The sequence below is a fragment of the Meles meles genome, chromosome 4 (assembly GCF_922984935.1).
Source record: "Meles meles chromosome 4, mMelMel3.1 paternal haplotype, whole genome shotgun sequence".
Classification (NCBI taxonomy): domain Eukaryota; kingdom Metazoa; phylum Chordata; class Mammalia; order Carnivora; family Mustelidae; genus Meles; species Meles meles.
In genome coordinates this window covers 35,415,874-35,487,962 of record NC_060069.1, presented here as the reverse complement: position 1 = coordinate 35,487,962, position 72,089 = coordinate 35,415,874, and the positions used below count along the sequence as shown (strand labels likewise).

Sequence of the window (72,089 nt, the reverse complement as noted above, 5' to 3'; positions counted from 1 at the left end):
TACGATTTTGGATCGTTTTTAGAAGAATATATTCACAGAGCTCAAAATTTGATATTCTATGGGTTAGAGGTGATTTATTGGTGCTCTAAACATTTTTTTTAAGCAGTCCATGGTTAACAATTTGTAATTCTTGCTTAAAAAGATTTTTTAGACTAAGAATCACAGTAACATAGAACTCCATGACTGAATATGTAAAGACCTTGATTGTCCATTCATTCTTGTGCTGGAAAAGGGCTCTTCTGAGGAGAGCCCTTTCTTGGCCAGGTGGCTCTTCCCCTTGGAATCCCCAAGCCCTCCTGCACTTCAATTGATGTTAATGGACAGGATTCTGTCTAAACAGACAGCTTTGCTCTCCATCTATTTGGCAGAGAACATAATCACAAATTCTGCAGCCCAGCTCCTGTCAAAGGTCTGGTATGGAGAATACCTTCAGAGGATTGCTGGGAGTGTATTGTTATGGACTGAATGTTTGTGTCCCTCCAAAATTCATAAACTGAATGCCTAGGTTGTGATGTAATGATATTTGGAGGTGGGGCCCTTGGCAGGTTATTACAATTAGATGAGGTTATGGGAGTGGAGTCCCTAAAATGGTTTTAGTGCCCATAGAAGAAGAGAAAGAGAAGCCAGACCCCTTCCTCTCTGCCATGTGGGAGCACCGTGAGAACACAACCATCTATAAGCTAGGAAGAGGGAAGAGGGCCCTCTCCAAGAACCAAATGTATCAGTGCCTTGCTCTCAGACTTTCCAGCTTCAAGAGCTGTGAGAAATAAATGTTTCTTGGTTATGCCACCCAGTCTTGTTATTTTGCTAGAACAGCCTGAGCTGACTATGGCAGATACAGGCCTAACATTCCTTTAGGCCTCCATTTTATCCTTGGATCTAGCTGGACCAGACCTACCAGAGCTTAGACCAACTTATTTTTGGCCATTTAAAATGACTTTTTGTGAATTGGGTTTGGAATATTGCTCTCAGCCTCCTTCGGGAGGAGATGCTCTAGAAACTGGCACGACAGGAGTATGCTCTCTGTACCACCTCACACAGAGCTCTTCATGGGGTTTCTTCTAGGTCTCAGTCCCAGGAGGAGCTTCACTTCTCAGGCACCATCTTGACAGTGCTGCTTAATTAGCCAGAGTTCTTCCCAAAGCCCAACTATCAGTTCTTCCTCAGCAATAGTGTAAAATCTCTGCAGTCTGGATTACCCAGCAGGCAGTTCAAATACATGATTAGGTGCTCCAAACATTGGCTTTTTCATTTTCAGTATGCCTATGGAGAATTTTACTATTAAGAAATCTAGGGAAGGGGCGCCTGGGTGGCTCAGTGGATTAAGCCGCTGCCTTCGGCTCAGGTCATGATCTCAGGGTCCTGGGATCGAGCCCCACATCGGGCTCTCTGCTCCTTAGGGAGCCTGCTTCCTCCTCTCTCTCTGCCTGCCTCTCTGTCTACTTGTGATCTCTCTCTCTGTCAAATAAATAAAACAAAATCTTAAAAAAAAAAAAAGAAATCTAGGGAAAAAGCTATTTTAATTTCAGTGCAGGTGTATATTTTGTGTTTGGTCTAGTATTGCTTTTGTTAAATTGCTTACATGGGGATGGAGACCTCTAAAGGCTTGACCTTGACCTTATCTGTCTTGACCTTGTGGCCACTCTTTTGGACTCACCTTAGCTCTGCCTTTATATTATCTCCATTTTGCCACACATTGTTTATTCATGTAGTTTGATTAGCTGAATAATAAGCAATTTTGTAAGTTCCATCCTGTCATTTTGGGAATTAGATGAGATATAAGCATATCTCATGGAGAAAAATGTAATTTATTGGGTCAAAAATGTGAGTGTTTTTGAGGCTGTTAAAACATGCTGCCAAATGAACTTTGCTTTCTGTCATTACTTCCCAGGATTATCATCTACTTTTTTCCTGGACTTTAGACTGGGACTAATGTGAAAAGCCACTGAATACCAGTGAGCTGGTACTTGTGGGCCTTAGCAAACTCTTAGCAATGAAATGAGTGGGTTAGCATTCACTTGACTGGAAGGTACAATGAACACAAGGCTAATTTTTTTTTTTTTTAATAATCCAACTCCTTTTCCCTTCTAGGCAGGTTGGAGTCCCTTGGAAGCCAACTCCGAAACAGCCTGAAGGATACTTCTTAGTATCTTGGGATCCAAACCTGTGGAAGGGAAGGGAAGGAGAAAGGACCAGGCTGAGAGAGAGCTGGGCTGTGAGGCAGTCTTAAGGAGTCCTCAGGATGGTTCCACAAGGAACTCTGAAACTAGGCTGGCCCTTCAGAGTCGTCCGCATTTGGGGTGAAAATGCCCTAGAGGATCAGTCAATGGAACTAGCTGCTCACAGAAGCAGGTGAGACCTTGGGCAAGGCAATGGCCACAGGCGGCTGACAGCTGAGGGCAGTCTGCCAAGAGCACTCCAAGCAGGTGGGGGAATGCATTGGTTGGTCCTGCAGGAGGATCTGGACAGGGTATCACAGTGTTCAGCAGTTTCTCTTTGGCAATGGAAGCCTTCCATCATCATCTGGTTTAGGGTATTGCTAGGCCTGTGGGTGTTTCCTCACAAGTGAATTTAGCCTGTGTTTGTATTTTCTCTATTGTCAGTGCTTGGTACCACTGCCACCTGCGATTTAGGAAATCTGCATCGTGGTTAGCCTTCTAATTTTATAATTACCTTTCCAGAATAATAACCCCATCCAGGTGTTTTGTAACACAAAACAGCAAGGGAAATTAATTTCAATTAGAAGGGGAAAAATAGAAATTGAAGTGAAGTTGTGAAAAGAAAATGCCCCAACATACTTTTCTTTTTGTGTATTTCATCTTAAACCCCTGCAATGCGACTGAACCATTGGTAGTGGAGCCCTTTAAAGACCCACATTTTTTTTTCATTTTTAAAAAAAAATTTAATTTCTTTTCAGTGAAACAGAATTCATTGTTTATGCAACACACCCAGTGCTCCATGCAATACGTGCCCTCCATAATACCCACCACCTGGCTCCCCAACCTCCCACTGCCCGCTCCTTCAAAACCCTCAGATTTGTTTTTCAGAGTCCATAGTCTCTCATGGTTCATCTCCCCTTCCAATTTCCCTCAACTCCCTTCTCCTCTCCATCTCCCCATGTCCTCTATGTTATTTGTTATGCTCCACAAATAAGTGAAACCATATGATAATTGACTCTCTCTACTTGACTTATTTCACTCAGCATAATCTCTTCCAGTCCCATCCATGTTGATATAAAAGTTGGATATTCATCCTTTCTGATGGAGGCATATTACTCCATAGTGTATATGGACCATTCTTTAGCCATTTGTCCATTGAAGGGCATCTTGGTTCTTTCCACAGTTTGGTGACTGTGGCCATTGCTGCTATGAATATTGGGATACAGATGGCCCTTCTTTTCACTACATCTGTATCTTTGGGGTAAATACCCAGCAGTGCAATTGCAGGGTCATAGGGAAACTCTATTTTTCATTTCTTAAGGAATCTCTACACTGTTCTCCAACGTGGCTGCACCAAGTTGCATTCCCATCAACAGTGTAAGAGGGTTCCCCTTTTTCCCCTTTCTCCACATCCTCTCCAATACACGTTGTTTCCTGTCTTGCTAATTTTGACCATTCTAACTGGTGTAAGGTGGTATCTCAATGTGGTTTTAATTTGAATCTCCCTGATGGCTAGTGACGATGAACATTTTTTCATGTGTCTGATAGCCATTTGTATGTCTTCATTGGAGAAGTGTCTGTTCATGTCTTCTGCTCATTTTTTGACATGGTTATTTGTTTTGTGTGTGTTGAGTTTGAGAAGTTCTTTATAGATCCTGGATATCAGCCTTTTTTCTGTACTGTCATTTGTAAATATCGAAGAGGTTACTGCCTATGTTCTCCTCTATGATTCTGATGGATGCCTGTCTCATGTTGAGGTCTTTTATCCATTTCGAATTTATCTTTGTGTACGGTGTAAGAGAATGGTCGAGTTTCATTCTTCTGCATATCGCTGTCCAATTTTCCCAGCACCATTTATTGAAGAGACTGTCTTTTTAACACCGTATATTTTTTCCTGCTTTGTCAAAGATTATTTGACCTTAGAGTTGAGGGTTCATATCTGGGCTTTCTATTCTGTTCCACTGGTCTATATGTCTGTTTTTATGCCAGTACTATGCTGTCTTGGTGATCACAGCTTTGTAGTAAAGCTTGAAATCAGGTAACGTAATGCCCCCAGTTTTGTTTTTCTTTTTCAAAATTTCCTTAGCAGTTCAGGGTCTCTTCTGATTCCATACAAATTTTAGGATTATTTGCTCCAGCTTAAAGACCCACATTTTAAAAACACATGATTATGGAATCTCGAGTTGTTCTAGCTGCCTAGCACACATCTGGATATAAAAGAGGTGGAGAGAGAGAGAGAGAAAGAAAGAGAGGGAGAGGACAAGAGCCTTAAAGGAGATAATAGAGACACAAAGGAATATTCTTCTTTCATGTTTTCACACTTAAATTTTCTCATGGCATGAGAACATCAGCCTTGTAAAAATGAGTTCAAGTTAGTTTCTGGCATTTTGAAAGGATATGGAGGAAACTGAAGGTAAATGGGGATTCCTGAGCTTTTATTGGAGAAGAAAATATAAGGGGTTTTCTTGTCCTCTGCATGTCCTTTGGATCTTGGATCTTGTTTTCTCTGACTGGCTTGGCAGAATTTAAGATGAGGTGGCTTACCCGTGGCTCTGGGGAGCTCTTCTCTTGGGGAGCTGGCAAAATTGGCGGGCAGCAAGACAGAGATAAGCTCATAAGGAAAAAGGGAGCAGGGTCTTAGACAAGACCCACGTCACCAAGCAGCAGCTGCTTCTGGGGCTCCTGGAAAGGGCAGTGAGGCATGAGTAGCCTATGAGGGCTTTGGCCCCTGCTTCATATTCCAGACAAGCTGACCTATTTGTACCTGGAGTGCTCAGGAAAGCTCAGCACAGCTAAGGCCTGTTGGAGTTGTTCTTTTAAACAGTTAAGTCTCTGGGAAGCTTGTCACACTATCTCCAAAACAATTACACTGCTTCCTTTTCCTGAGAGAATTTTTCTGACTTTCTGGTTTTGGTCTGAGACAGGAAACAGAAAACTGTTTCTCAGATTGATTCTTCTGGATCTACCCCAAATGTTCCATTATAATATTAGTTCACCTGTCACAAGGGGTGAGTTGACACGGGGAAAGTGGCATTAAGGGTACAAGGAGCTTGGCATCTCTAGCCCTCCATTGTTAATACTGACAGCTGGAGAGTGGTCTGTCTGGGAAAACACACATGTGTAAGTCATGCAGGGGAAGAGCCCCATTAGTTGAAAATCTTCCGGCTGACTTGAGCTTCCTCATGCTTTTGAAGGGGGCGGAAAGCCAAGTTTTGTGTCTGTAGAGCACCCTACATTTTTGATTCTTGCTATTATTACTTTAGGAGTTTTCGATGATAGATTTGCCTTTGGAGCTCTTTACATTCCTGCACACCAATCTGTGTAACAGGGGTACTGGGTACATTCAGTGCTATTCGCACACTTTAGGTATTTTCTGGGGAGAAAGGGCATAGGAAACCTTTGGACTGCGTTTACACCACCTGTAATTTTTGTGACTCCTTCCTGCCTTATTACTCATAGGCATGTGAGAAAGGATGAAGTCTATTTTTCTAGTTACTCAGTATATCCATCACTTTCAGTCAGGATTTAATCAAATTTAAAGATTTACGCTTCTAGGTGCTTATTTCAAGTTTTTTTTAAATGAACTAAGTGATTAATTAAACTAGCCTTATCTTAAAATCTAGATTAATACTTCCTTTCATGCATCACCTTGCATTTTCATCTTAATTCATTTATTCAAAAAATATTTTTGAACATTTACTATTTACTGGGACCTGTATATATGCCTTGAACTTGTCATATTCTTGAGACTTCAGACTCCCTGGCATCCAGTAGACTTAGAACCTTTATAGCTGCTAGTTACAAATTCCCCAGGAACAGGTTCTTGAATAACAATGGTCTTCTTGCTCAGTTGGGAATTCTCTAGCATTTTCCTAGACCAGTCTCAGGTGGCACAAGAGAGGACCTGTCCTTAGAATGTGTCACCTCACTTCTGGTGATACTGTGGTTATTGCGTCAAGATCAAAGAAATTTCTCCTATCAGCAACATTTTAGCTGTCACTTGCTTTACAATTCCACACCCATCCCTCATGGTGAATGATCTCTGAAAGAGGACAAACCGAGTCGATCTGACTGACTAACTTTACAGATAAGCAAACAGCAACCCAGAGAGGTTAAGAATCCTGCTGAAGATCACACAGTGGGGAGTGAAGACCTCTGATCTCCCACCCTCGTGTGTGGGGAAGCTCACACTTTCCTTCCTCTGAATGAATTTTATAAAAACTTCTGGAAATGAAAACTTTAAAGAGTTTTTCTACTTTATTAGTTACTCTTTTGTTTTTTAATAGATTTTATTATTTATTTACTTGACAGAGAGAGACACACACAGCAAGAGAGGGAACACAAGCAGGGAAAGTGTGAAAGGGAGAAGCGGGCTTCCCACCGAGCAGGGAGCCTGATGTGGGGCTCGAGGCCAGGACCCTGGGATCATGACCAGGGCCGAAGGCAGACGCCTAATGACTGAGTCATCCAGGTGCCCCTTATTAGTTATTCCTTTTTTTTTTCTTATTAGTTATTCTTACTTGGCCATTTTCTCCCTTCTTTTATCTTCTTGACTTGTTCTTCTACCTTTAGTTTGCAAATGAAGCTCATAAATTTGGAATCTTCCTTCACTTCTAATATACACATTTAAGAATCTAAAACTCTCATTTACATACTACTTTAGCCAACTTCTGTAACAGTATTTTGACATGCAGGATTTTGTCATCATTTTTTCTAAAGATTTTATTATGTACATTATGATTTGCCCTTTGACCCTTAATATACTTAAAAGTGTGTTTTAAAAATCTACATATAGGGGCACCTGGGTGTCTCAGTGGGTTAAAGCCTCTGCCTTTCACTCCTGTCATGATTTCAGGGTCCTGGGATCTAGCTCCGCATTGGGCTGTCTGCTCAGAGGGAGCCTGCTTCCTCCTCTCTCTCTGCCTGCTTGTGATCTCTGTCTGTCAAATAAATAAATAATATCTTAAAAAAAAAATAAAAATCCAAATATATGGGTCATTTGGGGTTATCTTTGTGTCATTGATTTCTAATTTAATTACATTGTAGTCAGAGATCATGGCCTCAATGCTTTTCATTCCTGGGGATTTATAGCAGACTGCTTTACAACCTTTTATGTGATCTCTTTTTATAAATGTTTCATGCTTAAAAAGAATATGTATTCTCTAATTGTTGGAAATGGCATTTTATATAGAGTCATTAGATCAAGTATTTTAATTGTGTTCTATATCTTCTCTAATTTTTTATTTGCTTAATCTGATACTGAGACATGCATATTAAGACTCCTATTATGACTATGGATTTGCTAATTTTTCTCTGCAATTCTGTAAATGTGTGTTTCATCTGTTTGGAAGCTGTGTTGTTAGCAAAAAATACAGAGTTTAGACACTGGAGTCAGACTGCCTGGGTTTGAATCATGGCTATGCCATTTATTAGCACTGTACCTTGGGAAAGTGATTTATTTCCTGTAATTCAGTGTTCTTATCTTAAAATGGGCTAGATCACTGTGAAGATTAGATAAATTAATATTTGCAAAAAGTACTGAGAACAGTGTCTGACACATAGTAAGTGCTTCACAAGTATGAGTTATTATTCTTACTGGTGAATTGCTCCTTTTATCCTTATAGAAGGATTGTGTATCTCTATCTACATGGAAATATCTCTATATCTGCATTTTTTATTCAGTCTCCCTTTCACGATATTCATGTTGCTACACCAGCCTTCCCCCACTCTTAGTTGGATATGCCCAGAATATCTTTTTCCATCCATGTGCTTCTAACATTTATATGTCATTATGTTTCAGGCGAATCGTTGATAAATAGCATATGGCTAGATCTATAAATATTAAACACGAGAACTTCTGTTTTTCTTTAAACTAATACATTAGGTCCAATTGATTCATACAATTATGAATGGGTTTGAGTTCTATCTACCACCTTACTTAATGCTGCCTATTTACATGCTTTTTCTCTGCCTTTTTTCTTTTCCTACTTTCTCTTAGGTTAATAAAATATTCTTTATTGCCCTTTTTCAGCTTCAGCTGTGTTTGAAATTTATTCACTCTATTTCTATTCTTTTATTGGTTAGATTTTAATTTTTAAGATGCATGGTTAATTAAAGCAACAATGGCAACAACAACTTTATCCTGAATAATTCAAGATCTTTAGAATATTTTAATTCTGATCTTTCTGGTTCTCATACCTATGTTTCTTTTTTATAGTATTTTAGTTCTACCTATCTCGGATCTAACAAAGTAAGTCATTATTGTTGTTATTAATTTTACTTTTCATTCAGTGCTTGCATAGGTTTTCCCATGTGTTTGCCAGTTTCCTTGCTTACCCTTGCTTTTTACATCCTAATCCTGACTTAGGGTTCATTCTTTCTTTTCTTGCATTATTTCCGTTAATATATATTTCTGTTATGACAGGTGAATTTTCACTTCCTTGGCTTTTGTCTGATGATAACTATTTTCCCCTCCCCCTTGAGTCATGTATTAGTTGCATATAGAACTCTGGGATGATATTTATTTTCCCTTAGTCCTTTAAAGATATTGGTCTTTTGTGTTCTGTCATCTGTTGTCACTGGTGAGAAGTTAACTGTCAATTTCATTATTAATGTCACAGATAATCTATTTTCCTCAAGTTCCTTTCATGGTGTTTCTTTTTGACTTTGGTGTTCTGGAGTTTCACTAAGGGGCCTAGAGGCAAGGTTTAATAATGTATATTTTTTAGAGCTCATGATCCTTTATTTTATTTTTTTAATAAGGTTTAATAATGTATATTTTTTAGAGCTCATGATCCTTTATTTTATTTTTTTTAAAGATTATTTATTTATTGATTTATTTGACAGAGAGAGAGATCACAAGTAGGCAGAGAGGCAGGCAGAGAGAGTGAGAGGGAAGCAGGCTCCCTGTCAAGCAGAGAGCCTGATGCAGGACTCAATCCCAGGACCCTGAGATCATGACCTGAGTCGAAGGCAGTGCCTTAAACCACTGAGCCACCCAGGCGCCCCAGAGCTCATGATCCTTTAACTGAAGAGTCATGTCTTTCATTAATTCTGGAAGAATCTCATCCATTATTTCTTGAAATACTACTTTTCTCTTTTTTAAAATTTCTGTTTGCCATTTTCCACTCTTTGTCTCATTAATTTCGTCTCTCTTCTCCAATTAATTATATTTTCAGGTATGTTCAATGTCTTGTTGGTCTTGTACAGTGAAATTTTAATTTCCGAAAGTTCATTTGCCAATTCTTTTTCACATTTTCCTGTTGTTTTTCCATATGGGCTTATTTCTTTTATGTTTTTAATCATTATAAAGATAATCAATAATCTAGGAGCCTTCTAATGTTCTTCCTTTTTCACAAGTGCTATTATGCCCATTTTTGGTAGATACAGGGTCACTGTCACAGTGAGTAATGAGTGTGGTTTGTAATTTTGAATTGTGAGCTCATTTTCAGCGAGATTTTTTTTTTCCTTACTTTTTCTTTCTTTTTTCATGTGGGAAATCCATGTGTGCTGGATTGTGAGAGTTATTACTGCACAGGTTTTCATTTGACTGAGCTAGTTTTCTCTTTTATGAAGATGTTAGCTTTTCCACGGTTGTTGTTAGGGAGCAATTTCTGTTTTGCTCTATACCTTCTTTGGAACCAAAGTCATATCTGCCATTCCAATGGAATTATTAAGATATGTGATCTATAATACTTGTGTTCATTCTTACCTTCTCCTAGAGTGTCTTGATACTGACACATGGCTTTATTTTGCCCCTTTGTTTTTAGTTACAAGGAATTTCTCCTTTCTTTTAATCTAAACAATGTATTTAATTTTTTTCTCTTGCTCTATTGTTTCTGTGTGCTTGTATTGATTGAAGGTAGGAGAAGGGCTGCATTAGCCCAGCCTACCATGTTTCCAGAATCCAAACTCCTGAAATTTATATTTTAGTATGGAAGCATTAAAAAAAATAGTAAAATATTAGAGGAGAAATGATAAATTGAAGAAAATAGTATAATATACATGCTGTAGGATATTAATATCTTTAATAGAAAAAAGAAACCTTTAAGTCAATGAGAAAAGGTGGACAGTGGAAGAACAAATTGGATGATTTTAAGAAAAGTATGAAAAAACTCAATCTTTGTGGTAACTAAACAAATACAAATTCAAATAATGAAATACTTCATTTTGGCTCTGAGATTGAAAAACAAAATATCTTATGTCAAGGGTTGTTTGAAATGTGAGATATGAGCACTCTTAAAAACTGTTGATGGCAGTGCTGAGAGTAATTTTTTGGAAGGAAGATTGGTCAATAGGAATGAAAATCTCAACTTTTAGAGTGATCTTTGGCATTATCACTTCAGGACTTTTTATAAACTATTTGGGTATGTTTGCATATGAAGTCTTATGTATTAAATATTATTAACAATGGCTAGTGATTAAAACTCATTAAATATCTAAGTAAGAAATTCATGATATATCCATACAATGAAATGTAGCAATTAATTAAAATAATAACAATGAATCCTACAACACTACGTTAAAAACTAATAATGTACTGTATAGTGACTAACATAACATAATAAAAAAATAAAATAATAGCAAAAATAGTCACTAAAATTAAAAATGTTTAATGTAATTTTTAATTAAAACTAGATGACAAAGTAAGAGATCTAGTAGAATCCACATTCCTCTTTATTTATTTGTATTTATGTACTCAAAAAAAATCTAGACAGGCAAATGCCAATATATTAACTTGGTGTTGCCCGGGTGGGTGATTCATATTTCTTTTTCTTATTTTTAAAAGCCTATACTTCAAGGGCACCTGGGTGGCTCAGTGGGTTAAGCCTCTGCCTTTGGCTCAGGTCATGGTCTCAGGGTTCTGGGATCGAGCCCCACATCGTGCTCTCTGCTCAGCAGGGAGCCTGCTTCCCTCTTTCTCTCTGCCTGCCTCTCTGCCTACTTGTGATCTCTTTCTCTCTTTGTCAAATAAATAACTAAAATCTAAAAAAAAAAAAAAAGCCTATATTTCACATATTGTTTCTATAATTGAATGAAGTTAATCATTACAGTGTATCCATAGAATGAATTTTTTTTGTGGCTATTAAAATCTGTGATTCTGAAGAATATGTGATAAGAATATGTGATGCTTAGAAAATAAAATATTGACATATAGCAAGGCAGGATACAAAGAATAGGTGATGATGGAGATTAAGGGGTACAGATTTGTAGCGGTACAAATTTGTAGCTATACAAATAATAAGTCAAGGAGATGAAAAGTATGGCATAGGAAATATACTCAAACAATGTGATAATGTTGTATGGTGACAAGTGGTGACTGCATTTATAGTAAAAAGAAAAACCAAAACCCAGTAAGCTTTTATCAGATGGTGTATATGAAAACACATATATGCACATGGAATGAAATATTACATATAAGAGTATTATTTGCTAAATTAATCATTAACATTAATAATGGTTATTATTAGATGGTAGGTATATTGTTGAGTTTTCTTTCTTTAGTTTTGAACAATGTCCACACATATTTATATAAATCATAAACTGAGAGAGATGGGAGAGGCCAGTAGTCCTGTGACAAGGGGCCAGAGTAGGGAGACTGGACTGTGGGTTTGTCTCCCAGGAGGCCAGAAGGAGGACTCTTTCTGGAGAGTCCTGTAAACTTATAGGATTCAAGCTTTTTACAACATCCATTTGTAAATGAATGAGATTAGTCTTCTTAGAGAGTATTTGGAATGAAGAGTTGCAAGGACGTCTGGAAAGGGTAAAAAACCTATTTTTTAAAATGCACTGGTAAAATCACCTTACTCTAAAGGTTTGTGGAAGCTGTGAAGGGGGTAGTAACTCAGATGAGTAGCCAGGGTATTGTTGCCCAGGGGCTTGTTCAGATCGGCTCTGGAGGGCGGGGGGGAGGGGACGACAGGAGGACTCTAAGCAGAGCAGAACACTGGAATTTAAATAAAACACATACTTAGATTGCATATTCAACTTTTATTCTTTCTGAACTGGCAGCTTTCCTGAGGTCTGAGAATTCTGAGAGCGTGGGTGACAGGAGTGCTCCAAAAACGTTGGCAAGTGTCAAACTGGACAGAGCATCTGTGAGGGAGACCAGGGAAGGCTCTCTACCTATCAGGCTGGGGAATTTATTCACGCTGGCAGCTCTCCACCCACAGACGTGGTTAATTCACCCAGTTGTGGAGACTGTGTGGTAGAATGAGGGGTGTGGGAAGGGCCCACCTTGGTGAACACTTTGAGCCACGAGACATGTTGAAAATGAAAAGCTGAAATTTCTAACCTGCAAGCTTTTCTAATAGTTGGTAAAGAGCTGCCAGACTTCCTTTAATGACTACACAGAACTCATTTGACACAAGCCCATTTACCTTTTGAATTCAAATGATGTTCTTTATCCGCTTACAAAGGAGACTGTTCTTAAACATTTGTCTGGCAACTTTATGGTTTAGCACACTCCTTATAAATGAGCAGAAATCACAGAAGAGAAACTTTCTGCACCCTAGTTGAATACCAATAGTTGTAGAGGCTGGTATGCTTTTTTTTTTTTTTTTTTTTAAAGAGTTTATTTATTTGACAGACAGAGATCACAAGTAGGCAGAGAGGCAGGTAGAGAGAGAGGAGGAAGTAGGCTCCCTGCGGAGCAGAGAGCCCGATGCGGGCCTCGATCCCAGGACCCTGAGATCATGACCTGAGCCGAAGGCAGCGGCTCAATCCACTGAGCCACCCAGGCGCCCCAGAGGCTGGTATGCTTTTAAGGAGATCATCAGAGAGCTCCCCCTCATCCACCCCCCAGCTCCACGACCTTGTGGGCGTGCAGGGCCCTGGTGGGAGCGGTTCACGGCAGGGATGCCCATGGAAGCAGAGAGAGTGGGAGCCAGGCCCGCAGGACACAGGCAGAGGCTGCCAGGAAACAGAGGCAGGTCAGCCTGCCGCTGTGGCCCTGAGGGACTCTCAGGGTAGGTCAGCCTGAGCTTTGCCCTGGACCTCCTGGTGCTCTCACGATGTCCATTTCTGGTCGTAAAGCTTCTAACACGGATGATTAAGAGCATTTTTCTCTTCTTTACCAACAAGCACTACAAAAAGAGTCAAAGCCTTCCTATTCTAGGCAGCAGAAGGCATAAGAAATATTCAATATTAGTAAACCGATGAGCATTTACGGAGTGTCTTTGAAGTTCTCATTTATATTTTCTCCACATTGAAATTGTGCTTTAGACAAAATCATGTTGGTCATGCAGAATTAAGAAATGGATACACCCACGTGTTTGGCACACATGGGGTTTTTATTTCGCAATCTGTTTAATCTTTTTGCATATTCCAAGGGAGGCACACTGTAGGGAGTACATGTGTATCTCCAACTTGCAGTCAAGTTTTAAAAAAAAAATCTAGGTCCAGAGTTTGAAAATATAGGATTAAAAATACTTGAAAAAAAATCAGAATAACAAACTCATGAGGAAAGAAAGCGTTGGTTTTTCCTCTTAATTTTCTTGCAAAGTTTGTAGAATTCCTAAGGCCTAATTCAAAGTATTCCCCACGTTACAGTGAAGACTAGAGGGCCGCACATCATTTTATTCTACACAAAGCTGAAAATTACATTTCAATTAGAGGTTTATGTTTTGTTATTTGGTGACACCTCACCCGTCACAGACACATCAGCCATGATCTAGTAACTTAAAGATGTAAAAAACTTTTCCATAGAAATTATTAGTGGCCTGTGGCATCACTTAGTGGGAAGGAAAAGTAGCAAATTACCAAATGATTTGAAGACATTTTGTCTCTCCCATTCACACATTTATTTATTTTACTTATTTTATTCTCTTTAGTCTCACTTCTCTAATTCCATTCTCCGTCCATAAGAAACCATTCCAAGATTGTACAGTATATCCTTTTGTCTGTTGCCACACCCTCTATTCTCTGCATTACTGCTTAATGTGCTTGTATTTTAAGTTTATGTAAGTAGTGTTTTGGACTAGACCTCAATCTGTTCCTTGTTTTTTCACCGAGGCCGTTTTTAAAAGACACACCTGTATCTGCCATTTACATTCTATCTGTTGCTGCTAATGTTGTGTGTTACTGCATGGAGCTCTTCCCTTTGTTGGGAATGAGGGACACTCAGGTGGCCTCCCAATCCCTGGAGTATTTTGATATTATGAATCTTCGTGAGAGAATTTGTCCAGATGTTGAACTTTTCCAGTCTAACTGAGGAGAAATGATATTTTATTGTTGTTTTAATTTGTATTCTCTGATGGTTGAGTTTGAACATCATTTCAACAACAGTATTTTGAGTTCCTTTTTGTATAAATCACCTCATTCATATTTCTGTCCATTTTCTCTGCTGGGATTGCTATCTTTTTCTTTTTCTTTGCAAATGTTCCCTGTATATATATATAGTAGTCCCTGATCAGTTTGGGCAGTACAAGTTTCTTTTCCCAATCTGCTGTCAAGTTTATCCTTAGTATTCTTTGTGCACCAGAAAGAATTCATGTTTAAGGCAAGCAAATTCATGATGTGTGTGTGTGTGTGTGTGTGTGTGTTTGCCTTGTGGGTTGTACACTTGGGGTTTATTTAAGAAAGTCTTATCCTTTAGGTGACAAAGATATTCTAATTTTCATCTATTAACTTCATAATTTTATCTTTCACAATTTAGTACTCATCCACATGTCTTCCATCTTTGGATGTGGTGTATATAGAGTCCTAGTTTTATTTTCTAAAATAATAAGTCCATTTTACAAATACCGCCTCCTAAACAATCTCTTCTTTTCTTACCGATTTATGGTGTCACCTTGATTAAGAGTGTGTGTGTGTGTGTGTGTGTGTGTATACTTGTCCCAGAGATACACTTGCTTCGTTTTTGTCTTTTTTTTTCTGACATGAATCTGTATTTTGTAATTATAGCTTTGGTAAATTCTCAATCTTTTTCTTTTTTCTTCTTTTGCAAAGTTGACTTAGTTTTTTCATGAATTTCTCTTTTTTCATAGAGTTGATCAAGATGAGTAAGTAACTTAAAAGATCAAATGAAATTTTTATTGTGATTATAGAGATTTAATAAATTATTTGGTAGAGAATTGACATGCTTAAAATGTGAGCCTATTCAAAACTATGGAATGCCTCTCCATTTCTGTAACTCTTTCTTCATCCTCTAATGAAAACTTCCTTCATAGTGAACTGTTAGTTAAAATCTCTAGATTTTTATGCTTTCTGTTGTTATTGTGGAGGTTATCTTACTTTTTATTATGTTTTTTTTTAGTTGATCACTAAGTTAGGAAGAAATTCTTTTGACCTAACAGAACTTTTAAAACTTTCTTCTTTTTTAAGTAAGATGAACACCCAACACCGGCCTTGAACTCACAACTCCAAGGTCAAGAGTTGTAAGCTCTGGGGCACCTGGGTGGCTCAGTGGGTTAAGCCTCTGCCTTCGGCTCAGGTCATGATCTCAGGGTCCTGGGATCGAGCCCCACATCGGTCTCTCTGCTCAGCAGGGAGCCTGCTTCCCCCTCTCTCTCTACTTGCCTCTCTATCTACTTGTGCTCTCTCTCTATATATCAAATGAATAAAATCTTAAAAAAAAAAAAAAAAGAGTTGTAAGCTCTGCCAACTAAGCCAGCCAGGTGCCCCAATTTTTACTTTTGTAAGTTTATCTTTCATCCAGCAATCTTGGCCAACTGTGTTATTGTTGCTTTTTCTAGGCCAATGATCACCTCATCCACAGAAAATTAGTTTTTGTCTCTTTTCTTCTGATACTCACATCTTATTCCTTCCCTACCTTGACTTCCAGTACTATGTGTCAAGGCTTCCAATGTATAATGGAGATAGTGAGCATACTTGAAATGCATTTCTGTCTACTCATAGTTCTCTTTCTGGTTTGCTAAGAGATTTAATTTTCTAGAAACAGTTACTGAACTTTATCACACTCTTCGTATATCAACTGAGACAATTGTATACTTTTCTTTCCCTTTTAGTCTATTAATGAGGTCAACTTTGTTGCTAGTGTTTCTGATATTGAACTATCTTTTTATGCCTGCAATAAACCCTATTTGAGCTTGACGTAATATTTTAAAAACTTAGGGTGTCTTTGGAACCTCAGCTTCTATATGGTTTTTTGGTAAACTTCTCTTCTTTCCTTCTTTCCTACCTTCCTTCTTCCTTTCCTCTCCTCTCCTCCCCTCCCCTTCCCTTCCTTTCCATTCCCTTCCCTTCCTTCCCTTCCTTTCCTTTCCCTTCCCTTCCTTTTCCTTTTTTTCCTTCCTGCCTTCCTTCAATTTTTATTTAACTTCTATTTAGTTAACACACAGGGCAATATTGGTTTCAGGAGTCCAATTCAGTGATTCATTACCTACATTCAATACCCAGTGCTCATCACATCAAGCGCCCTTCTTAATGCCCATATCCACGCAGCCCATCACCCATCCACCTCCCTCCATCACCCCTCAGTTTGTTCTTTAAGAGTCTCCTATGATTTGTTTTCCTCTCTTCCCCCAATATGTTTATCCATTTTGTTTTTTAAATTCCACATGTGAGTGAAATCATATGGTATTTGTCTTTCTCTGAATGAATTATTTCCCTTAGCACAAACCCTCTAGTTCCAACCATGTTATTGCAAATGGCAAGATTTCATTTTTTTATGGTTGAGTAATATTCCTTTGTAGATGTACATTTGGTAATGCTTTCTAATCTACATCTTCTTGTTTTCCCACCCCCCCTCTTATGTTTCCCCAGAGCCCATTGTCCTATCACTACTATGGACTTATAGTGCTCTTGTTCGTTCCTGTTCCTCTCTTCACACCATTGATGGGGAAGGAGCTCAGATCTCATCTCTTAAAATAATTGTTTGAAGGTATAATTTACATACCATTAAAGTCACTTGTTAGGTTTACAATTCAATTTTTTTAGTGAATTTCTAGGATTTATGTAAACATCTGCAGACCAATTTTAGAACATTTCCCCCTAAAATTCTCCCTTGTGCCAGTTTGTGGTCAGTTTCTCCACCTCCCTCCAGCCTCAGACAATCACGTTCTCTAGTCTGTCTGTCTCTGTTCATTTGTCTTTTCTGAACATTTCATATAAATGGAAACATGTAATATGATTTCTTTTGTGATGGGCTCCTTTCACTCAGTATAATGATTTTGATGTTGATACGTATATTAGGATGAGTCAATAGTTTGCTCCTTTTTATTTCTGAATACAGTTCTATAATATGGATATATCACAGTTTGTTTATTCATTTAGTAGTTGATGGATATTTGAAATGCTTCCAGGGAACCTGGGTGACTCAGTTGGTTAAAGCATCTGCCTTTGGCTCAGATCATGATCCCAGGGTCCTGGGATTAAGTTTCTGCTTCTCCCTCTCTCTCTGCCTCTCTCCCTGCTTCTGTCTCTCTCTCGCTCACTCTTAAATAAGTACATAAATAAATAAAATCTTAAAAAAATGCTTCCAGTGTCTTAGCTGTTATGAATCATGTTGTTATGAACATGTATGTACAAGTCTTTGTGTGGATATATGTTTTATATCTCTTGGGTAGATTCCAGAGTGGAATTGTTGTACCATTTTACATCTTCACCAGCAACATATGAATGTGCTTGTCCTTCTACATCCTCACTACTACTTTTTTTTTAAATTTTAGAAATCCTAGTGAGTGTGTAGTATTATTTAATTTTGGTTTTAATTTCCAGTTCCTCATTGTGTAAAAATGTTCAGCATCTTTTCATTTATTATTAGTCACTTGCATATCTTTGTGACATAGTTTCAAATCTTTTTCCTGTTTTTATTAGTTCTTCAGTCTGATGTTTGCTCCAAATAGGACCCCTATCTTGGACTTTTCTGGTGACTGGTTTTCCTTGTTTGTTCACACACTGAGTATCAGATTTAGCTCCAAGTCAAGTCACCCCTTTTTGTCAGTGGAGACGTTGGTCACACACAGTCTGTTCTACCTGTTAGAACTCCTATACCAACTGATCTGAGAGGTGGGAGTGATTGATGGGATCAGCTCCAGGCAGATGGGCTGAGGAATTCCTACTGTTCTTACCCAAAGCTAGTCTTGTTTTATGAATAAATCTTCTCAGTTTGTTGGATACCTCTGGCTGATTTCCAGAGTCCTGAAAGAGCTGTTTTGGTGATATTGTCCAGTATTTCAGTTGCTTTCAGGGAGGGGATTTGTTGACTTCCTCCTCCTGTCATGCTGGAGGTCCCAACTTACCTCAATTGTTTTTCTACCCACAAATTATGTTCTTATTCATTACACAGTTTTCAATCTATGATAATGGACTTCTTATATTTAGATGTGATTTGCTTTAAAGGTCAATTCCAGGCAAATGTCTTAGGTTGATAGTTTGCCTTCAGAGAAAAAATAGCAGTTGAACCTCTCTTAACCACCAACACCTACTAAATCAATTCACTACATTAACTGATGTAATTATACAATTTAATTAATTATTATGTAAACCAATGAACACTGAGTATGAACAGAGGGCTATTTCTGTGAAAACAAAATCACATGCTTTGAAAAGTCTCAGTAAATGTGAGTTGCTAAAAAATTGCTGTTGAATTAGGGATAGGTGAGATGACTTTCAATGATTACAGAGAAATAGAAACATATGGAAGGACTTTTGCATTCAGATTACCTCATTGTTGTCCTTTAATTTTTCTTTGCTTTAAAGAAATAGAAACTAGAAATTGTACATGGTGAATTATGAATGTGGCTTTTGAAGAAAGATGAGCACAAACTTCTATCAATGTTCTAATATCAAAGAAAATATCTTGACCCTACATAACAAATTAGCAGAAAAGATGTTTACGTTTTAAGTTATAATAAACTATTTATGATGTTATGCATCACTTTTATTTTTTATGACTCCCTGCTGTAGGCAAGATTTTGATTAACCAAATTATTATCAGCTCCAATTTAAAAAAGTGGTTTTTCTACTCTTTCATTACTCTAGGCACCTGGGGAGAACTTGGTTCTCCCCAACCTGGTTGCTGGCTGCCTGTCTGGGATGTTCCCCCAGATTCTGCATTGGGCCTCTTGAGTTAACTCAAGGCTCACCCTGCCATCTCCCACTCCACAGTGGAGGGAAAGAATTACGGGTTTGGGTGGGACCACAGCTAGTGTGGAGCCATTGTGCATGTCAGGAAATCTTCAGACAGATGAATGGAGAGCTTCAAGCTCTTTTGTCTATTTGGGAACTCTTGGGAGTTCCATGTTGATAATGCTGTGAGGGACTCTGAGGTTACTCCTTTTGAGGACTATGCCCATCCTGGAAAGACAGGAATGAACAGCTTTATACATTAAGGAGGAATATTATCAGTTCCTTGACTTTGTCTATCAGGGTCAAGATTAGCTGATGGCTGAAAATTTAGAGACAGACTCACCAAGAATCTGTATTTGGAACACTGAAGAAGCTCTTTGAGTGACACTGGGACATCTGGTCTAGCTCAACGCACCAAGGCGGTGCTTTTAGATGGGAGTTCAAGGCTGAAAACCTGCGTTAATGCATTTACCCAGAATATTATTTTCTCTTCCTCTTTCCCTCAGGCAGCTGTGGTAACCCTCAAATGTTTGGCGGTCATGTAATTGGGTTATGTATACAATAAATCATTCATTGGATTCCATGTCAAATATTCCCCACTACTGAGGAGACAGACATGACTATCCTGTCCTCCACTTTATGCACCAGTATGTATTCATCCCAAGTTTCACTTATTCTGCTAATTTGAAAACACATTCATACTGAAAAGTTAGGGAAGATTGTCCTAACATTTTGTTGAAAGGGACAACATGAATGTGGGATTTTAGGCACTGATGTTAGTTGATGAAGAAGAAAATTTTAGGTCTGTAAAACTTTTAGTGCTATCCAAACCATATTAAGAGGGAGCTGCTCAGTTTCTTTTTAAAGATTTATTTATTTATTTGAGAGACAGAAAGCGAGCATGAGCAGGGGGATGGGCAGAGGGAGAGAGAGAATCTCAAGCAGACTCTCTGCTGAACCCAGAGCCCAGTATGGAGCTTGATCCCATGACCCAGAGATCATGACCTGAGCTGAAATCAAGAGTCAGAAGCTTAACTGACCGAGTCACTCAGACATTCCAGGAAGCTGCTCAGTTTGCATAGACTCTAGACCATGCAGAGCTAGCTGTGGTGGTCACCATACGATGTGTGAGTCTCAGAGGAAGCAGGTAAAGTTGTAATGATTTTGAAAATCCGGTTATCTTGGTAATGGATTGAAAGATCATAGAAAACTTTTTATGTGTTCTCCAAAAGCATTGTGTTCATTGAAATCTCTATATATGCATCTATTTAAAAAAACAAGCATGGGAAAAGACAGAATTTTAGAATTCCTTGCCCTATATAAAGTCTCATGGCTTAGTTGAAATAAGCTTGGTGCTTTTTATTTGATTGTTGAATCTGGATGGAGGTCTTGATTCTCAATCTTTTGTCAACAGTGAGGAAAGCAATGAAGCTTTGAATGAAAAGTGACCTTAGGAAGACAATGTGGATACTTTCCCTTCAGAGGCACTCAACCTGGGAGAAAAATCTTAATAAAATCCTAGACCTCCGAAATCCTGGAGGTCTAAGGTTTTGGAAAGGGTGGAAGCTTGGTATGGGATTTGTTAAGAGACCCAGGAGCTGAGAGGCTACAGCGTTTCTGCTGAGGACTAGAGCAGGACTTCTTTGTATCTTGAGGCAGAGAGGGAAAGAGAAATGGCTTGAGTCTCCTCCTCCTCCTTTCTGCTTCCTGCTCTTTCTTAGCCTCCCAACCCTTCCTTTGCAACCTTTTTTCACCATTACCCAATGAGAAGGGAGAGCATAAAGCCAGCAGAAGACAGCGAGGTACTGGAGACTCATTTGGAATGGGTTTCCCTCCCTCTTTCTGAAAATGAAAGACTTCCCTTAAAGAAAACAATGCCATTCCCTTACTCTGGCCCCACCTTGTCTGAAACCTACTTTCTCCCAAAGGGCACCCATCGCTTTGTTTCCTTTCTGGTTTGCTATTGATAGCAAGCACTTCTATTCTCTCACGCTCCCGCTCTCTCTCTCTCACTCTCTAGCTCTGTCTCCCTCTTCCTTTTCTCTCTTTAGCTTCTAGCTCTCCTCTGGTCCTGCTGAGAGAACATAATACCGCCTTATTTGTGACTCTGCAGTGATTTCCATGGCAACCGACCCATGGCCCAGGTATGAGTCTGTGCTTCGCCATAGGACCGTGTAAGAGAAAAGGCCATTATTAAAGCTGAGTGTCAGCAGGTTTCCTCCCACAGCCCTTGCCCAGAGAGGAACTTCTGCAGGAGTCAAAGGAGGGACACATGAATCAAAAGTGGGGTTCCCAGCTTGCTCAAATTTCCCCAGTGTAAAAGAAATGCCTGCAGCCCAGCACACATTCATGCGTTTGTACACACACACACACACACACACACACACACACACACACCCCACTTCTCTTTCTGGCCCTCAGCCATGGAGCAGTTTTCCCTTTGAAGGGAATCATCTCCGATGCTATGACCTGAAACAAAGGCTGGTGTTTGAAAGGAGAAATGGGCTCGGCTGCTGTATAGGATGGGGGTGGGGAGAGAGTGGGGACAAGAGCAAAAGACAGGTTACTAGGTCGGTGATGTGGGAATGAGGAGGAAATCTCAGAGCCCCTGACCCAAAGATGAATGGGAGAGAGAGAGAAGGGGGTGTGGGGAACAGAGGTTTCTTTCAACTGGGGACTTCCTGAAACAACACAAAAGTGCACATTTTTGGGTGCTGTGACTTACACACAATGAAATATGAGATGGCCTGGGAGCCTGATACCTCTCCTTGCCAGTCTTTCTTTCTTCTATCCTTTTCCTTGGATGTCTGCTTTTTGATCTTTTACACTTGAGTCTGGGTCAGGGGAATGCCATATTGGGTAGGCACTAGAAAATCCTAGTCAGATTCCCTCTTCCTGCCTCTCCCTTCCCTCCCTCCAGAGCTCTTGAATCCAGACAAAGAGACAAGGGAAGGGGTCTCTTGCCCGTCACTCATGAGAAATGTCTACTTATTGAAAACAAATGGAACTTGCTGCAGTTGGAGCCAAGAGGGTACTCCAGTTTCTGCTGCAGCCAGGATGAGTTAATCTTTATTAAGCAGATGCATAGAGGACGGGCTTGTCTCCCTAACATCTCCACGACCATCCGCTCCCCATTTCTTTTATTGATCTGCCTGTCTAAATGAGTACTTCTAAACTCGGTGGGAGTTTTCCAATTAGATAAAAGGCAATTCATGTCGCCTGCTGCCTCCGCACTGCACTAACAGCCCCAAACCAAGAGAGCATATTCAAGACTTCTTGGCAGAACAACCTGCTTTAATCAAGACGGCCCCCTCCTGAGCACCCTCGTCTGCAGGACATTTCTCTTAATATGGGCAGACTTTCTTTATTGGTGGTGGAGAAAAATGAGCTACTTCTCCAGGAGTGGTGTTTCAAGGTGAGCTATGTAGTTAATGGAGAAGACGCATGACCCACTCTCTGGGCTAGTGTTTTAAAAAAGGCAGTTTGGCAATTATTTTTGGGTCAAGGAATGACTCGAGAATTTTCAGATCTCTGTGTGTGATGGGGAGGGGGGGGTCCTCCTGTCCCTGGATAAGTCAGAGCTTGGGTAGCAAGGTGTTCTGAGCTCACTACCCACCATCAGGAAGGCTGGAGGGGCTTGGTGGGGTGGTGGCCCAGAGGTGAATGCTTCCATCCCAGGATGTGCACCACCATCCATGGATGAATATAGATGGCCCAAAGCCTGGACATCAGCAGGCCCCCTCCCCACCCCCATGGCCATTGTAGTTGGTCCAAACCTTCTGCCTGAAGTTCAAGGTGGTTTTTGTAAGGCAGCTCCATTTCTTTTGCCTCTTAACACTTTCTAGTCCAACCTGGTTCATCTTCCACATAGCTGGGCCACCATGCTTTCGGATTTTTGTCTTCCTTTTCTTCTTACCTTAAAAAGCTGCTGTCAGCTGAGGAAAGGCAGACATTTCAGCTACCAGCTTTCTCCTTCTTCTAGATTCCTGTACTGTCAGTATTGTCTTGCTTATTGCTTAGTCACTAATCAGAGCTACTGGCTTTTATTGAAGGCTCACCACATGCCAGGCACCATGCATCATGCACCAGCAATTAACAAAGTCAATGCTTACAGTGTTACTATGAAGTTGGTGCTATGACCACACCATTTTACTGATGAGGAAATGAAGTTAAGCACCTTGCTCAAGGCACAGAGGTATTTGGATCCACATGTGTGTGATTACAGAATTCTTAGATTTTATCATGCATGCATAGTCAAAGATGAATAGTAATCTTCATGGTAATAAAAATAAACTATTTGTTTTTGAAGCCACATGGTACAGTCAAGTTAGCACAATGTACAGCTTAGCAGGCATGATCTTTGACCTTGGGACCTTCTCAGGTAGAATGACTTGGGAAACCATTTCCTTCTGTGTCTAAAACACCAGAACATTCACTGGAGTCCAGAACAACAATCCTGTAGCTATCGTGAGCACAGATCTCTGGGACAGGGCCTGGGGACCTCATTTGGTAGGAACCAGAGAAGGCCTAGTTGGGCTATGTTCAGCAAAGAATTGACTCCCCTTTTGTGTTGTAACTTTTTTTTTTTTAGATTTTATTTTTTTAAATTTATTCGACAGAGATGACAAGTAGGCAGAGAGGCAGGCAGAGAGAGGAGGAAGCAGGCTCCCCACTGAGCAGAGAGCCTGATACAGGGCTCGATCCCAGTACCCTGAGATCATGACCCGAGCAGAAGGCAGAGGCTTTAACCCACTGAGACACCCAGGCGCCCCTGTGTTGTAACTTTTAAAGGGTAAGTCTTGGATCATTAGATTTTCTTATAGCTTTCCCTTGCTCAAGGAACTTGGGTCAAATTGCTCTGGGATGGGATCAGGGGACATTTACAAATACTGCCCTTAAAAGTGGACCTGCCTGCCAACCCTAAACCAGTGTTATGGAAGAACCCCAAGTTCCTCAATGCAGGTTTCTCTTCCCTCTGGACAAATTCCCTCTCTTATTTATATTTCAAGACAGGAGACATTTTTATTCTTTCTTTCTTTTTAAAAGTCTTCATTCTGGAGTTCACACGTCAGTCCCCAAAATTGCCCTTTGCCATTCTTCCTGAGAGGACAGATAGGTTTTATGCAAAGTAGATTGTTGGCAGTTAGTGCAAGTAGGTCAGACCTATCAAGTCTAACAAGACACCTTTTGAAGACTTTAAAGATCTGTGATCATTAGGTGCCTTCTGTCATACCCTCCCCTCAAGTTTATTGTCTTGTTTGGCTTAACAGAACCTTGAAAGTGGGGGAGGTAACCTTGCTCTTTTGTAGCCACCATGGTCCTGAGTACTGAGCTGTGTATGGAGATGTCAGTAACTACTGTCCACTGTGCACTGTGCACAGTGAACCCAGAGCAAAGCGGAAGGCTGAGGTATGCAGTGTTGTAGGAGGTCATCAATAGTGAGATGACTACTTTGCCATTGAGCCTTACACCTTTCTCTCCATTTCTGCTCCTGGTTCAGCATTTGAATATCCAGGACATCCATGCTGTCTAGATCTAGTGGAGGGGGTGGGGTGTCTCCTTTCGTTCCCTCCTCCCTTCTCTTCTGCCTCTCTCAGGCACAGCATAGTCTTAGAGGAGAGGCACAGCTTGAATCCTGCTTACCCATGATAATCACTCTGTCAGTGTGAGGAGGGCAGAGTGGTGAGAAATGAGACACCTTTTGAATACTGAATTTCTGGTGTTGACTTCTCAGCAGTGGCATCCTCTCTCCCGTTGGGCAGTCACAGCATCATTTCAGCTGCACCTGGGGAGCCAGAGTCAGAGAATGACGGAGCTGTGTTGCTCAGGAGCCTCGGGCACCTGATGCTCAGAATCCCTATGAATCCCCTGCAGAAGGCTTTGGAAAGAGGCACTTGACCTTCCCTCAGTTCAGAAGAGAGAAGGGCCAGAGACTGGTGTTGGAATGAATGCCCACTCTAGCTAGAGGGGTTCACCTCTGCTCTTGGGAAGAAAAGGAAGTATTTGAAGTCTCAAAAAAGCTTCTGTTCATTATCAAACCCCAGCAGGACTTTATGATAATTTTATAACTTCTTTATTCAAAACTCTGGGTGCTTTGAAGGTTAATAACCCTGTTTATCAAAACTCGCCTTTAAGGAACTTGGGGAGCTTTGTAGACATTATCTAATTCAGCAGCACCACAGGATGAGGGAACAGGCGATGTGGAGGGGATGAACAGACAAGATTATTCCAATTTAGGAGGACTGATAATATTAATAGCTCCAACAGGGAGCTTAAGTGAGTTTTAGAAAATCACAAAACAAGTATTGAGCCATCCAGAGAGTGGTCTCTTGATGCCCCCTCAGACTAACAGCTAATGCCACTGTGAGCTGGGGGCAGCTGGACCTCAGTGGCTCACCATCTCATTGTAGAATGGGACAAGAAATTCTACTTCTCGGTGTTGTTGTGGTATTTAGTAAGGTAAAGGGTTAAAGGAAGCAGCGCACCCCTGGGCCCATCATTAATGTTTGGTGGATTTTGCTCTCCCTCCTGCCTCCCCCCGTAGGGAGCCACAAGATATTTTGTCCTGGTGAACTGGTGGGAGAGGGGTGGTGAGCTGCGTGTCTTGTACTCTGCTGAGTGCGACAAAGAGTAGGGATACTGGAGGTTGTCTGGGAATGAGGGGGCAGGGAAGATTTCTCTTTCCTAGAAACTCTGACATCCAAAGTCTACAACCTGGTTTTGTGAGAAGACTGATCCTCCCTCTCCCACATCTGGAACAAAAGGGGAACACACTCCTGAATGAAAGTGAAGTAGAGATTTGAAGGGATTTTATAGTTAATTAGGGATGATCTTTGGGGGATTGAGTCATGTGTGGAGGTTTACATACCTCAGCCAGTTACACCAGTCTTCCCTTTGGCTCCCACTGGAAGAGGAAGCCTCTTTGAGAAGGCCCTTGGCCTGTGTCTGGTTTGAAGCACTCCAGAGTGGCCACAGATTCCCAATTTTAGGGCAGGGCATGTCTTGAGAGATTTTTCTCCCAAGATCCACTACTAAGGATGAGTTTTGCCAGCAATGCTCTTTAGCAGCATGGCTTTTAGGGACTTAAAGTCATATGGAGGAGAAGGATTTCTACAACCAAAGGATCCTTAGGGGCTCGACGGGGGCCCTCTTGACTGACCAATGTGGGGAGCCAGGGTGTGCATGGCTCCTACCCAGGCTCTCCCACTGCACATTCTGAGCAAAACTTGGGTAAAGAAGAGAAGGAGTCTTCTGTGAGTTCCTCTGTCAGTTCCTTACTCATTTGAGGCCTTGCCCATCCTTGAGAATCTATGGGATGACCATGAGAGGCAGAAGCTGTTGACCTGCAGCCAGAGGCCTGAGGTCTGTGGTCCCTTTTGGTCCCCCTCCCTGAGCTCATCTCTCTTTGCCACCCCAGAGCAATGAGGGCTGGGTTAGACTTCTTTATCAATGGTGTCCCTTGGATTTACCTCCTCTTGTCCTGCATCTTAGAGCAAGTGACTTTTGAACTTACATGGCTTGCACAGGTCAGCTGGTGACAAGAAAGAGGCAGACAATGTCAGGGCAGAAGAGAGGGTGGGCATCAGCCGGGTGTTCTGGTGATGAAGATATGTGACTAGGAAGGGGCTATCATGTTGCTTAATCTCACTGCCAAGCTGTCATCCAAACAGAGTGTAGAATAGTTCCCTGCATCCCATGGGAACCACCCTCAGCCATGAGACCATCTCACCGACACCCCATTCCAAGGATGGAGTAGATGCAAAAGAAGGGAAGCCCAATTTCTTTCGCTGATAACCAGGCCCTTCCTCTTCCCTGTAGGCTAGAATTAATACTCAAAGTTTCAAAGAGGAAGCCAATTTTCTCTGCACTCTCTAGCCTCACATCAAAGTCGCACAGATAGCGCTGTTATCTCTTGAGACATATTTCGATCCTGGGTATCACCTGAAGAGTGCTGAGAGCTGCTTTCCCTGGCTCCGAGCTGACACGTTGGAGCCAGGCTGAGAGCTGTCCTGGGACATGGCGCTGGGACAATGCCCTCCAGCCATTTTTAAATCTCAGCATAAACATTTCAGAAGTGGTGTGTGTGTTTTTCTGCCCCAGATGTGTGTGCTCAGTGATGTAACAACCCAGTCCATAACCTAGTATTGCTGTTGCTATTGGGTGTATAATTCTCCATTTGCAGATGGCCTTGATTTTCATTGTTCTCCTCAGCTCTCACTGGGGAATGCTTCATGGAATAGCATGAAGGGCAGGTGTTCAGGACCCATGCAGCAATGAGGAGGGAGATCCAAAGCTCCCATTCAACAAAGAGATGGCCGCTCAGACTGGGGATGGAGAAGAGGCAGAGTGAAGAGAGCTTGGTTCCTAGTTTAATGGGCACCAAGTTAGGTTAAATTTAGTAGAGTGAATTGGAGAACATGTGAAACGGGGGAGGAAAGCCACATGTAGCTCAAGACCATTTCTGAGAGGGCCCTGGCAAAACTGCTGGCCAATGGGTGTGGACAAGTTTGGTTGTCAGGCCTCTGGTCCACAGTCTGACTGGCCAGGAAGAAGGACCCAAGTCATCCCTGTCTGCCAACTGCTTTGCTAGACCCTAGGGACATGTGTGCTCTCCCTGGCTGCAAGGCCACTGGCTGGTCCTGGGGGGAGAGACATTTCTAAGGGCTCTCCTCTTCCCCCCTAGTTCTTGATTGTTTTCTAAAGAGCTGGACAGCTTTTTGTTTCCTGAGCAGTTGCTGTGCATTCCCCTGTTCATTTATTTATCAAACACTCCTTGGAAGCCAGGTACTGGACAGAGTGCTGGGAATATAGCCACGGACAACCGCAGTCCTGCTGAGGGCTTTGGTGTCTGGTTGGGGAGACAGGCACATCTCTAGGTACTTCCCAGCTGAGAATGCTAATTCCTAGGACAGGCGTTCGCACACGTGACAAGGAGAACTTAATTCCAACTCTGTGTGTGTGTGTGTGTGTGTGTGTGTGTCTTTGTGTTTTTCCAGGGAAGTTTTCCACAGAGAGGTAATGAGTCTCAAAGGGCAAGATGGAGTTAAAAGGAGGATGGGAGGCTGAAGGTAGAGAATAAAGAGCCAAAGCAAAGAGAATAAAGCAAATATGCACAGTAGCACAAGAGCATGTTATCCAAATGAGCAAAGCCTTGAGCCTTTGAGACGATCCTATGCATTTCTTGGGGTAAAAAAGGAGCAGCAGGAGCCGATCACCCTTCACTGTTCCTACGAGAGGAACAGGTATAAAGAGGCTTTTCTTGTCCTGCTCCAAAGACAGAGGTAAGTCCACAATAAAATGGCCAGGTCGAGCAAATAAAAATGCAAAATGCCCAGTTAAATTCGAATTTTACATGAACTACAAGTAATTATCTTAGTAAAGTATGTCTTGTGCAATATTTGAGATATACTATAAAAAATAATTTGTTGCTTAGCTGAAATGCAAATTGAACTGAGTGCCCTGTGTTTTCTCTGGCAACCTGGACTTGAGGCACTTAGGACTAAGGAGTTTGAGGAGGTCCCAAGGGCTTGGATGTCCCCATGGTGAACTACTTGGCAAGATAAGTGCTCAGTGGTTTTCCAAGGTTCTCATTTCTAATCCTGAAGGAAGATTTGCAATTTTTACTCTTCTAGCACAAATGAAACGATGCTATGTTACACAATTTATATGGCTAATTCATTCATAGATTCCCCTTTAACTCAGTCAACAAATATTGAATATGCCTCTGGGCTCCAGGCCAGGCACAGCGTATACAATGTGAACAAACACAGAACCGGGCCTGATTCTGGAGATGTTTTCACATACTTTTGACAGCTCTATCACATTTCTGGCAGTTGTCCTATTTTCCCTGCCTGACCCAAGGAGGGCACTTACTTTCTCTGTCCTCATCCTCCTCCATTCTTACTGACCCCAAATTGTCCGCAATATTGTTTTGAATGGCCAGGATGCACTGATCTCAAAGCTTGGGGGTATATCAGAATCACCCCAGGATTTGCTAAACCACAGTTTGGGTGGGGACCAAAAATTTGCTTTTCTAAAAGGTTCCTAGATGAGGCCAATGGTGAGAACAAGGGTCTTAGATGATGGGGTCCTACAAGGTCCTGGAAGAGGAATCACTCTCTCTGCCCAGTGATGTCTCTAGCCTGTCAACCTCACATTTCTCCTTCTGGATTCCCTAGAGCTGAGGGTGAAACAGGTTATTCTGATAGTTGGCTTCTCCCAGGTGCTCTTTTGGGTGTAGGATTTCCTGGTTAACCAGTGGAAGTATTAGAAAGGAAGTATTTCTGGGAAGGGAACTATTTATTTATTTATTATTTTTTAATTTATTTGACACAGAGAGAGGGAGAGAGATCACAAGTAGGCAGAGCATCAGGCAGAGGGGTTGGGGGGAAGCAGGCTCCCTGCTGAGCAGAGAGCCTGATGAGGGGCTTGATCCCAGGACCTTGAGATCATGACCTGAGCTGAAGGCAGAGGCTTAACCCACTGAGCCACCTAGGCGTCCCTGGGAAGGGAACTTTTAAAAAATCTTATAAATAAACATTAAAATCATATATGTTATAAAACGTATATAAATAAAATCATTTACGTTATAAAAGTTGACTGTGGAACATGTAGAAAACTAAGATAAGGGGCGCTTGGGTGGCTCAGTGGGTTAAAGTGTCTGCCTTCCGCTCAGGTCATGATCCCAGAATCCTGGGATCGAGCCCCGCATCCGCATCGGGCTCTCTGGTCAGCGGGGAGCCTGCTTCCCTTCCTCTCTCTGCTTGCCTCTCTGCCTGCTTGTGATCTACCTGTCAAATAAATAAATAAAATCTTAAAAAAAAAGGAAAGAAAACTAAGATAAAAACTGTTCCGGGTGCCTGAGTGGCTCAGTGGGTTAAAGCCTCTGCCTTCAGCTCAGGTCATGATCTCAGGGTCCTGGGATCGAGCCCCGCATCGGGCTCTCTGCTAGACAGGGAACCTGCTTCCCCTCCTCTCTCTGCCTCTCTGCCTACTTGTGATCTCTGTCTGTCAAAAAATAAATAAAATCTTTAAAAAAAACTGTTCATAATTCCATTGGTAGAGTTCCTCCAAATATTTTATATACTTACATATAAATGTTATTTCTATATTTCATTCATTTATTCATTCATGCACTTGCTCGACCAACATTTATTGGATGTCTCCTCTGCGCTAGGCAATGCCCTAGGGTTATAGTAAAGGGGGAAAGGCCCCAAAGATCACCACCCTCGTGGCAGAAACAGACCATATGCAAGAATACAAATAAAATATGTAATATTTTAGATAGAGATAAATACTAAGGATAAAAACGTTAAATCAGGAAAGGAGGATATGAAATGTTAGGGGGGAGAGCATGGGATCATGAGGGAATTTGTTTCTGAGAAGGTGATTTTTAAGTTGAGACCTATAGGAGATGAGGCCATCGAGTAAGAAAGGATGCTAGACAGGCAAAGGCATGGAGGACGGACTATGCCTGGAGTGGCTGAGGAACAGCAGGAGGGCAGGGTGGCTGGCTGGACAGCAGTGGGGGATCAGACTGAGGGGTAAGGCATCGGCTCACACAAGCCCTTATGGGTCATAGTGAGGGCTTTGACTTTTCTCTGCATGGGGGTGGAAGCAGGGGAAGAGAGGAGCAGTACCATTCCATTATTTGATTTCCTTAACAGGAACCCCTCTAGCAGCTGTGTTGAGGGTAGACCTTAAGGGGACAAAGTTAGTCAAGGAGACCAGTCAGGAAACTACCGCATTACTCTAGGCATGGTATAATAGTGGTTTGGACTAGTATGGTGATGATGGGAATAATGTCATCCAATTCCGGATTATATTTTGAAGGTAGGTCCAGAAGGATTTGCTTCTGGACTGGAGAATGAGGGAAAGAGAGAAAAACCAAGAGCAAGAAGCTGGGAGAGTAAAGCCAGGCACTTATGGCCAGGAGAGACTGCAAAGGGAGCTGGCTTTGGAGTGAATCTCAGGAGCACATGTGGGACAAAGGGAGTTTGTGATGCCAGTTAGACATTACATGGAAATGTTGGGCAGGCAACTGGATGTATGAGTCTGGAGCTGGGTGGGGGAGACCTGGCTAGAGATGTGAAGCTGGGGTTGGCAGCATAGAGGGGATATTTAAGGTAGGCTGGCATCCCACCTAGATCCCCTCGCTGGACAAATTTCTGTGAGTGTTGCTGCTAATGGCTCACAGCCCCTTTTCTGGAAAACTACCTCTGCTGATGTGGCTACCTCACTCGATGGAGAAGGAACTGACCCCACCCCAGCCCCGCCAGGAAATAGTCTGCAGTGAATGATAAACCAGCTGTAGCACAATTCATGCTCTAGAGTTTTCCATGGGGTCAGGCTGGAGCTTGTCTCAAGCTGAGACCACAGACAGCCTTTCTTTCCCTGATCCCTCTGCTCCTCATTCTCTACTGGTTTCTCTCCAGAGCACCCTCTCGATAAACTACACCCCTCAAGTCTCTCTCCCAAGCTTTTCTAGGGAACTTCATTCAAGGAGAGAATTCCTTTAAGTTCCTGGAGCGTGGGGATGTTTGTGCTCCGTGCTTGTGCAAGCCATTCTTCTGGAAGCGTCTGGGCTTTTCAGGTTGCATATTATCTGATGGCATGATGAGTCAGGATGGATTTGAGATGCCACTGGCCTCCCAACCCCCTGTCGTTAGCAATGCAAGGCTTGTTGTGGGTACAGGCGGGAGGGCGGTCTGGTCCTGGGGGGAGGCAAGTCATTATTTCCGCCTCGGTGCATTCTAATCATATTTCCCTCTGTCAAACCAAGCAGCACTTTCCATCTTACTGCAGAGCCTCTGCTTTCCTTCCACTCAGGTCAGAAACAAATCAGCATGATCAAACCTGGCAGTAGATCATTTAGAGATTTTCATCTCTATTAGTAGCCAAGGGTTGGCAGCATCTTTTGTGTGTGTGTGTGTGTGAACACACGTGTGCATTTTGCTTTTAAATAGTGGACGGCACTGCCTCCTATTTTGAAATGTTGTATATTTTGCACTTTTAATTTTCAAGAACAATTGAGGTCAGGGAGAAGGATGAATCAGCACGGAACAAAGTTCTATGAATCCTACCCAACAGAGTGATTCAGGTATCTGTTTGATTTTTTTCACTCTTGTTTCAAATTGAACTATTACAGACATACACTGAAGTGTACTCATATTAAGCAGACGACTGTAGGTATTTTGACATAGGTTGATATCCCTGTGGCCACTGCCCAGATCAAGATTGAGAACGTTTTCAACAAAGTAGAATGTTTCCTTTTGCCACTCCCTGTCAGTCCTTGTCCCTAACTTAAGTGACCACTATCCTCATTTCTATCACCACAGATTACTTTTCCTGTTCTTGAACCTTATATAAAGGAAATCATACAGTCTGTAGTTTTCAGCGTCTGACTTCTTTGATCTACATAAAACTCATCCGTGTAAGTTGTATTCTGCAGTAGCTTGTTCTTTAAAAATTTCTGTGCAGTATTCCATTGTGTGAGTGTACCACAGTTTATCTATTCTAATCCTACGGGATTTCTTCTGATTTTCGGCAACCTTATGTTATCAGAACTGTCTTAGTGCCTATAAACTTATTTAATACCATTTTCCCACAAAAAGCCTGCACACTATACAGAATAGGGTTTTGTATCCTTATCTTCAACTAATAATTTCAAATTCAGATGAAGAACCTTCAGAGGGAGTTTCAGGGACTTAGGCAAGTCACACAGCCATGTGGGGACGAAGCTGGGACAAGAACTGTAGTCTCTCAAACGCTGGTCCAGTGACTTTTCCCAGATTCCCTGCTAGCATTGCCGCTGAAATTCTTGCCACACAGAGCCCAAGTTAGGGGGCCTCTCCACCCCAGGGCTCATAACAGAAACTGCCTTCCTGATTGCCGAGACCCTGCTGAGGCACCTCGTTTAGCTGGAACCCATGCGTGTCTGAACAAGTGCAGTTTCCCCAGCAGCCCTTCAGCATAGAGAGATGCACTCGGCACTGGGGTAGGAGCAACAATTAAGTCTCTTTCAAAAGGAAGCCACTGAAATCCCCACTTGACATTGCCTGGCAACTAAGCATTAATAGCAAAAACTTATGCCTGTCAGGCAAGGGCAGGGAGCAAGAACATGTGGCGAAGATGTCACCTGTAAAGACACCTGGGCTTAGATGTTGTCAGCGCAATGGTCCCCACTCCAGGAGGTTTGGCAAAATCGACAGGATGCTGCTCTCCCTCTCCTGCCAGCTCTCAGGAGCAGGAGTGGTGGGGGGAGGTGTCAGGATTTAGGGAGAGGGGTGAAAAGAAGGCCTCAGAACAGAGGACGCCCTGAGCATTGCTTCTGGTGATTTCTGAGCCGAGTGCCCAGAGAAGGACTGCTTTCATCCCGTCGCTCTCCCACACGCCTTGCACATCATGGCTGTGGGGCAATGGATTCCTGTGGGGCTGAGGAATGCCCCCCGAAAAGGGACTCTGTGGGCCGTGGGTCGCCTGCTCTGCTCTTCTTTCCTCCTCACTGTTCCTCCCTTTCCCAGTGATCTCTATTACCTTCTTGCTCATTTTGCTTTTCTCTCATTAGTCTCGATTTGCTTTTTAAAGCAAGGATGAGTCTTTTGGAGAAGATAATAGGATTTACAGAGTGCTGTTGGCACAAACAGGGCTCCTAGTCTTCACGGTTGACTTGCAGATCAGCTCTCCTCATTACAGGTTTACCCACCGGCAGACGGAAGCTCTGAGTATGAGTAAGCGACTGACTCATCCCGTTTTCCTAGGACTCTTCTGGTTTTAGCACTCGAAGTCCCGGATCCCGGGAAACCCGTCTGTCTTGGGCAAACAGGGACACTTGGTCACCTGAAGGTTAAACGACTTCCCTAAGGTTATAAGCCAGGAAGTTTCAGTGTTGAGATCTTTTTTCTTTTTCTTTTTCTTTTCAGTGTAACAGAATTCATTGTTTTTGCACCACACCCAGTGCTGAGATTTGAATTCATGTCTCTCCAGTTCCCACACTGGTGTTCTTCTGGCTCTCAGATGTTGACCTTTCCTAGGTGTTAGGTTAAAATCATTTAGAAGGGGACCCCTGTGGGGCTCAGCTGGTTAGGCGTCTGACTCCTGATTTCAGCTTGGGCTATGATCTCAGGGTGGTGAGATCGAGCCCCATGTCGGGCTCTATGCGGAATGTGCCCCTCACCCCCTCCATCTCTCTCTCCCTCTCTAAAAAATAAATGTATAGATAAAATGATTTAGAAGGTACTTTTAAAGATTGGCTTGGCAACCTAAGACATGGGTGCCAGAGCTGCCTCTGAGAGGGGCACAGGAGACGCAGGAGATGATGGGAACAGTCTCAAGGTTAGCTTGATTTGCAGACAACCTCAGATGCCCCCCCCCCCCAACTCTCAGCCTGCCTGCACCATCCAGGCCCTGTTGAGAATAGGAAAGCTTATTTATTTAGGTACTGCTGATGAAAAGACAGTGATAGAAAGACTTGCAATCACTGCTTTTCCCCATCTTCCTGATCTTGAGTCAATGTGGGAGTATGTGAGGTCTGAGAAAATGGGATAGCCAGCAATGCATGTGACATAGTGACCGTTTACTGTGGCCTGCATGCTGCTAGGTTCCTCATTTTTGGCTAGTTTTGGGGGGAAGTTATCTCATTCAAATGGGTCTCAAATCTTCCCCCCAAGTTTGTGGCATCCATGAGCAGCCCCACCCGACAGGGCTCAGTCCTCTGGAGTCTACCCCAAACCTCCAGCTCACCAGGGCATGATCAGCATCCCCCTCCCCACCTCCCCAAGGCTTAGTGCACCTGTGGGTGCAACTTCATTTTCTTCGACCCAACTTATTTATATTACTTAGTCAAACAGTATTTAACCAATTACCTAAATTAAACTTTCTCTATTAGATTTTACTGTTTGGTACAAAATTACGTGATTCATTTTCTCTTTGAAGCCAAAGCAAGCTTATTACCTGATCCTGTACTTTTTTTTATATGGCCCCAGGGATGCTCAACAATTCTCAGCAAAAGGGGTGTTCTCCCTCCCACCTACCCAGGCTGACGTCTGCTTTTCTTTTCTGCCACCCAACCAATATTAGGTCATTCAAATAGAATTTAGCAGAACGCCTTCTAGACACATTTAGGCACAGAGTGGAGCAGGGGATTGAGCCAAGATTCTTAAATTCATGGACAAGTCAATGAAGACATGTATTATCTTTGCTTGAAAGCTGCTGGCTCATGGAAGTGATAACATTGTCCAGGGAGGACAAAGTGGTCTGGGAAGAAGGTGGAGGCCAGGAAGGAATTGGTAGATTGTCACCGATGAGCCAGGCACCATACTTACGCCATTGTATTTAATTCTTATAAAAATAAACCTTCTACAGTACTAGAATTACACAGGGGTGGGTAAGTGACTTGTCCTATATCTCTCACAGTTATTCCAGTATCTTATCCAGTCTGACTCCAAAGCCCACACTTTTCCTAGAATATTTCAGGAAGGAGAAGGAGAATTCTAGAATAAATTCCTAGAGAATTCTACTATGGGAGGACATGAGCAGATACCATCATATACATAAATATATCTCTCAACGGGTTTCCTTTTCAAAGTAGGGAATACCACTTGAGGTACTTAAAACTTACTTTTAGGCAAAAAAAAAAAAAAAAAAGACTTTTTAAAAATTGTAAAATCCACTAAACAATCAGCTGATTCACACAAGCCATTTTAAAAAAGGGTGGGAAAGATCGTCAAGAATGTTCCAAACCCAAGGCAAGTCAAATTTATTCTTCTAGGTAAAAAACAATATTGAACAATTGAAACACTTGGTGTGAGTGAATTCTGCTGCTATTGGCCCAAGACAAGTTCTTGAATCTCTCCCGGGCAGTTTCTGCCTCTGTAAACCCGAAAGAATAAGCCCCATTTGTGTAGTGTGGTAAGGTGTCAACAGAAGCTAGTTCCTTCCTTTCTCAGCATTCCTTGCTTCTCAGAAGCAAGTTTTCTAAGTCCAGTGAGAGTGTGAGGGGCCATTTGCTGGAACACCAATGGAAGACAGACAATGAACCCATGGAATTTCCTTTAGGGGATGGTTTCTGTACCCTTGACCCACCTGACAGCTAGCATTCTCTTTGCTTTTGCTTTTCCTGGCCATCTCCGTCCATTATATCACCTCCATGGAAAATGAGCAGAGAAATGATGAGAGATAAATCAATAAATCAGTGTTGCTCTTTTTTAGCCACACTGAGGTAAGGTTTGGTGGATAGGAGTTTTATATGTTATCTGAACATTTTAGACTATGCAGGTTTCCCTTTTAAACTCCTGTCCTCACCTCTGTCAAGAGCTCTGGGAACTTCGCTGACATCTGTTGACAGCCTTGTCCCCCACACAGAGGGGGATGGAGCTGTCTCCACTGGTTGGGTGGCAGGCTCTGATGTGGGGGGGATTCAGCATGGTAGTCATGTACATATCTCCCCACACACAGTGGAGACTCTTGGGCCTCTCCTGTGATCTGGCCTGTGGCTTCCTCATTCAACCCTGCCTGTACCAGGTAGAGCCCAGGGCAGGTTTGGACTCAGATGAACAGAACAGTTAGGGTAGGGGTCCTGTGGCATGTGCCTTCTGCCTTCAGCAGGGACTCCCCACTCTTTGTTCTAGGCCCAACCATCCTGACTACTCAGGGATCCTGAGCAGTCATGCCCCCCTTGCCCCAAATCCCTCCCACCTCCCTATCCTGCTAGGATCTAGCTCATTCTTCACAGCTCATCTGAGCATTACCGTCCCTAAGATGGTTTTGCTTCCTCCTTCCTGGCCCCCTCCATGTAAGGCAGCTTGCTCTGAATATCCTTGGTGCCAATCTCACCTTTCCTTGGTTTTCGTCACGCTGCATTATGAAATGTGTTGACTTCGTAAAGGGCTTGTGACTTATCAAACCTAGCTCTTCTCTCTGTTCTGCACCTGACCTTTACTCTCCTCCCTGCCAAGGGCATCACAGGGAGGTCCTTCTCATCTCTAGGATAGGTTGTTTTAGCTGCCTATTATCTACTCCATACCAGTTACCCCGTGTCCTTCTAGAATGCAAATCTGACTGCACCACTCCTCTTAGAGGCTTTTGTGGATTTCCTTCTGCCCGCAGGAGACTGCATCAGTCTGACTCAGGGGCTTGTAACTGAAAGCTGAAAGGACAGGGTGGGGATCATACATGGGGAAAGAAAGGCAGCCAATTTGACGTGTGCCAGGGAGCAGATGACCACCATGGGTGATCAGCGCTCAATCCCACAGAGTCCGTGAGAGATGGTAGAATGTGCCTCAGAATTACCCACGAATGGGTAAAACCCATGAATGAGAAACCTGGGTTTTCTCCAAAAACTCCCATTGGTCATTGGCCGCGTTTGCTCCCCGGAGTGTTAATTATCTGACGCTGTGGTCTGCCCTGCAGAGGGGCCCAGCAAGCTCCACTGGCCAGAGGCTGCCTCTAGGCAAGAGAGTACAGGTGCATGCAGGAAGAAGCTGCCTGTGGAGCAGAGAGAGCTGACGGCACTGCCAGGATTCCCACAGCCTGGCTCGGGAGCCCTTGCATGACCCAGCCCCTTCCCAACTCTCTAGCTCTTCCACCCGCTCCAGTCCTAGTGCTGGGGGAGCCCCACACTGCCTGCAGGCCCTCCTGCATGGTTTGTTTTGTGCCTCTGTGCTGTTCCTTGTGATAGGCCTTCTGTCTTGGATGCCCTTCTCTCATTTCCCCATCTGATTATCATCTAGGTATTTTTCAAATATTAAGCATCACCTCCTCCAGGAAGCTTTTCTTGATTAGCCCCTCCCCCAGCCTGACGTAGGTGCCCTTTTGCAGCATCTTTCACAGAGCCGCCTCCCTCACCAGACCTTGAGATCTGTGGCACATCCTCCCCACGTGATTCCTCTTCGAGTCCCTAGTGATGAGGGAGCATGTGGCCCAGTGCACAGTAAATACGTGTTGAACTGAATTATGCACCTGTGTTTAATTGTTTAGCACATGGTTGGGACTTTATACTTGGCTCCCGAATTGAACTCATTTTTGCCCCACTTTCTCTTTTCATTGGCAGAGGGAGCAAGGGAACAAAACGGAGTCTCCCTTCCGCCAGGGAAAATGGGCACTTCATTCTTTGATCCAGAGAGACTGGAGCTGGCAGCGGAGACCGGGGGAGGCAGAGAGCCCTACGGCCAGAAAGCATGAAGGAAATGCATTCGCTCATGTGCGTGCACTCACATGCATGCACACACACACTCGTGCATGCACACGCAGGGAAATGTGGACACACAGGTCCACACACAGACAGGGAAAAGAGAGAGGGAGTGCAACAGGCAGACAGAGGCTGGGCCTACAAGAAAGGGGAAAGTGGACTGGCAGAGACAGGAATGGAGGACAAGGATAGAGAAGGGGAAGCGATAGAGAAGGCGAAGGAGAGAGGATGGGAGAAGGTCAAGTAAAGTGCTACAGGGAAAGCAGTGAATGAGAAGCCCTGGAAGGTGGCTGCAGAGACAGAGATGGAACAGCAGCCGTGGTCTGTGTCACCCCTTTTGCCACCGTGGCGACGATACAGCTGTTTACCGGGGCGTCAGATGAGGAGGGCGTGGCCTGCTGCTGACCACCCTGAGCCACGTGACCGGGCGCAGATTTGCTGCCATTGTTGCCTGGCGCCTCCTTTGGTGGCAAGAGCCGTGTGTAGTATCTGCGGGGCCCTCTCTAAACCCCCGTTTAGAGGCTCAGATACACTAGGAATGGAGTCGAGTGGTGCAGCGTTTCCCACGTGCATGCCTTTGGCCTTGTGCTGCTGGGCTGCGGTGGCTCATGAAAGAATAATGACCCACATCAATTTTTAAAGCTGCTTAATGCTCCTCACAGCCCAGCTGTCTAAAAGCTTGCAAAGCAGGCAACATGGCTCCCCAGGAGAAGGCCACAAAGCTCGACCCGATGTCAGGTTGACTGCGGTGGCCCTGGAACCCTGGAGTGTTTCCCGATGGTGTCACTGTGCTGGGGTGAGGGGGACAGATGTGGTTCCACCCACCTCTTGGGTCACACTGCAGGAGCCAAGAGAATAGGGCTTTGCAGGAATTCCCTTCCTCCTGAGCTCCCATGTGGACTGGATTCAGGAGCTTGGTGAGAATTCGGAAAAAGGCAAGTTCTTTGATGAAATCCTTTACTAGAGACATTTGCTCCCCAAATATGCTTGCTAGCTGCTGTGCCAGTTAGTAAGCTCTTGACTCTCAGCTCTGAAGCCGATCTTCTGCACTCTGCTTGGTGATGCTGGGGACTCAGCAAAGCCCGTTTCTGCCTTGCCAGTTGGCTCCCTGCTAAGCTTTGCCAGTAGGGGGCACAAGAGGGAAAAAAACGGTTTGTTCCTCCTTGCTCCCGGCTGTTGGGCCTGCAGCTCCCCAGCTGTTGGGCCTGCAGCTCCCCAGCAATGGTTCCCCATCCCAGGAGCGCCAGCTCCTCGCTATAGTTGGATGCGGAGCGTAGCTCTGCCCGCGCTCAAACCAGCATCACAGTACCCCCCTTGGAGACACGGGGGCCCGCCAGGGGGCGTTCCCTCCTCAGGGGCTTAGGCCCCATCTCTGTGGGGCTCCTCCTCCAAACTTCCGAGTTTTAACAATTCCAGCATTCCTCCAGTGTTGCCCCAACCCTAGGGGGTGAACAGGGAGACCCCCGGCCCTGGTGTTCCTGGATCTTGGAGTACTAAAAATGCCATTTCCCGGCTGCCAGCGTGGTCCCAGGCCAATCTGGAAGGTGAGTCACTTGCTTCCTGCACTTGCTACCGCAGTTACCTCATTACCAATTTTGTATGAAGATAACAGTTCCTGGGACGCCTGGGTGGCTCAGTGGGTTAAAGCCTCTGCCTTCAGCTCAGGTCATGATCTCAGGGTCCTGGGATCGAGCCCCGCATCGGGCTCTCTGCTCAGCAGGGAGTCTGCTTCTTCCTCTCTCTCTCTCTGCCTGCCTCTCTGTCTACTTGTGATCTCTGTCTGTCAAATAAATAAAATCTTAAAAAAAACAACAAAAAACAAGACTGTGGGGAGCTTCCAGGTGAAACGTCACACAAATCCCACCCTAAGTGGAGGAGGTTGCAGGTGTCAGCTTGTGCTTTGTCCTTGGCTAGCCTTCTGCACCAGTGGTAGACAGCGGGTTTAGGACTGCGCATATGGATGGGTGTGAGTTTGAGAGGGGGAGTAGAAGCCAGCCTAAAACTCCAAAGTTTTAAAAAAAAGATAAAAAAAAAAAAGATAACAGTTCCTTACAATAATATTTCCCAGCTAGAACACTGGTGTGCTTTCCGTAGCTTGACTGGAACTTGATGCATCCTCACGTCCAATGCTTCAGAAACTGTGTTAAATCAGAGAGCCTCCGTTACTTAAGGGGAAAATCCGAAGTGTCCCACTAAGGAGTATTACCTTGTTTTATTGCTGCTATTTTGATCACTACAGCAGTAGCAGCAGCTGCTGCTCTGGGTGATAACAATACCTCACGTACGTAGAGCACCTCACCAGCCCCAGAACACACTGGCCACCTTTCCTTGCTTGTTTTCCACAGCAGTTCTGTGGGGCCCGTGCTAGCCATGCCATGGAATTCAGGGCACAAGAGTGACTTGCCCACAGTCATAGCAAGTCACAGATTGCTGAGTTTCAAACTCAGTTTTTAAAAGATTGATTTATTTATTTGAGAGAGAGAGAGCGAGCGCGTGAGCACACGAGGTGGCGGGGGGAGGTCAGAGAGAGAGAATCTCAGGCAGACCACAATGAGTGCAGAGCCCGATGTAGGGCTCACTTTCACAACCCATGCGGTCACGACCTGAGCCGAACCCAAGAGTCCCATGCTCAGCAGACTACGCCACCCAGGTCCCCCTCAAACTCATTGTTCCAATCCCAGTTCTCCCTTTTTTCACCTTGCAGCCTTTCTTGAGTTGAATCCGGTAGTAGTTACCTTGCATTTTCTCATTTGCTTTCCACCATGTCTGCTTCTGCTCTTGGCCCTTAGGCTTTGAACTTTGTCTATCTGTATGGGTTAAATGGACCACAGGGAGGCACTGGCCAGGGAAACTCGGCTTTCCAGATCCTCTGTATTCTGCTGGGTGTCTCCTTAATGCTGGCGTGTTTCACATTTCTGGTGAGCTTGCATTTAAACTAAAAGCTTTCAAGAACCTTGGACTTAGACCTGGTTCACTTAAAAGGCATTTCCCAGAACACTCAATTTTATTAATATCATAAAACAATCTCGGTTAAATTGTGGGATCATTGCATATTCTCAAAACATCTCCAATCTGAACTGCTTCCTTTGGATGGCGACTGAAGTATTCCCGTAAAATGCATTGCTGGGTGGCACTGGTGAGGTTCGCCTGGGCTGTGGGGTGCTAGAAGGCAACTACAGCATCAGTCTGTGGTGCCGTCCCACGCCACCAGTGTGCTGTCGCTGAGAATGGAGACATGTCTGATGGATTCCCTGCTCGCAGACTGCTTACAGCGTCATTAATGAAACCGGAACTTTGCTTAAAGATTCAACAGCAACAGTACAATGATGTAACCATATCAGAGGGGAGGGAGCACTGTATTTGGAGTTAGAGGACTGGTAGAGTGAGAAATTTGCGCAAATACCAAGAAATGTGATATGCGGTTTGCTTGGCTTTAAAATGGGGATACTGATAATACAGTTATAGGTTAGGGAGTGGTTTTGAAAATTAAGATGGCCAAATCCTACCTTTCCTATCCAACCATATCCATTGGGGTATCTCTCATGCCATCTCAAGGAGGGTATACCCAAAATAACACAATGGGAATCAAAGTAGTACTTTACTGATTTCTAAGCAGGTACCTCAAGCCCTCAATGTAGTTGCACTGACTGTATATTGTTTAGTGGCCTAACACAGCACATACTTATTATTTTACAGTTTCCATGGGTCAAAAATTTGGGCTTTGGTTTAGCTGGGTCCCCTGTTTCATGGTCTTTCATGAGGCTATGATCAAAGGGCTAACCTAGGGTAGGTTCTTTTTTTTTTTTTTTAAAGATTTTATTTATCTATTTGACAGAGAGAAATCACAAGTAGACAGAGAGGCAGGCAGAGAGAGAGAGAGGGAAGCAGGCTCGCTGCTGAGCAGAGAGCCCGATGCGGGACTCGATCCCAGGACCCTGAGATCATGACCTGAGCCGAAGGCAGCGGCTTAACCCACTGAGCCACCCAGGCGCCCCCCTAGGGTAGGTTCTTGTCTGAAAGTTTGGCTGGCAGGGGTCTGCTTGGCTCACTTACATAGCTGAGGGCAGGATTCTCCTTCTTATATGGTGTTCGACTGAGAGCCTTAGGTCCTTGCTGGCTGCTGGTCTGAGGTCCCTCTCAGTTCCTTGTCACATGAACTTCTCCAATACGGCAGCTTGCTTTATCAAAGCTGCTGAAGGGCAGAGTCTGTTAGCAAGATGGATGTAACACTTTTATATAGCCTAGTCATGGAAGTAGCATCTTATAACCTTTTGTTGCTGGCTAGAGGCAAGTTATCATTAGGGGAAACAATCCTTATTGGGAGGGGATTACATCACAATGTAAATGCTAAGCAGTGGAGACCATTGGGGGCCATCTTAGAAGCTGCTTACAGTAGTAGGGCTCTTCGATAGAAGCTGGGTGAAGAACATGGCTGGGACTTGGGCTGGGATATGTGGGGACTTCCACATATCCTTCCCTCACCCACCCTTTAAAATCTAAAACTTGGGACCCATTCACTGAGGTGTAGCTGTAGAGGGAGGTATAAGACTTTAAGTGGTCCACTCATCCATCTCTGGCATATTTGGTGGAAGAAGGAAGTGGACTGGGTAGGTCTATCCCAGAGACCAGGCTAAGAGAGAAAGCAGGAGGAAAGGACTGGGCCTGGGATCCCACATTTGCAACACAGTAACATGCCAAATGGAATGATGTGGGCTTTGATCAGTTAGATTAGCAACTCCCTAACATGATGGGGCTTCCAGCAGTGGGAAAAACAGAGGTGGCCTTATAGGAAGAAGGACTGAGCCTTGTTGCCTGGTGGCTGTGAAGGCTAAATGGAAGAGTTTATGTGACTGAACCAGGTACGGTAAACAGTATTTTAATATTTAATTTTTAAGTGAGTCATACGTATACATAAAATAAGCTCCAGGATAAGAGGTTCCTGTGGTCAGGGAGCCTGGGAAGATATTGTGAGAAAATTAAATATAACATGCTGATAAGCAGAGGGAGGCCAGTTGAGGGAAAAGATGCAGAGTAAGATGCCTGGATTTATTCATTGAACAATCATGAATTGAGAGCTGACTCTATGCCAGCTCTGAAACTGAAAATGTGGAACTAAAAATAGCAGTGTGGACAAATGGAAGAGGCAGATGGATACAGCACATAGCTTAACTATGTAATGACCTTAAAGTAAAGTAAAGTAAAGTAAAGTAAAGACCTTAAAGTAGGTACAGAGTTCAGAAGTAGCCTAAAGGAGTAGAAGGGTTAATCCCACTGGAGAGAGGAGAGAGGGAGGAAAGGAATAAATGATAACAACAACAACACAGAGAAGACCACATGGGTAGGGTCCATGATGTGTCAGTCAAACAAAGCAGGTTTTGGAGGCAATGGATGAGGTCTGGTTGGAGTGGAAAGTTGTGCAAGGAAGAGGAAGGGACTGTACATGCTGTACCCAATGACAGTGGTGATGATCATGGGTCCTGTTGCATCTGCCTTCCTTTAGCTGCTATATCAGTTAGTTATTGCTGTGTAACAAAACGGCCCCAGGTGAAGAGGCTTAAAAGACCACCATTGCTCCCTTTCCCCCTCCTTCCTTCCTCCCTCCCTTCCTCTTTCTTTCTTTCTTTCTTTCTTTCTTTCTTTCTTTCTTTCTTTCTTTCTTTCTTTCTTCTCTTTCTCTTTTTCTTCCTCACCTTTATTGAGGTGTAATTGATATACAAAAAACATATTGAATGTCTACAATTTGATGAATTTGGACTTATCATGCACCCATGATACCACAATCAAATACTATCACAATCAAAGTAGTAAACACAGCCAGAAGTTTAGTTTCCTTTTGTCTCTTTGCTTTTTGTTGTTGTGAGAACAATTAGCATGGCATCTATCCTCTTAACAAGTTTTTGGCAAGTCTCTAGAATTTATTTATCTTGCATAACCGTAACTTTATACTCACTGAACAACAAGTCCCCATTTTCTCCTCTCCCAAATCTCCAGCAACCACCATGCTATTTAACCTTTTATTTTCTTATGATTTTGTGGATTGGCTGAGCTCAGCTGGGATGTTCTCCTGCTCTACATGATGTTGGTTGGGATCACTCCAGTGTCTGCACACAGCCGGGAGTTTGGCTAGCGCTAGAATGTCCAAGATGAGTTTGCTGACATGTTTGGTGTCTCAGTTCAGGTGTCTAGAAAGACTGGCAGCTGGCTAGGCCTCAATCTCCAGAGGGGCCCTCATTGCATTTCTATGTAGTTGCTGGATTCTCAAAGAGTAAAAATGGAACCTGTCAGGTCTCCTAAGGCCTTGACTCTAGAATTTGTACAACATCGTGTTTGCCATATGCTGTTAGTTGAAACAAGTGCCAGGGCCAGATTCAAGGTTAGGGGAAGTAGACTCCTTACTATGAGGAGTGGCATGTGTGCACCTGGATGCCATCACTGCAGGCAGTCTACCGCAGCTGCGCACTTGTCCTCATGCTTGATGTAAAAAGCAATTGCAGCAGTTGAGTTCATTCAAGCAAATAGAAGGGATCTCCCCGAGGGCTTGAAGACTCTTGTCAGCTCTCAGGGGCTTATGTTCCCACTGAAACCATGACTTTTGGGCCAGAGAATCTGCCAATACCAGCTCAAGGAAGAAGTAAAAGACAGCACATGAATTTCTCTCTGAGAAGTAAGCCAGAAATGGAATGCTGTCAGGATTTGAAAACTTTTCTTTAAATTCCTGTACTTAAGTCCAAAGCCAGGTAATGAATTTTGCTTCATCAGTAAAACTTCAATCTCCTTGATGAGCATATGCAACAGAAATTGAACACAAAAGGCATAAGATTACCATGGTGATGGCTAATTGTGGTGAATCTGCATATATTAGTTCACAGTAACACAAATAACACTCCGGTAGGCTAAAGTGCTAAGATACAGAAAGTATTGTTCTGTTCAAAATGCGAAGATCACAGTCTGCTCTAATTAAAATAATATTAGAAATATTAGCCAATTAAATATTATTTAATGGTGAGTAGGAGAAGAAAATCCTCATTTCCCCCAAAGCCATTTGAGACCCTGGTTTAGTATTATGGTGTGAGGGACTGGAATGCGGTTGACACATAATTAAGAGACACTAGAAATAGAGTATTGATTTTTGGGGTTCCCTTGTCTCCCTCTCAGAAGCCTTTTTTGCCTTGGCATCTTCTTTCCCAGATGCCCAGACACCTCCTCAGTAACTGGTGCTGTAGGAAGCACCACAGGGAAGACAAAGAGATGGACCCTGCCAGTCAGGGGAAATATGAGGCTGAACTTTACTATCATACCCAGGAGGCCTCAACACTTGCCAACTGTGGGCAAACAGGTTAGTCTGTGAGACTTAATTTCCTCAAGTGTAAACTGGAAAATGTCTGCACACTGAGTAAGTATATACTGGTATAAAGCAGCCAGAACATAGCAGATGTTTAATGGCAGTGATATTAGAAAAGACCAGTGCACATGAAGTAATGGCAGTGAGGGAGACTTCAGTGATGTGCTAAACTGTGGTTTGGACTCCGGGTTCTGGAGAAATTCAGAAAAGGTGGTTGGGCTTACAGAGTAAGGGGAGGCTTGGGCTGGCATAGCTGGGTTAGGTGGAAGGGGTCAAGAGACTGTTTTGGGGAGGCATCTTATGAGGGAAGGCATGGAGGCAGAAATAGGCACGTTGGGGGGCAATGGGGAGAATTACATGTGCATGGAAGGCATGGTGACCAGTGCTGGGGTCACATCATGGAAGGTGACAGAACCCAGACAGAGTGTTTTTAGCAAGGAGGCTTAAGCTCCGAACGCCTTTGGGAAACTAAACATATTCCCAATTATTTTAAGTTTGTGTAGTGTAACTTTTATCCTGCCCAGATTCACTTCATTTTCCCTTTTCCTCTCTTTTTCCAAATCACACTCTCCATTCTACAGTGTGCTGTTTACTTCCAAGTGCAATTAAAGGACTGGGCCAAAAAGCAAATGGAGCACATCTTGCCAACTCTACCTGCAAAATGCATTGCATTTGCTTAACTGTGACTCAGATTTGGAACGACCTAAAAAGGAAAGGGCAATAGTGTTTGGGTGGTGACAGAACCATCCATTAACTTGCTGCGAGCCAAGACAGGGAGCCAGTAGAACCATCTGAGAAAAGATGAGCCATGAAGCAACAGTGATTCAAGATTAATAATAACTCCTCATGCCTGTGTTGTGCTTTAGCAGAGTTTAGAACGCTCTCACAGCCAGTAACTCATGTAATTTTTAGGGCAACCCTGTGAGGTAGTTAAAGAAAATGTTTTTGTCCTTATTTTACACATGAGAAATCTGAAATGGAAAAAAAAAGAAGGCTTGCCCAAAGTCACACAGCAAGCAAATGGTGGGGTAAATGGAGACTCAGGTGGCTTGTTATGTTTTTACCCATCAGACATCCTTCTGGGTCTACTGCTCCTGATTCTTGGTCTGCTCACCCCTGCTCTGGTCCTGTCTTCCAAGACACTGGGTTAGGAATTAAGTATTTGGGAAACTAGTTGGAAGGCTATTTTGGTGACCCAGATGTGAGCAGAGTAGGGGCTGCATGATTCTAGACCCTCTCCCTCTCTCAGGACCCCTCTGGGCATTGTTTCTCAGTCTCTTGTGGGGTCTCCTTTCTTTGATGCACTCCTTAAACATCGACATCTCCCTGTGTTTGGCCATGGTCTCTATTCTCTTCTCACTCCTCACGCTCTATCGTGACACCTGTCCCTTTCCACCATGGCTTTTGTTGTCAATTCCAAGTTCACACCTGCAGCCACACTCACTCCCCAGATCAAGATCCACTTAAAGACACTCTCTTGACTCACAACTCTCACCCTTTCTCTTTGTCTCTGCAATCACACATTGGCTTTTGTTCCTTCCTGCTATTGAACCCTAAATTCTCCCTTTCCTGTGATTCTTTCTCAGTAACATTGAAAATCCTCAAATTCTCTGACTAAAAAATTAAAACAAGAAGCACCTTTCTTAAATTATCTTTGAACCCACTTCCCTCTGCAAACACAGCTTAATTTCTCCTCGCTCCTTCATGTACAAATTTTTCCAGAGCATTTCCTGTGCTTGCTGTCCCCATTTTCCACCTCCCACCCATACTTTTCAGCTCACTAATCTGGCTCCCACCATAAGAAGTCTGGCTAGAATCCCCGGGGACCTCCATATCACTAAACCTAGTGACACTTTCTGTGCTCACCTTATGGGTCTTCTCAGCAGAAGTCAACGTGGCAAACCACTCTGTTATTCTTGGAACACTCTTACCTTGGCTTCTATGACATAACACTCTTTTGTTTTTTCTTCAACCTCTGTGGAAAATTTCTCCTTTTCCTTTGCTCATCCTCCAATAAAAATGACTAAATTGTTCCACTTATGCCTTTTCTTCTCAGTTTATATGTAATCATCAGCATCCAAATATTTAGTGGCCAGCTATATAAAGGCAACGTTCACATTTGCATATCTAGTCTATATGTTTCTTCTGACCCCCAGATCCTCACAGCCTACTTATTAACAAACTTTTCTCCTGGATGGTTTCAAGAGTCCTCAAGCATATCAAATGTCCAAGAGTCAACTCAATATAATTTTTCATTTCAAATGTGGTGTTCCCCTAATTCCCTATCCTAGCCAATAAATTTAAGTCAGAGCTTGTACATGTCTTCCTACTATACCTATCTTGTATACCATATCTTATGCCAGCCACCTTTCCCAGTTATCTTCAATATAGCTCTTAAATCCACCCACTTTGCCCTATTTCCAAGGCAAGCACTAAGTCATAGTTGTGTCTTGCTGATTATCCAAGAAATTTCAAATTGATCTCTTCCTGATGCCCTTTTGTCACCCTCAGTTCATTTTTACACTAAACTGAAGTGACATTTAATCATCTCAGTCTTTGTTAAAAACCTTTCAATATTTCAAAGGCCTGTTTGCCTAAGTCACAGCCTTTCACATGGCTCCACTCCACCATTTGTCTCTTGCCAGCCTGGGCAGCCACATCTTGCTCTGTGTCTCCATTCTTTCCACTTGAGCTCCTTCCCACCTCAAGGTTTCTACACGCTTTCTCCTTTGTGTAGAATTCTTCCCTAGTCCTCATGTATTTAACTCTCCCTTATCTTTGCACACTCAGCTCACAGGAGACTCTCACAGAGGAGCCTCCCTGACCCACCATGTATGATCCCCCATTCACAGACCTTCGTAATTCCAGCTTCATTCCCTACTTAGATCTTTTCACAGTTTGAAATTTTATGCTTATGTGATTGTTTGATTAATAATATCCTTCATATTTGACTGTATACTCCACCTAAGAGTAAGGGCTGGTAACTGTTTTTATGTTGGCTCCTGGGACCTAACAGAGTGCCTGATGCATTATAGGCACTTGACAAATGTTTGTTGACTATAAAAATATACAGGGGGATATTGGTCCTCTTCACATGAATGAATATCTTGAAAGCACGCCTCAAACTGAACTCATCTCTCCTCCCTTAACCTATGCCTTTCCTCTCCTTACTCTGGAATTTCCCATTAAGGTGAATGACCTAGTTATCTACCCAGTCACTCCACTAGAAATCTAAGAATAATCCTTGATTGTTCCATTTCCCACCACACTTAGTCACTAAAGGCCTATGGATTCTATCTCAATTTCGCTTAGATGTGCAACCTTCTCTTGAAACTTACCTGTCTTAGTAGAGAAATTCTCTTGCTTGAAATACTGAACAGCTTCTAATTTGTGTTTCTGACACCAGTACTGTCTCCTAATTACCTTTCCCTTTCCCTGTTGGAGTCATTGTTCAAAAATATCAGAGGCATATTGTTTTCTTCTCAAAAAGTTTCAGTGTTCTCCTATTTGGGTTGAAAGATAAAATGTAAAGTCTTTGTATTCCTTTCATGCTGATTGTTGCTAACAAGTTCAGTCCCCTCTTCCTCTTTGTCCCCTCTCCTCTGTCTCTTTGTTTCTGACACATGGAATGCCCTTCCCGTAGTGCTCACGTGTTCCCAGGCTTGCTTGTGCCCACATTTTTGTTCATGTTCTTTATTCTTCCTTAGATGCTCTCCTAGTCCACCTAGCAACTGTTTTCCTGTCCTTCCCATTCAGCAGCCTGACATCACCTCCTTCCCCTAGGAAGCCTTTCTTGCTCTCCTCCCTTTAGGTAAAATACACACTGCTTCTTTTAGGTCCCCCGAACACATTTTATACACTTGTTCTAAAGTAAGGACCTATTTTTGAGTTTGGATTCCCAGGAGAGGGGATCTGTTGCTTCACCAGGGTATCTGCAATGCTTAGCACAGTCATGCCTGGCTGGCACTCAAGAAATGACTTTTAAATATATGGATATGTTTCAACAAATGAGATAATTGTTTGTCAGCCACAGGAACCCACCCACTTAGGCTAATTTATGTAAACAGGATTTATGTTGAGGCTCCTGGGAAATCTCATGAAACCCAACTGAATGCAATACAGCAAGGCTTTGCAGAGTATTAGAAGGTTGTAAGGCAGCCGTTCTCTTTGTCGTTCTGTGGAGCTTCATTCTCTCTTATCTGCTCCTATCTGCATAAGATTTCTCCATTCTTATCTAAGCTTTCTCTGTGAGGCTCTTGGCCTCTGAAGCTCCATAGCTTTGGCTGGCACCCAGCTTTGAATCAGGCATCTGTCCTTGGTACATGCTGTGGTGCTCATGTCTGGCTCTCAACAGTCCCTGGGTCTCACTTCAAATTATCTAGGAAATTTACTGGTTCTTGGCCAGCCAATGGAATGGCTAGTTTTGAATTGATTCAATTCACTGTTGCTGAGGGGGAAAATGTCACTCGGTCTGAGGCTGTTAGTTAGACTGGAGTATCTGAAAAGGGATGTGGGAAGGGCAGGTAAATTGACTATTAAAGAAGGGACAAAGTCAGAGGTTTGTTAGTTGCTTATCAGGACCACTGCAGCTGGGAGTGATGTGAATAGCTGAAGCCATGGACAGTCAGTTCTCCAAGACTTCCGTGCCCCAGGGAGTCTGATGTCCACCATGGCCCTGTACCAACTCAGCTTCTTCGTCTCATCTCCAGCCTTAATGTCTTTCAATCCAGCAAAGCAGCCGCACACATAGGATATCAAGTAGAAATGAACTGGAAACTTAGCAACAGTATGGCTCAACTTTCAGGTGTTTCCAACAGGTGTACTTTTACAAAAGCAGTTCTGGGCAAATAGTGTGCTTTGTCCTGAACTGCCATCTCTGGAAGGTGTAGCTCTAAGTACGTGCATTAGAGATTGGGCTTTAGACTCTGGCTGGGTCTTCTATCCTTCAACTCTTCCCAGGGAATTGCTTCCATGGATTCGCAAGTATCCAGAAATGGTGTGGAGTAGAAAGACCATTATTGTGAAGTCAGACTGGCTTCTGTTTCATTTTTATCTATAATCTTTGTATGCTTCCATTTTTTTTTCTTCTCTGATTACCCAAAGTAATTTCCTAGGGAACACATTTATAGAGCTGAGTTTCCTATACTCATTTTGGGCTTAAGATGCAAACAAATCCAGGGATACCTCATTTTTTGCCTCCAATAAGTAAACTAGTGTATCTTTCAACTCAGGATGCGCTGAATCACTGGGCCATCAGATAAGAAAAAAATGATTTGTGTTTGAGGTTCAGATGTGGTGAGATTGATGTTATCAAAATTGATATTGCTATCTGGACATCTGGATGTAGGGCTTTAAGGAATTGTTAAGGAGTGGCACTTTTTGTATTATTTGAGCATCTAGAGGCAGGAGAATTAGGCTTAAAAGAAAACTTTTTAGGGAAAATTATTAAACCTCCAGGCTCGTTTTCTCTCTTTCTTCCTTCCTTCTTTCCTCTCTCTCTCCCCATCCATCCTTCCTTAATTCCTTCCTCCCTCCATCTCTCTCTCCCTCTTTCTTTCTTTTCCTTCATCCCTCTCTCTTCTTCTTTCTTTTATGTATTATGGACTCTAAGGAATATAATGTAGAGGGAGTAAGGTTTGTCAGAGTCTTGGACATGATAGTTGGAATAAATAATCAGTTGGAGAAGGTCAAGTTTGCTCTATTCCTCTGTTTCTGGTAATAAATATTGTGCAAGCTATGCTAATTCCCACTACCCAAGAGGACCAGTGAACAAACTAAAGGAGAAGTTTGAAATTTGGTGGTCTCCAAACTGTAGGCCAAACTAAGCCCATGCGGGTGATCTATCTGTATTCACAAAGTTCTGTGGCCAAATAGGTAGACTAAATTCTGCCTAAAAGGAAGTTAAGCAGTTTTTATTTACAACTGAAAATAAATTCTGCAATATTGGTCAGAATTTTTAATATGTTAATATATATAAAATTCAGAGGTACATATAGTATGTAGCACTCTTACCAAGCTTGTTTTATGATATAATCCATTTTCCCTCTTTCTCTTTTAGTAAATCATGTTATGATGCTGTCATTGCATGAAACACTGATATAACCATGCAGCAGGTAAATGCAACAAACACTATTCAGCCCTGCTCATGTACATAGGACTGTATTAAGTATTACAGGTGATGAGACAGCATTTGTGTACAGTCAGGCCTTCTTTAGTTGTATAAGATTAAGACCCAGTTTTAGTTAGCGCAAATGAAATATAGAATTTGTTGACTCACGGGACTTAGAAGACCAAGGAGTGGGCTAGTTTTAGGTGTGGCACAAGCAAGGTGTTCATTGTTGAATGAAATTGTTGAATTTCTCTATTTCTAGTCTCTTCTTGGTATCATTATGGGACAGGTCTATTCATGTGCCAAATGTCTTAGATTGGGTTCCCAGGAAACAGACTCTAGAATGGAGAGTTGCATGAAGATTTACTAGGGAGAGCTCTTGGGCTTTACACCTGTGAGGAACCAAGAAGGCATGACTGTGCAGCAGAAGCAGCTGAGCCCTGAAGTGGTAGCAGCTGAAACCTCAGCTAATTCTGCAGGAAGCTCTCGAACCCTTCATGTCCCCGCACGGAAGCAAAGAGTCTATGCCTTTGTGTGAATCCATCAGAGGTCACAGTATCCCTCCATAGTAGTGGCTAGAGCCAGTCTCTGGGAGGGAGCATAACTTGATGATGTATTTCCTTGTGGCAAAAAAGCAAGTCCCAGTGAGAAATTCAGTTCTTAGCTACTAGCCACCAATACTTCTGGCAGCTGGGGAAATGAGTGTATCAGCCCTGGAAAGGGTAGCTGGACAGAGCACCACAGGTCCACTAGTCAACCAACAGGCTTCCACCAGCTCAAGCCCAAAGCTTCTTATTCAGAATTTCAGAAGGAGAGAGCATTTCTTTTCAGGTGATATTAATAAAGAGGGAATTCCACTGTCTAGCTCGCGTGCCTACTGCCCCTGTGATGGAGGAGGTGGAGGTCATGTGACTGACAGATCCACCATACATGGGAGGGGCGTTCCCCAAAAGGAATGTGTGCTGCACAGACGGAAAAGGAAGGGAACCAGTGTCAGTGATAGCCTTCAGAATCATCCTGAGCCAGAGAACAAGAAAGCACATCCATAAGTGATCACTAGATTGAAGATTTTATGGTCTGGGACCACTTAGTCTTATTTTATAAGATAGAGAAGGAAAACTTGTTCCTAATTTACATATGCACTCACTACTAAATCTATATTCTATGTTTTAATTTTGGAGATAACGCTACATACAGCATAGTGTGGGCTGGTCCATTTTGATTAAAAATGTTTTTAGAAAAGATGAGTGAAAAAAAATTAGGTTGGAATAATTTCCAACCTAATGTATATAGAAGTACTCGCCTGTGAATATGATTTTCTAACTTCAGTCATTGTTTAAAGATTTGTACTGGTCCATTAATAATGATGTACTTGCTCATATTTGTTGAATGTTCACTACTTGCCAGGTACTCACAGAAGAAGTCATCCAAGCACTCTTTATGAGAACCCTGACATAAGTACCATCACCATCCCCATTTGACAGGGAACTGAGGTTAAATGTGATATTTTCTCCAGTGTCTTAATAGGTAATAAATGGGATTTGACTTTAAAATCTGGTGCTCTGCTATATTACCTTATTATTAATGCTGACATTTTTTGATTACGTCTGTTTGAAACAAATTCTTTCCTTAGTTGAAAACTTAATTCATTGATTCTTGTATGGTGAATCAAAGAATTTGAAATGGAAGGTATACTGAAATTATATCTTTTAATTTATTTCATGAGCTATCTCCATCTGTAGAACAATCATGTCTTTAATGTTTTAACATTAAAATTGATTTTCAAATAATATTATAACAGACTAAAAAATTAGTCCTTGATACTACCATCCCTTCAACTATTTTTCTTTTTGTGTTTCCTCAGAAGTCTCATCCCTAGAAGGTATTATTTTTACCGATCTGTATCCATGACAGAACTATAAGTTTGAACCATGTGGAATTTTCAATATTTTACAGTTTTCCTATGAAAATGGTAATTGATATGGTTCAACCTAATTTGTTTTCAGCTTTGATTCAACACTTGTGTTAACATTTCCATGTGGCTGTGTAGTCTTCTTGTCATCTGAACATCCAATGTTCCATGAAGTATCAAGTTCACTTAATTATTCTTTTCTATTATCCTGAGTTTTTTACTGTAGTAAACAAATATCATCCTACACAAATATTCCTCTTTCTGGGTTACTTCCTTAGGATAAATTCCTAGTGATGGAAATGACTGGATTAAAGGAAACTAACATTTTATGGTTTTTGATATACATATATATAGTTAAATTATGTTTTAGACAGAATCTTTTAAAATTGCAATCAACAGTGTATAAATGTACTAACTTCATCAGAACCTAGTTAGCCTTGGGTATTGTTTTTATTTCTGATAATATAATAGGTGTAAAATGGTACTTAATGAATATTTTAATTTGTTTGCCTTTGATCACAGCAAGGTGGAGCATTTTCACATGTTTGTTTACTAATTTCAATTCCTCCTGCATAGATGATCAGATCATATTCTTTACTTATTCATCTATTGGGGATCTTATTTGTATATCATCATTGTGCATCTTATATAACATAGATGGTAACCCTTTATTTTCTTTTAAAGACCTTTTAGTCCTTTTTTTCTTAAGTTTCATTATATTATTTTAGAAGTTACAAAATAATCTTTAATAGCAAAATTTGAATTTTTCCTGTCAATGAAACCTTAGAAAGTTTTCATTCCTGCATATATTTCAGTACACTTCATTTCATTCTTTGCCATATTTTATACCATTTTTAAATACTTTTTTAGTGATGCAGAATTTATTTTGATTTATAGTATAAGTTGAGGAAATAAACTAATTTTGTTCTAAATTTGTTAATCAGCTATCTCCAAACTATTTCTTTCTTTCTTTCTTTTTTTTTTTTTTAAAGATTTTATTTATTTATTTGACAGACAAAGATCACAAGTAGGCAGAGAGGCAGGCAGAGAGAGAGGAGGAAACAGGCCCCCGGAGGAGCAGAGAGACTGATGCGGGCCTCGATCCCAGGATCCTGGGACCATGACCTGAGCCAAGAGGCTTTAACCCACTGAGCCATCCAGGCACCCCAAACTATTTCTTAAGTATGTTTTTCTTTTTCTGTTGTATAGTTTAAGAGTGTAAAAACATTTAATGTAATGGTATCTATTTCTGGAGCCTTTATTTGGTTTCACATTTTTTTTTAATGGTGCCAGATGTATTTTAATACCTCAGAGGATGGTCTCCTCCACTCATTTTCAATTTTTAAAATTTGAGAACATTTAAAATATCTCCCCCACCCCATTTTTGGTCCCATCTTTTTCTTATTAGGCCAATTAAATAATATTTTACAGTTTCATAATATGGTTAGATTTAAAAATAATATATCAGTTTTCGTTGGCTGCTGTAAAATACCACCACAAACTTAATGTTTAAAGCCATGCAGATAATTACCTTATAGTTCTGCAGGTCAGAAGTCTGATGCTGGTCTCACCTGATTAAAATCAGAGTGTCAGTCAGGCTGTGGTTCCTTTGTGGAGGCTCTTAGGAGGCCATTCATTTCCTTGCCCTTTCCAGCTTCTAGGGGTTGCCTGTTTACCTTGTATGGTGGGCCCCTCCTCCACCTTCAAAGACAATAATGATGCATCTCCCCAACTGTTTTTCTCTCTGAGCAGAGTCAGAAAATATTCTCCAATTTTAAGGACCCCGGTGAATAGATCAGGCTCTGGATAATCTAGGATAATTTCTCCCCATTGCAGGGTCTTCATTCTTGGTCACATCTACAAAGTGTCTTTTACCGTGTAAGGTGACATAGTGATATGTACTGAGATGAAGATGTAGACATGTTTGGGGGTCATTAAATTTGACTACAAGAATAACATCAGATTTTTTTTTTAGGGGGGGAGGATTCTGTTAAATAAATGTTAAATGATTTTGGCAGAATTGGTATTTTTGCAGAATTTCACTTTCCCATCCATAGGTAAGTGATCACCTGATGACATTTTGAGAATTACTTTAGTGGTTTTAAAGACCCTTTCTCCTTAATTGCACTCCTTAAACTTCTAGTTCGTGGGATGCTATTGTGAGCAGGACTTCTGCTCACCCAAATTCCTCCCTAGTACATTTTTTTCTAACAAGTTATTGCTTGATGTCCTTAATTCTTTGTGAAAATTTATTCCCTAATGTAATCTTAATTTGGCATCCACTCTACAAGGAGAAGCATATGTTGGCAATACATGGTGCAGTGTGAACGCAGCTCCCAGGGAAATCAGCCCAGCTATGCCATATTGAGAAATCTCCATTTCCACTACTTACCTGAAAAGATGCAAAAATGCCGAGCATTGAGATGACCTTCAAAGCTTAGGAAAGGTTGCTGAATACTACGTTTGACCTAGTTTGCTCGGTGTCCTGAGCAGAAGGACACCCAGCAGTCCAGGAGCTACCCTGGCAAAGGGAAGTGACATATGGGCCTGGGGTGGAGAGGCAGGGCTTTGCTCAGGGACCCCGCACAGCCCTTCTCTCCAAATGATTGATTAATTTCTACTTCAGCAGGTTGCCGTTTGTGACCCCTTCCTTCTGAGTTTGATATTCGTATTTAAGAGATTCATGATGCAGAAGAAGGATCTTTGAATTGGGAAGCAGGAGGCCTGGTTCCAGCTTGAATGGAGAGCTAAACTGAGCCAATGGTGCTGAGGGGATGATGTCATTCCTTAGGGGATCAGTTCTCTTATTCTATGAGGAGTTGGACTAGACCTGTTAGCCTAAAAACTGATGGAGATTTGAAAGAAGGTGAACTCCATTTGAAGAAAGGACAAAGCTCCAATCATTTCAGTTCCCACTCCCTCTCCCCCCTTATTGATCTGTGGTAACACTTAGGAAGCAGAAGCTCTTTTTGACCTTTCACTCTAGAAACATCTCTGCCCTTGTGAGCTTATTCTTATCTCAGCCTATGAGCTCTTGAGCACTCTTAAGAGTTCTTGAAGTGGTGATCATGGGCCCTGACATCCCTTCTAAATGAGACGGGTTTCAAAACACGTTGGTCTTCTGACACTAGATTTTCCCCACTGTGTTCTATAGGAAACCTTTGCTGTATAGACCAGAGGAGAAACCTCACAGGCTTGTCTCTAGGACCCAGATAAAGTCCAGTGATTTGGCTTGTTCAGGAAATCCTCCTTTAGATTATCCCCTCCCATTCTATTTACGCATTGGCATGTCTTGATATTTTGTTTCTTCACCAACCTCTGTTCCCTCCTCTGCAGATCAGGTACTCTGACGTCTGAAGAGCAGGAAGTGGCCAACAAGATCCAGAGGATGGCTTGGAGAAACAATGATCTCAGCCCCAAACTGATCAGATCATGGTACTTTTCATTGAAATTCTGCTTGTGGCCCATCTTCTCCTTACTATTAGTGTTATCTGTATAAAGCCTGGTGGAGGAGGTCCAGTTCCATATGGAGGGCCAGCAAAGCACAGGCATCAGTAGACCTTCTTCAAATACAAATTTTCCTTCCTCCTGCATGCCTAAAATTGTTTTTGTCTCTTGTTGTAGGAAGCATCCAGACTGCTGCTGGAGGTGAAAGCTGACTGCTCCGATCAAGGTTATAAGCTGATGTTGTCAGAGGCATCCTGATCATCCTTAACCCTTTCCTGGGTTGAACAAGGAAGTGGACCATAAATTTTAAAGTCCTGGTCACCATGTCATAGAATGGATAGCATGACAGAATTTGCTGTTATGGCAATGACGATATCCCTTATTGAAAGCCTATATAAACCAGACTCTCTGGGTTCACTTGAAGGGTGCAGAATCTTGTTTGGAATTCAGACATAGAAACAATTAATTCTAGAATGATAACAATAGAGCACAGGTCTTGCTGTTGCCTTGCTGGGTTGAGAAATTAATTTCTGGAAGGCCAGTTAGTGTAGTGATTAAGAGAGGCACCAAAGTTTAGGAAAAGACATCTTATGTGGTATTCTCTTTTGAAGGTTTAGTGGAGAGTGGCGGAGAATGTTTTCTTTCTTTCTCTCTGTTTTTAAACATTATACAACTATACTATTTTTTAATTTATATTTAAAGGTTTGGGACCAGGAAGATTTAGTTTGGGATTCCAACTTTCTTACTTATTAGCTTTGTGGTCTTGGAGAATCTTTGTAATCTCTCTGAACCTCATTTTCTCTGTGAAGATTCATTGAGCTATGCACATAGTCATCTTATCTACTTGTCCAGCACTTAAACACCAGCTCTCACTATTGCTATTGTTATTACTGCTACTGTTTGAAAATCAGAGCCATGTGACAAGGGGAACTGATATTTTGAACCTCAATCTGACAATCCCGTTGGGTGATTATCCAGTGGCGGAAACCGTTATAGAAAGTCATCCTAGTGTTCTGGAAAGTCAAATAACCAAAAACTGGCACGGTCACAGAGAAACCCCAAACTTCAGAGGGAGGGCTCAGAGCCTCACACCATAGGCTGGCAGGGTGCCCTAGCCTGTGGCCTGGAGTACAAACAAGTCTGGAGGGCAGGAATGCCCTCTGAACTGCATTTCAGAGGTGGAACTCCCCAGAGTCTGTGGAGAAGAAAAGGGAAATATTGGTGCCATTAGACATCACTGGCTTTTGAAGAGGGACTAGCTCGTAGCCTGCAGGAGAGTGATGAGATCTCAATCTGAGGACCAGAGGGTCAGAGAGAGTGGCCCAGGCTGGGCTGAGCCAGGGATTCAGCTGCCAGGCCAGATCGGGATTCAGAGGTACCAGATGCAGCAGATGGCTGTGCCAGCAGGCTGCCTGCCTTCCTCACAAGCTGTTAACATGGGTGGGTCAGGGTTTAGGCTTCCTCACATAGCTGCATTAAACTGAATGTAGGAATATGGCCATTAGCAAAGGACCCCCTTAAAAGCATTTTTAAAAGGAGGATGGTGGTGGTACAAATGAGGATTGAAAGATCTGTGTGTGAAAACGACTTACCTAAGTGGAAGTTGGAGGAAAGATTGCTTCTGAGGACAGGAATTAGGAGCAGGTATCTTTCATTATAAATTCACGTAGGCATTTGTTTCAATTCCCTGGAGTTTTGCAGATGGCTTTATCTTTTCTTGGGAATTGGCTTGCTTATTTGTCCTCCATTTTGGAGAAACCCTCCCAAGTTAGAAGGACATGCCCACTTCTGTCCTGGAGTTCGTTCCCCACCTGTCCTGAGCCTTGCTTGTGGCCGGGTACACAGCTTATACTTTGTTCCTGGAAATGTTGAGAGTCTTCAGGCAGACTCCTAAGGCAATTGCTGTTTTAGCTCAGGTTGCTGTAACAAAATTCCAAAGACTGGGTGGTTTGAACGACAGACTTTTTTTCTCTTGTAGCTCTGAAGACTGGGAAGTCTGAGAGTGAGGTGCTGGCATGGTTGGGTTCTGGTGAGAATTCTCTTCCTGGCTTATACATAGCTGCCTCTCACTGTATCCACATGTGGGTAAGAGAGATCAAGTTATAATCTCTTTCTTTTCTTATGACACTATTCCCATCGTGAGAACTTGACCTCATGACTTCTTCTCAATCTAAGCACTTCCCCAAAGCCCCAAATCCCCAAAGTACCATCCTACTGGAGGTTAGGATTTCAATGTGAATTTTGGGGGGACATATTTACATTGTCCAAAGCCCCAAATCCCCAAAGTACCATCCTACTGGAGGTTAGGATTTCAATGTGAATTTTGGGGGGACATATTTACATTGTCCATAACAGCACCTAAACCTCCAACAGATGACTACTGTGTTCACAGCGTGACATTGAGGAGCTGGGCTCTGTCAACAGAATGCATGTTCTGTCACCCACGGCCTAACACTTAATCGAGCATATTATTTAACTTCTCTGAGCCTCGGTTTCCCTGTACTTGCTGGGATGAAATCTCTTATACTAAAGGGTTAGTGGGAGGACTTGCTGGGACAAATTATGTAAAGCACTTAACTTATAGTAGGTGGTCACTAAACGTTCATTGCTCTTATGTCCATGTTCCACCAACAATGTCATTATCCAACCATATTTTTATCCCTTTGTAGACTAAGAAACTGTCAGAGAAGATAATTGAGTTTTGAAGATAGAGAACATTTGAATGACCTCTAGGTTGTTGAATAAAATTTTCTGCTCATGTTTATTTGCAAGGCTATTTTCCATGCTGCATGGCTAGCCATCAGACAGTCTCCTTGAAAGTGAAGTCTGCAAGGGCAGCTGGAGATAATAACACCTGTGGAGCTGGGCTGATAAAAGGCAGAGAAGATGGAGGGGGAGAGGTCGAATGATGAGACACTCCCAAGAGAGAGCCTCCTGTATTTTGTGCTCTTTTCAGAGGGGAATCTGCATAGCCATGATAGCCCCCGGCCACATACATTAAATGGGCAAAGAAAGTTCTCACTGATTCTGGACCAAAGTACCCTAGGAAGGGGCATGTGTGCGCATAGGTGTATCGTGTGTGCACGCATGTGCATGAGCATAAAGCTTCGGTTGGTTGCACATGCTGTCTAGGCTGTGATATAAATCAGAGAGGAGCAGAGAAGACTTGCCATTCTATTATTTCTCATCCTTTTCTGATGCCAACTGGCATTACTATGATCTGAGAGGACATGAGTTCCTTTCCTCCATCTAGCAGGAAAACTCCCAGGGCAAGCTTTGAGTGGAATAGCGATGACTAAGCAGCCACCATTCACTGACAAGGTACTGCTTGTCAGGTGCTGTACTCGATACCGTATGCTCCTTATTGTCAACCCTGACAGCACTCCTCCATCTTATGCTGTCTATCTTCGCCTGGAGGCTTATGAAGCTGAAGTCCAGAGAGGATGTATGACTTATTCAAGCTCACAAAGCTTGTAAGTGTTAGAGTTATGTTTTAAACATTTGTGGTCTGAATCTAAAATCTGTGGTTTATCCCCCATCACTCCTTCCACTACCAAAAACAAGCAAGTAAACAAGCAAACAACCAACTGACTACAGAATCCTGTCTGGCTCTGACCTGAATCCATATGGGCACGAGAGTGTGTTGTAGTAGTGGGACGATAGATTTTGAGAAGGGCTGTGGTGTACCCACTAAGCTGGGCACTGCCTGGAGTGCCTGGGGCTTCAGGTGACCTGGGAGTGTCTACGGAGTCAAGAGGTTACTATTGCCAGACAGAATAAAACAGGCTGCTTTATTATATGATCAGTGTTGCTTGTGTGTGTGTGGTAGTGGGGTGGTCTGTGTGTACGTTCTGATGATTTTTTTTTTTTAAAGATTTTATTTATTTATTTGACAGAGAGAGAGAGATCACAAGTAGGCAGAGAAGCAGGCACAGGTAAAGGGGGAAGTAGCCTCCCTGCTCAGCAGAGACCCCAATGCGGGGCTCAATCCCAGGACTCTGGGATCATGACTTGAGCTGAAGGCAGAGGCTTAACCCAGTGAGCCACCCCGGCATCCCTACTTCCATTCTTTTTTTTCCCCCCCATTTTATTTATTTTTTTCAGCATAACAGTATTCATTGTTTTTGCACAACACCCAGTGCTCCATGCAAAACGTGCCCTCCCTATTACCCACCACCTGTTCCCCCAACCTCCCAACCCTAACCCTTCAAAACCCTCAGGTTGTTTTTCAGAGTCCATAGTCTCTTATGGTTCGCCTCCCCTCCCCAATGTCCATAGCCCCCTCCCCCTCTCCCAATCCCACCTCCCCCCAGCAACCCCCAGTTTGTTTTGTGAGATTAAGAGTCATTTATGGTTTGTCTCCCTCCCAATCCCATCTTGTTTCATTTATTCTTCTCCTATCCCCCTAACCCCCCATGTTGCTTCTCCATGTCCTCATATCAGGGAGATCATATGATAGTTGTCTTTCTCCGATTGACTTATTTCACTAAGCATGATACGCTCTAGTTCCATCCACGTCGTCGCAAATGGCAAGATTTCATTTCTTTTGATGGCTGCATAGTATTCCATTGTGTATATATACCACATCTTCTTTATCCATTCATCTGTTGATGGACATCTAGGTTCTTTCCATAGTTTGGCTATTGTAGACATTGCTGCTATAAACATTCGGGTACACGTGCCCCTTCGGATCACTACGTCTGTATCTTTAGGGTAAATACCCAGTAGTGCAATTGCTGGGTCATAGGGTAGTTCTATTTTCAACATTTTGAGGAACCTCCATGCTGTTTTCCAGAGTGGTTGCACCAGCTTGCATTCCCACCAACAGTGTAGGAGGGTTCCCCTTTCTCCGCATCCTCGCCAGCATCTGTCATTTCCTGACTTGTTAATTTTAGCCATTCTGACTGGTGTGAGGTGATATCTCATTGTGGTTTTGATTTGTATTTCCCTGATGCGAGTGACGTGGAGCACTTTTTCATGTGTCTGTTGGCCATCTGGATGTCTTCTTTGCAGAAATGTCTGTTCATGTCCTCTGCCCATTTCTTGATTGGACTGTTTGTTCTTTGGGTGTTGAGTTTGCTAAGTTCCTTATAGATTTTGGATACTAGCCCTTTATCTGATATGTCGTTTGCAAATATCTTCTCCCATTCTGTCAGTTGTCTTTTGGTTTTGTGAACTGTTTCCTTTGCTGTGCAAAAGCTTTTGATCTTGATGAAATCCCAATAGTTCATTTTTGCCCTTGCTTCCCTTGTCTTTGCCGTTGTTCCTAGGAAGATGTTGCTACGGCTGAGGTCGAAGAGGTTGCTGCCTGCGTTCTCCTCAAGGATTTTGATGGATTCCTTTCTCACATTGAGGTCCTTCATTCATTTGGAGTCTATTTTCGTGTGTGGTATAAGGAAGTGGTCCAATTTCATTTTTCTGCATGTGTCTGTCCAATTTTCCCAGCACCATTTATTGAAGAGGCTGTCTTTTTTCCATTGGACATTCTTTCCTGCTTTGTCGAAGATTAGTTGACCATAGAGTTGAGGGTCGATTTCTGGGCTCTCTATTCTGTTCCACTGATCTATGTGTCTGTTTTTGTGCCAGTACCATGTTGTCTTGATGATGACAGCTTTGTAATAGAGCTTGAAGTCCGGAATTGTGATGCCACCAACTTTGGCTTTCTTTTTCAATATTCCTTTGGCTATTCGAGGTCTTTTCTGGTTCCATATAAATTTTAGGATTATTTGTTCCATTTCTTTGAAAAAAATGGATGGTATTTTGATAGGGATTGCATTAAATGTGTAGATTGCTTTAGGTAGCATGGGCATTTTCACAATATTTATTCTTCCAATCCAGGAGCATGGAACATTTTTCCATTTCTTGGTGTCTTCCTCAATTTCTTTCATGAGTACTTTATAATTTTCTGTGTATAGATTCTTAGCCTCTTTGGTTAGGTTTATTCCTAGGTATCTTGTAGTTTTGGGTGCAATTGTAAATGGGATTGACTCCTTAATTTCTCTTTATTCTGTCTTGTTGTTGGTGTACAGAAATGCAACTGATTTCTGTGCATGGATTTTCTATCCTGACACTTTACTGAATTCCTGTACAAGTTCTAGCAGTTTTGGAGTGGAGTCTTTTGGGTTTTCCACATATAGTATCATATCATCTGCGAAGAGTGATAGTTTGACTTCTTCTTTACCAATTTGGATGCCTTTAATTTCTTTTTGTTGTCTGATTGCTGAGGCTAGGACTTCTAGTACTATGTTGAATAGCAGTGGTGATAATGGACATCCCTGCCGTGTTCCTGACCTTAGCAGAAAAGCTTTCAGTTTTTCTCCATTGAGAATGATATTTGCGGTGGGTTTTTCATAGATGGCTTTGATAATATTGAGGTATGTGCCCTTTATCCCTACACTTTGAAGAGTTTTGATCAGGAAGGGATGCTGTACTTTGTCAAATGCTTTTTCAGCATCTATTGAGAGTATCATATGGTTCTTGTTCTTTCTTTTATTAATGTGTTGTATCACATTGATTGATTTGCGGATGTTGAACCAACCCTGCAGCCCTGGAATAAATCCCACTTAATCGTGGTGAATAATCCTTTTAATGTACTGTTGAATCCTTTTGGCTAGTATTTTGGCGAGAATTTTTGCGTCTGTGTTCATCAAGGATATTGGTCTGTAGTTCTCTTTTTTGGTGGGATCCTTGTCTGGTTTTGGGATCAAGGTGATGCTGGCCTCATAAAATGAGTTTGGAAGTTTTCCTTCCATTTCTATTTTTTGGAACAGTTTCAGGAGAATAGGAATTAGTTCTTCTTTAAATGTTTGGTAGAATTCCCCTGGGAAGCCGTCTGGCCCTGGGCTTTTGTTTGTTTGGAGATTTTTGATGACTGTTTCAATCTCCTTACTGGTTATGGGCCTGTTCAGGTTTTCTATTTCTTCCTGGTTCAGTTGTGGTAGTTTATATGTCTCTAGGAATGCATCCATTTCTTCCAGATTGTCCAATTTATTGGCGTAGAGTTGCTCATAGTATGTTCTTATAATTGTCTGTATTTCTTTGGTGTTAGTTGTGATCTCTCCTCTTTCATTCATGATTTTATTTACTTGGGTCCTTTCTCTTGTCTTTTTGATGAGTCTGGCCAGGGGTTTATCAATCTTATTGATTCTTTCAAAGAACCAGCTCCTAGTTTCATTGATTTTTTCTATTGTTTTTTTGGTTTCTATTTCATTGATTTCTGCTCTGATCTTTATGATTTCTCTTCTCCTGCTGGGTTTAGGGTTTCTTTCTTGTTCTTTCTCCAGCTCCTTTACGTGTAGGGTTAGGTTGTGTACTTGAGACCTTTCTTGTTTCTTGAGAAAGGTTTGTATCGCTATATATTTTCCTCTCAGGACTGCCTTTGCTGTGTCCCATAGATTTTGAACTGTTGTGTTTTCATTATCATTTGTTTCCATGAATTTTTTCAGTTCTTCTTTAATTTCCTGGTTGACCCATTCATTCTTTAGAAGGATGCTGTTTAGTCTCCATGTATTTGGGTTCTTTCCAGCTTTCCTCTTGTGATTGAGTTCTAGCTTCAGAGCATTGTGGTCTGAAAATATGCATGGAATGATCCCAATCTTTTGATACCGGTTGAGACCTGATTTGTGACCCAGGATGTGATCTATTCTGGAGAAGGTTCCATGTGCACTAGAGAAGAATGTGTATTCTGTTGCTTTGGGATGAAATGTTCTGAATATATCTGTGATGTCCATCTGGTCCAGTGTGTCATTTAAGGCCTTTATTTCCTTGTTGATCTTTTGCTTGGATGATCTGTCCATTTCAGTGAGGGGAGTGTTCAAGTCCCCTACTATTATTGTATTATTATTGATGTGTTTCTTTGATTTTGTTATTAATTGGTTGATATAGTTGGCTGCTCCCACGTTAGGGGCATAGATATTTAAAATTGTTAGATCTTCTTGTTGGACAGACCCTTTGAGTAGGATATAGTGTCCTTCCTCATCTCTTATTATAGTCTTTGGCTTAAAATCTAATTGATCTGATATAAGGATTGCCACCCCAGCTTTCTTCTGATGCCCATGAGCATGGTAAATTGTTTTCCACCCCCTCACTTTAAATCTGGAGGTGTCTTCGCGTCTAAAATGAGTTTCTTGTAGGCAACATACTGATGGGTTTTGTTTTTTTATCCATTCTGATACCCTGTGTCTTTTGATTGGGGCATTTAGCCCATTAACATTCAGGGTAACTATTGAGAGATATGAATTTAGTGCCATTATCAGTCTGTAAGGTGACTGTTACTGTATATTGTCTCTATACCTTTCTGATCTACTACTTTTAGGCTCTCTCTTTGCTTAGAGGACCCCTTTCAATATTTCCTGTAGAGCTGGTTTGGTGTTTGCAAATTCTTTCAGTTTTTGTTTGTCCTGGAAGCTCTTTATCTCTCCTACTATTTTCAATGATAGCCTAGCTGGATAGAGTATTCTTGGCTGCATGTTTTTCTCGTTGAGTGCTCTGAATATATCATGCCAGCTCTTCCTGGCCTGCCAGGTCTCTGTGGATAAGTCTGCTGCCAATCTAATATTTTTACCATTGTATGTTACAGACTTCTTTTCTTGGGCTGCTTTCAGGATTTTCTCTTTGTCACTAAGACTTGTAAATTTTACTATTAGGTGACGGGGTGTGGACCTATTCTTGTTGACTTTGAGGGGGGTTCTCTGCATCTCCTGGATTTTGATGCTTGTTCCCTTTGCCATATTAGGGAAATTCTCTCCAATGATTCTCTCCAATAGACCTTCTGCTCCCCTCTCTGTTTCTTCTTCTTCTGGAATCCCAATTATTCTAATGTTGTTTCGTCTTATGGTGTCACTTATCTCTCGAATTCTCCCCTCATGGTCCAGTAGCTGTTTGTCCCTCTTTTGTTCGGCTTCTTTATTCTCTGTCATTTGGTCTTCTATATCACTAATTCTTTCTTCTGCCTCATTTATCCTAGCAGTGAGAGCCTCCATTTTTGATTGCACCTCATTAATAGCTTTTTTGATTTCAACTTGGTTAGATTTTAGTTCTTTAATTTCTCCAGAAAGGGCTTTAATATCTCCAGAGAGGGTTTCTCTAATATCTTCCATGCCTTTTTTGAGCCCGGCTAGAATGTTCAGAATTGTCATTCTGAACTCTTGATCTGACATATTACCAATGTCTGTGTTGATTAGGTCCCTAGCCTTCGGTACTGTCTCTTGTTCTTTTGTTTGTGGTGATTTTTTCCGCCTTGTCATTTTGTCCAGATAAGAGGATATGAAGGAGCAAATAAAATACTAAAAGGGTGGCAAAGACCCCGGAAAAATGCACTGTAACCAAATGAGAAGAGACCCCAATTTGTGGGGGGGAGAAAGGGGATAAAAAGAGGTTCAGAAAAAAAAAAAAAAGAAAAAAATTTAAAAAATAAAACAAATAAAGAAAAAATATAAAAAAGAAAGAAAAATATATATTTAGATAATCTAGTCAAAAAACGTTAAAAAAGAAAAGGGTAAACGTTTTAAAAAATTTAGCAGAAGAAGAAAAAAGAAAAAAAATTGAAAAAAGAAAAAAGAAAAAAAAAATTGAAGTAGCCGCAAGACTAAAGAATCATGGAGAGAAAGCCATGAGTTCCGTGCTTTGCTTTCTCCTCCTCTGGAACTGCGCTGCTTTCTTAGGAGTTGAACCTACTTTCCTTGATAGATGAACTTCGTCCTGGCTGGATATTTTGTTGATCTTCTGGGGGAGGGGCCTGCTGTAGTGACTCTCAAGTGTTTTGCCCCAGGCGGGATTGCACTGCCTTACCGGCAGCCGGACTAAGTAATCGGCTCGGGTTCGCTTTTGGGAGCTTCTGTTCCCTGAACGCTTTCCGTAGCGTTCCGGAGGACGGGAATGAAAATGGTGGCCTCCTAGTCTCCAGCCCGGAGGAGCCGTGAGCCTGGGGCCCCACTCCTCAGTGCGCCCCCAGAGGACAGCACCCAATCATTCCCGTATCCCCAGCCTCTAGCCGTGCTCCGAGCTCACCCAGCCCGTGACCAGTTCAAGGTAACCCCGAGCTGAGAGTTCAGTCCTTGGCTCTGTCTCTGCAGCCGGCTTCTCCGTTCTAATACCTGCGAGCTCTGCGACACTCCGACACCCCCGATCCTTCTGTGACCCTGCGGGACCTGCGGCCACGCTGACCCCGCGTGGGCTTCAGCCTGGGTTAGCCTCTAGAGCAATGTCCCTCAGTGGAACAGACTTTTAAAAGTCCTGATTTTGTGCTCCGTTCCTCCGCCACTTGCCGGGAGCCGGCCCCTCCCCCCGTGGTCTATCTTCCCGTCGTTTTAGATTCACTTCTCCGCCAGTCCTACCTTTCAGAAAGTGGTTGATTTTCTGTTTCTAGAGTTGCTGTTCTCCTTCTCTTCGCTCTCCCGTTGGATTTGTAGGTGTTTGCAATGTTTAGATAAGCTATCGAGCTGATCTCCTGCTACCTGATGTAGTTTCAGCCTGCTACTTCTCCGCCTTCTTCACCTTCTGATGATTTGGAAAGTTTGTGATCTGTTTGAATTTCTTCTAGTGTTTCATTGATAATTTTGCTTTTCCCTTCATTTAGACCCTGCTGGATTTGCTACAATCACTTCTGCTCCCATTTCTCCTCTTTCTCTCATATCCTTCCCCTCTCTTACACTCAGTTTTTGTTGGTTCTCTTTTTTATGAAATTTCTAGGGTTCCCATTCATACTGATCAATATATTTCTCTTACTCTTAGTTGCTTTACTTGGTCAAAATTGTATATTTTGACCCCAACCTAGAAAAGATGACAACATCAACATCCATACATCACCTTCCACGTTCGTCTTTTCCCATGACTTCCCAATTTTTGTTAGTAATATTACTTCTACATTATTGTATAATACATACATTCTATTTTCTAAAGGTAGTTCCCATAGTTCTTATACTTCAGTGAAATGGATCAATGTCCATTGTCAGTCCTTTTCTAGGAGTTTCTCTTGTCCTTTCTTGGCTGGTTTAAACCTGACCTCTAGTAGTCTCTCCAAGAGGCTCATGGGAACTCATTCCTTGAGTTCTTGTCTTAAGTTTGAAAAATATCTGCCTATTGCCTTTATCCTTAAATAACAGTAAGGCTGGATAGAATGTTCTTGGGTCACATTTTCTCTGAGACCTGATTAGCATTTTTCCATGGTCTTCCTTTATTTTGTGTTGCTGGGTAGTCTGAAGTATCAGAATTTTTCTTTACTTTAAGGTGACTAGAACTCTGGTTTAGTTGCTCAAGTTACCTCTTATTTTTCAAGTAGTAGTTATACCTTGGCATAATATAGTCTTGGTATAAGCCATTCTGTAACAGTTTTCTCCATGGATAAAGTGGGTCCTTTCAATCTAAAAGTTCATTTTCGTATGTTGATGGAAAATTTTCTAAAAGTAGATCTTTAATTTTTTTGGTTTCTAGTTACTTGGTTCTCTCCATCATAGAATATTGCAATTATGCCATGTGTTGGATTGCCATTATGTCTTTCATATCATTTTTTTTCTTGAATCCTTTAAAAATTTGTTTGTTTTAGTCATCTTACCATCTTGTCCTACTTGTTGCTTTCTGTGTGGCACTAATGTCTTTTCTCCTTTGCGCCCCTTTCAATATAGACTTCATATTTGTAATGATTTACTACTGGTGATGATTTTCCCTGTATTTCCTGCGTTCTGTCTCTGCATGCTTTGTTTCCTCTTATCTTCTATTATATAGCTTGGCAGAAAATTTGTAACTCTGCTTTGAGCTACCTTTCTTAGATTATAAAATTCTTTTAAAATGAAATTGTTTTTAGTTATAGTAAAATACGTATAACACAAAATTTAACATTTTAATCATTTATACTAGTAGCATACATAATACTACATAACTGTAGTATTAACAATACTACAGTTCAGTAGTATTAAATACACTCACATTGTTGTGTAACCCATCTCTAGAACTCTTTATCTCACAAAATTGAACCTCTGTATCCATTTACAACTCCCCGGCCTCTGGAAACTTCTGTTCTACCTTCTGTCTCTGAATTTTATTACTTTTGGTATTTCACTGAAGTGGAATCATACAGTATTTGTCATTTTGTGACTAGCTTATTTCACAAAACACAATGTTCTCAAGGTTCATGCATGTTGTAGCCTGTGTCAGAATTTCTTTCCTTTTAAAGGATGAACCTTCCATTGTGCATATAGAGCACATTTGTTCAATATTCGTCCACTGATGGACACTTGAGCTGCTTCCTCCTTTTGGCTGTTGTGAATAACATTGCTATGAACATGGGTGTGCTGTGCAAATATGTCTTTGAGACCCTGCTTTCATTTCTTTTGAGTATTTACCCAGAAATTGAATCACTGGATCATATGGTAATTATTTTTTTAATTTTTTGAGGAACTGCCATATTATTTTCCACAGCTACTGCACCTTAACGGATACACAATGTTACCTCATTGTTATCTCATGGGTGCAAATGTTGTCTTTTGAGGGAGGGAGGCAAGATGGCGGACGAGTAGGGGACCTCATTTCTACCAGTCCCCTGAATTTAGCTGGATATCTACCAAACCATCCTGAACATCTGTGAAATCAGCCTGAAATGTAAGAATTTATATCTGGATCTCAACAAGAAGAAAAACTCCACCAGGCATGAGTTGTAGATTCCAACTGCTCCGAATTTCCTTAGGGTACATCTTGTCTGGACTGTGGTTGATATTTTAGACTCTGTACATTCTCTCAACCATCCTTCAACTGAATGACCAGGAGAAGGAACTCCCAGCAAAGAAAAGAACCGCAGACAATGGCCTCTGCCACAGACCTAATGGATATGGATATAAGCAAGATGTTGGAGATTGGCTTCAGGGTTGCAATTATGAAGTCAATAGCTAGGTTTGGAAAAACCAGTAGTTGCAATATAGACTCTCTAAGGGCATAAATGAGAGCTAATCATGCCAAACTTAAAAATGGTATGAATGAGATGCAGTCTAATCTGGATACTCTAACATCTAGGGTAAATGAGAAGAATGAAATAGTGATCTAGAAGATAAGCTGATAGAAATGAAGAAAGTCAAGGAGGATAGGGATAAAAACCTAGAACCCCATGAGATCAGACTTAGAGAGATCAATGACACCATGAAACTTTCCAAAGTCAGAATTATTGGGATCCCTGAAGGGGTGGAGAGACAGAGGACTGGAAGGTGTATTTGAACAAATCATAGCTGAGAATTTCCCTAAACTGAGGAAGGAAACAAGCATTCATGTCCAAGAGGCAGAGAGGACCCCTCCCAAGACCAATAAAAATAGATGAAAGGCCCAGTATATAATGTTAGAGCTAATGTTAGAGCCAAAGTGGCTATCCTGACAGCAGTTAGGGGGGAGAAATTTCTTACCTATGGAGGGAGGAAAATTAGAATAATGTCAGACCTGTCCATAGAGGCCTGGCAAGCCAGAAAAGGTTAGGAAGACATAATCAGTGTACTAAATGAGAAGAACATGCAACCAAGAATACTTTATCTAGAAGGCTGTCATTCAGAATGGATAAAGAGAAAAAGAGCTTCCAGGATAGGCAGAAACTGAAAGAATATGTGACCATCAAGCCAGCCCTGCAAGAAATAATAAAGGGGGATTCTATAAAAGAAGAAAGTCCCCAAGAGTAACACAGACCAGAAATTTACAGAGACCAATCAATAGAAATAGAGGCTTTACAAGCAATTTGATGGCACTTAATTCATACCTTTCAGTAGTTAATCTCAACATGAATGGCCTAAATGCTCCTATGAAATGACACAGGATTGGAAATTGGATACAAAGACAGGACGCATCCATATGCAATCTACAAGACAGACATTTGGAACCTAAAGATGCCTCCAGATTGAAAGTGAGGGGATGGAGAATGATTTATCATGCCAACAGACTTCAAAAGAAAGCTGGGGTAGCAATTTTCATATCAGACAAATTAGATTTTAAACCACAGATTGTAGTAATATATGTAGAAGGACACTATATCAGTTAAAGGGTCTTTCCAACAAGAAAACTAAGAATTGTAAATATCTATACCCCCAACATGGGAGCAGCCAACTCTATAAGCCAGATGTTAACCAAAATTAAGAATCATATTGCTAATAATACACTAATAGTAGGAGATCTTAACACTCCAATCTCAACAATGGAGAGATCATCTGAGCAGAAGATCAACAAAGAAACAAAAGCTTTGAATGACACATTGAACCAGATGGACTTCGTAGATATATACAGAACATTCCACCCTAAAACAACAGACTACTCATTCTTCTCAAATGCACACAGAACCTTCTCCAGAGTAGACCAAATACTAGGTCACAAATCAGGTCTCAACTGATACCAAAAGGCTGAAATTATTCTCTCCATGTTAATTCAAACCACAGTGCCTTGAATCTGGAACTTGATCACAAGAAAAAAATTGGAAGGAATTCAAACACATGGAAGTTAAAGAGCATCTTACTAAAGAATGATTGGATCAACCAGGAAATTAAGGAAGAACTTAAACAATTCATGGAAACTAATGAGAATGAAAACACATCAGTCAAAAACCAATGGGATACACCAAAGGCAGTACTTTCAGCAACATGGCAGGATACAAAATCAAAACCACAATGAGATACCACCTTACACCAGTTAGAATGGCAAAAATTAACAAGACAGGAAACAGCAAATGTTGGCAAGAATGTGGAGAAAGGAGAACCGTCTTACACTGTTGGTGGGAATGCAAGCTGGTACAGCCACTGGGGAAAACAGTATGGAGGTTCCTCAAGACGTTAAAAATAGAGCTACCCTATGACCCAGCAATTACACTATGAAGTATTTACCCCAAAGATAACAGATGCAGCGAAAGGAAGGGCACATGGATTCCAGTGTTCATAGCAGCAATGTCC

The 72,089-nt window shown here is 42.2% G+C and overlaps 1 long non-coding RNA gene across 1 annotated transcript; it reads left to right on the top strand.

The window, feature by feature from the left end:
- The first annotated feature begins 39,831 nt into the window (after nucleotides 1-39,831).
- Nucleotides 39,832-57,441, top strand: LOC123939876. Its single transcript, XR_006817995.1, has 3 exons — nucleotides 39,832-39,920; nucleotides 57,076-57,174; nucleotides 57,364-57,441. It is a non-coding gene; the product is annotated as an uncharacterized LOC123939876 (long non-coding RNA).
- Nucleotides 57,442-72,089: the final 14,648 nt, after the last annotated feature.